The sequence below is a fragment of the Pezoporus occidentalis genome, unplaced genomic scaffold, assembly GCF_034315485.1.
Source record: "Pezoporus occidentalis ecotype Australia unplaced genomic scaffold, CSIRO_AGI_Poc_V1 ctg59, whole genome shotgun sequence".
In the NCBI taxonomy this organism is placed as follows: Eukaryota; Metazoa; Chordata; class Aves; order Psittaciformes; family Psittacidae; genus Pezoporus; species Pezoporus occidentalis.
In genome coordinates this window covers 2622093-2679485 of record NW_026915932.1, presented here as the reverse complement: position 1 = coordinate 2679485, position 57393 = coordinate 2622093, and the positions used below count along the sequence as shown (strand labels likewise).

The following is a 57393-nucleotide window of genomic DNA, read 5'->3' as shown; positions in this document are numbered from 1 at the left end:
CACAGATCTTGTATAAAAATGAGGTACAAGGTGAAGATAAGAACCAGCTCAAGATGAAATGAAGTACATTCTCTGCTGAAAATTCCTTTTCAGTTCAGCTTCTGAGGGTTTTTCCCTTTCCAGGAATCTGCAGACTGCTTTACTTAATGAGGACTTCCATTTATTAGGAAAAACAGTATCTTGTTTCAAGAAAACAAAAGATCATGCACTGCTTTTAACCTAGGAAGCAGAAAACAAAATCTTCTTTCTAGGTGCTTCTGTCACAGACAGCATCTGTAACAGGTTTTCTGCAATCCTTCTTATAAGGGAATTATTGAAGAATTACATACCATATAAATGTGTTGAGACAGCATTAAAGCCCAATGCAACATATTCCACATCAGAAATAAAGTGTCCTTCCCTCCAGGAAAGTATTGTGATTACAGAAAAGCCTGACAGGGATCATCAATGATTACAGCATATAGCAACTTTAGTTCTGTTCCCCAGAACAAACCAGCTTGCTTTCTTTGCCCGTGGTTTGAAATTTGATATAATTTTCTATTTTGCAATGCTGACAATACAGTTCAGCTGACTTTTAAAGTTCATTTCCAGAGTAGACTTCAATTTAGCAAGTAATTTGCAGAGACTATCTCTCTGATTGCAGCATGTTTTTCTGTCCATTGCAGAAAGCACAAAGAGGAAGACAGACAGCGGCATTAGCGACCCCACATAATCTGTTCTAACACAAAATGCTATTGTAAGTGAATGTATCAAAGTGCTGAGATGCCAATTAGCTACTTTCGTGCCAATTATTCTTTTATTTATAGGATAGTAATTCCTTAGACCTGAAATTGCAGTAGCTCTGATGCTAGCACCGAGTCATAGGGTAAATGAATCACAGAGCCAGATTACTGCGTCTGCAAAGAATGTTATGCTCTTGAGCCTAACCTGATGCTACAGCACTTGCAGGAGATCTATGTGTGTATATCTCTGTCAGATGAAGCAATTCCTGAGACTCTTTTTGGTGAAGCATTCTCCCTGCTCATAGGCCCAGAGGGCTGCTCATATGGGCAGCTAGAGCTTTGGGTCCACCAAAGGGGTACACATTCCTACCTTTCTCTGCTCTTCCTTGTGAGTGCCGGAGAGCCCTTTCAGTGAGTTCACCCCTTCCTGAGCACTTCAGCAGCTCCTCCAAGCCCAGAGGAGAATCCCACCTCACTGGGGCAAGCAACACAACAGTTTAGTGAGGCAAATGCCAAGTGTACCAACATTACCAGAGGGACCCTGATCTGGGAATGTACTCTGATTATCATTATCCATCTGCTCCTACTCTATCACACTCGTCCAGTTAGTAGTCGCTACTTTCCTGCCTGCTTTTAGGAAGCCAAGTCTATTAAACACAAATCTGTGTTATCTTTAAAGAGAGATGGCTGGAGGCTTTCCAAAAAAATCTGGAGGGTTCTGTTCCATTATTTTCCTGGTGCCACCCAAGCTGAAACCAAACCCACTGGGTCGGCTTCCTGCAACAACACAGGAGCTTTCCTGGCCGTGCTCCTTGTGTCCCCAGGAGCACAAGGTCTTCTTACCTTCAACTTGGCACCCCCAAGTGCTGCTGCCCCCTTTCTGCATGGGCTTCCAGTGTATCCCATCTGCATTAGCCACTCCACCACACATCTGGCCCTGCTGGCAATTCGGAAATAGCATATGGGAGTCTGTGGGCTACGTCCACATAGGATCCACAACAGTCCAGGACAGAAACAGGTCCACTGCTGGTCAGCTTGAACAGACAGCGCTGCTATCCATGCTAACCTTAGAAAATGGTTAAGAGACCACAGACAAAGCAAGAGATGCTGCTTGGTGTATGCGGCATACACACAGGCAGAAACAGGCTGATCAGACCTTGGCTGTATCATATAACACAACAAATACAAAAAAAAAATGGGATTATAACTACACCAGTTCAGTTTCTAGGAGCTGAAATACAAAAAATTACCCACACATAGTCTGGCTAATCAGTTACCAAATATTTCTGCAATGTCTAATGCAACTTCACAAGTTCGTAAGACAACTCACAAGTCCTTTTCTGGATGAGGTTCAGAGTATTTGCTTTTATTGTGAAAGTATTTTGAGTTTATTACATTCTGTTTTCATCCTTTGTAGAGCTGTAGCACAGTCCATTACCACTTGCTTAGCTGGGCTCTGCTAATAAATACCTACAGAGAAATTGATGGTGAAAATCTGGTTGCGCTAAGCTCAGCAGGAGTCCACCACCACCGTTATTGTCTCTCAGGCTTTGTTCTGATCCTTAGAGACCATGTCTGTGAAGCAGATTCTGTCCCTAAGGCAAAGCTCTAAAGCTCTCTCCTGTTTCTAATCCTGTTTCTAAGCTTTTAAATCTTGTGTTAAAATCTGCCTTAACTGGGCACTAGGTTCCAAATCCCTTCCACAGATCTAGAAAAGATTTCATATGTTCTTACAGTCTAAATAGTAAAATCGCTCAAGATTCTGATAAAAACAACAAAGCTGTAACAGGATGTTTATAGCTGCCAAGTGGGAGTTTATGTGATGACACAGTCCCAGGACTTTCTCCTGGGAAGCCCTCTGTATGTAGGTGGGGACATACAGCTAAAGGAGGATCACTAGAAAGCAACAGAATTAAAAGCACCCAGCTTATGTTGTCGCCTCCAGAGACTCCAGGCAGCCATTTCCATCTTCTGATATCGTCCAGCATGTGCAAAGGCAGGCTGGTGCTGTACCAGTCCTGATGAGATACTGGCCTCTGTTAGCAGCAGCAGTTGCCTCTGTACCATTAGTCATTCATGTGGGATGACTTGGGGAACTTAGGAGAGATGGCAGCATAGACTGTTCTTCAATTTCCCATTCTGTTATCATAGTTTGCTTGCCTGCCTGGAATCTCTCAGGCCTGCCCTTGAGAGCATTTTTCCTGTTGAGGTGATTTCTTTATGCAGGACTATCTGCCTTTCTCAGGCTGATGGTGCAAGTGGAAATGAAATTCTGTTCAAACAGATTCATTAAAAGAAGGTTAGTAAGGTTCAGTGAAGTACAACTGGTTTGTGCCTTCCTTGCTGAAAGCAAAGAATTGTGCCACAAACAACAGAGCCAAAGGCCAGTTGTCTCTAGATGGGACATTCCTCCATCTATTCTGTCCTTAGCAGCAGCTATCTGCTAGTAAATGGATGGCTTCTAGAAGCGTCTCTTGCTATACATTCACACACTCTTGCTTCTGTGGCAAGCAAGGCATTTCAAACATGTACAGTGCAGTGCTGCTTTGTTTCAGGAAGGTGGGCTCACAGTGACTGCTCTCATCAGCACAGCACATCAGAAGGGCAACTTCATTTTTGATACACCAAAGCTGTGCAACGGCCAGGGATTATTTCATGGTCTTAAGGGAAAAACAGAAGTATTTCTGGCTTCCCTCCCCTAAGACTTTCAAAGCTGGTTTCCAGGAGTGCCTTCACTACTCACAGCCACCCTCTGAATTGCTCTGGTGATGGGTTTCCCACCCCAGGACTCTGAGAGCTTTTCGGACTGCCTGTGGTACTTGGCCATGCATGATCGCTCTGACCAGTGTCTTCTTGTCCACACACCAACCTATTAGCAGGAACACTGAGTATGGTATGAGTATGGTGGGGAGGGCTAGCAGTGCTTTGAAACAAGGGCAGGAAAAAGAGCTTATCACAACCGTGCTGCTTCATGCATCTCTACCTCTCCAGCCTATCCAGTGGGCTGCTCCTGCTGTGCCCTCAGTGACAGAAGGGAACAGAGAGTGTTTGGGGACTGGAAGAGGCCAGGCCTAACCAAAAGCTATGGAAAAAAATCCTCCCAACCAAACTGTGTTTACCTCAGCTTCGCGGAAACCACTACCATGCAGCTGATGCTAGACAGGGTTTAGCTCCTTTTAGAAACAGCTGTGATTTTCCCCCCTTCCATTTTCTGCTCCCTGCCTTTGTTTCCAGCTCAGGGGAAATAAAAACAACCCAAGAACCAAAACCCACAACCAAACAAAACAACAACAAAGAAAAAAAACCCCAAAGTGCAGCAGATCAGGAGTGCAGAGAGAAGGCAGATCAAGAGCTACTGTTCTTCCCCTCTCAGAGCACATGGGCAATCAATGACATTAAAAGCAGCAAACAAGGAGTTTATGTAAGGAAGGGCTGTTTCAAGGAACACATAATTAGAACAAGGAACACAGTGCTGTGAATGGACATCCAGGGCAAGGACACAGTGAAATTTGAACAGTTATCTGTATAAAAAGATTAATAGAGTTTCAAGAGTTAATGACCTTGTATGTGTGGAAATGATGTAACACGACATATTCCCCATTTTTAACTAGTTAGGAGAGTTGGGCAGGGAATAACTTGATGAAATATAACAAGGGAAAGTGTAGAGTCCTGCATCTGGGCAGGAACAACCCCAGGTTCCAGTATAGGTTGGGAAATGACCTGTTAAGAGAGCAGTGTAGGGGAGAGGGACCTGGGGGCCCTAGTGGACGACAGGCTGACCATGAGCCAACACTGTGCCCTTGTGGCTAAGAAGGCCAATGGCATCCTGGGGTGTATTAGAAGGGCGGTGGTTAGTAGGTCGAGAGAGGTCCTCCTTCCCCTCTACTCTGCCCTGGTGAGACCCCATCTGGAATATTGTGTCCAGTTCTGGGCCCCTCAGTTCAAGAAGGACAGGGAGCTGCTGGAGAGAGTCCAGCACAGGGCAACTAAGATGATTAAGGGAGTGGAGCATCTCCCTTATGAGGAAAGACTGAGGGAGCTGGGTCTCCATAGTTTGGAGAAGAGGAGACTGAGGGGTGACCTTATAAGTGTCTATAAATATATAAAGGGGGAGTGTCACGAGGATGGAGCCAGGCTCTACTCAGTGGCAAACAATGATAGGACAAGGGGTAATGGGTACAAACTGGAACACAAGAGGTTCCACTTAAACTTGAGAAGAAACTTCTTCTCAGTGAGGGTGACGGAACACTGGAACAGGCTGCCCAGGGAGGTTGTGGAGTCTCCTTCCCTGGAGACATTCAAAACCCGCCTGGACACATTCCTGTGTAACATTATCTAGGTGTTCCTGCTCCGGCAGGGGGATTGGACTAGATGATCTTTTGAGGTCCTTTCCAATCTCTAGCATACTGTGATACTGTGATACTGTGAGGATTAGGCGGAGCCCTCTTGGAAATGCAGACTAGCCGTACCAGCTTAAAGCAAGGCTCTCAAGGCCTTCCTGGGAGCTTCTTGGAGACCCTATTTGCTGAAGAACCATTGGACCAGATGGACCACGGGGCTGTCTTAATGCTCTTTTCCCTGTTACTTTTCCTGGTACTTAGTCAAGACTAACGCAAGAGCAGACACAAACCCCTCCTGCTCCACAGCTCACCTGCCTGCTCCTCACACCAGTGTCTCTGGCTGCCACTAGTGCCTGGATGCACCCACCTTTGAGAAGGAGAAAAAAAATCTATGTTCAACACTTAGGAGAACGTTTAGGAAATAAATTTCATTACAGTATATACAAACTCCATTTGCAGCTTGAGCACACAGGACTGTTTATGAGAGGAATTTGCTGCTGGAGATAATGAGCCAGTTTTCACCAAAGTGTAAATCTGCCTTCTGCTTGTAGAGGCTCAGCGACTGTCAGAGCACAGATCATTGCTACTGAGAGCTCTGCTAATAGTGTAAACAGTGATGACATTTAGAGTATTGTTTAACCGAGGGAGATTTAAGTCACTTCTACAATAATATCTAATGGGAAGCAAAGCTCTGCAGACCATACATCACAGCTCTCGCAGTAGTCTGTAATATCTTTAAGCTACATCTTTAAATTATGAATAATGCCAATTAAAAAATCATAACTCTTAGTTGTGGCAGGCAGCTCTGGGTAAGACACTCTCAGAATGATTAGAGCCCAGATCATGAATGCAGTATCTGTCCTCATTCCCTGGAACAGTTCGTAGGATCAGCATGCCTATTATAATAGATTATTGCACCTCTTAAAACCAACACACTTCAAAGTGCTTCCCACCAATGATCTTTCCACTTAGGAATTAAGTCCCTTCTAATTCTATAGATGAGTACCTGAGAGCATGAGGAATGAGTAGGATACACATTTTAAGAAAGTTAATTGTAAATCTACTCTTTTTGTAATTTCCTTCAGGTGATTATTTCCTTATGCTGTGGCAAGGTGACTTAACTTTTAGAGTGTGTGAGATGAGAGTGACATCTTCTCTGTCCCTATAGTCAAGAGGAAGCCCTCGGTCTGTGCTCCCAAAACCCTGCTCATGCCTGTGTGTTTGTTTCTGCAGTAGCACAAGAGAAAGAAAGCCTCTGAGCAGCAAAGGGTTATGTGAAAATTTAGTTAGCTTTGAAATTAAAGTTAATTTAGCTGTGCAAACAACTTACACGTTGCTAAAGGCAATATGAGAGTTGTGACGTACGTATCTCTAAATTTCAGTGATGGTGGGAACACAGCACATCCTTCTGTACAAGCTTAAGCTGGTCAGGCACCCCTCCACGTGGAGGTTCCCAGGCACAGGCAGAGACAACCTCTTCCTGCTGCTCACCCGCAGAGCCTGTGCCAACAGCACAGAAGGGATCAAGCTGAAGGCTGGTTAGATGGAGAGGCTTCTAGGGAAACAAAGCAGTATTATCAAAGAGCGGGTGAGGGCTGAGCTGGGTCCACAGTAGGGTGGTGGGACACTGGAGGGATTCAGGTTTCTAAACCCAAATGTGCAATCTGGCACCATAGGACAGGGACACTGCACAGTGAGGCAGGACCAAGGGCTTGACTATAGGGACATTTATTCTCACAGTGAGTGTGTGGACCTGCAGGCTCTGGTGGTCGGTGGGAGAAGCACTGTGGCTCTGCTTGTCCCTGACTCCCTCCATCCCCTAAGAGGGTGGGCTGGAGGGCAGGCCAGTGGTGGTGCCAGTATTTCCTTCATCACAGACTGAAAACAGGAGCTGGCCTTAATGCAGGCTTTCTCTCTAACCACTTTTCTTCTAATCAGCTGCATAAAAGCCAACCACTATCCATGCACAACAAAGCAAGATAGAAATGCTGAACAGAGCTGCCAGGTCACTTATTTAACCTCAGGAGTTTCTTCTGACTCTGCCTCCATGAAGGAGAAGTGGGACAAACTTTGGCCAGGTTAAGATCATAAATGAATTAGCAGCAGCATCCATAGGCTTGAGAAGTAAAGAAAATCACCAGAGCACCACCACATGAAGAGAGGAACTTCTGGCAGCTTAGCTCAAGCTTTCTGCAAGTGCAGGCAGGCTGCAGGCAAGTAGAGCAGCCACAGAAAAGTGGCAAATATCACTTCCTAATGCATTTTTTTCTCCTAGCAAATGTAAAACTTGCTAAAGCTGAGAGACCAACAACACTGAGAAATGAAGGAAGAAAGGAAACTGGTAGCAGTAGCATGAGATTTCACATACCCTCTGTCAAGAAGCTCACCTCAGTCTTGGAACCCCCACTCCAGTGAGAAGCTGTGACAATCCTATTTATACAAGGTGCAAGGGCTGTCCAGCAGCATGAAAGCCTGTTTCTAAAGTTGGACCCAGATCTGCCAATTTTCTGTACATAACAACATGTCTGACAAACAGACATTCTGCTGGACCTTGATGAAGCATACTAATGCTGATCAGGCACACCATGCTTGCTGGGGCCTGAGGTCACATGCAACACTAGCTGTAGCACTGGAGCATCCCTCCTGCACCGAGCCTGCACCAACCACCCAACTTGCAGTGAATTACAAACGCAGTAGGCAGGTCCGTTGTCAGATGGACCATAACAGTCCTTCAAAGTAGGCAGAACCCCAGGTGAACATCATGCCACCATGGGCCAAGTGCCCTTTCATTCTCTATTACCTTCTCCCCGGGACTGGACACTGTCAACAGAACATGGTCCTATGTGCAGGATCTCTGTGCCTCCCAGACAGCATCGATCTGAAACAAAGGTGAAATTCTTTGTTGAGAGAGGTACTGGGTGTTCAGCCCTGTGCAGGTGTGGGAGAGTCAGTCTCCTGTGGAGTGCTCCAAACACCAAAGGCAGCATTGATGATACTACCAATACCTCAGAGCATAGCGGATGAGACAAAAGTCCCTCTGGGTTTCTGCAGCACACAAAAAGTAGACTGACAACACTGTGAGACCATTCCAGGATGCCTAGGGAGTGCTCCACGGGTCTTAGTTGTTGGTAGACCTCAGTGTATAGTTGGTGTCTCAGTTTAACCAGTGCATTTTTGCTCAGGGGATTTAAGTCATGTTTTCCTCACCACTCTCTCTTCCAACTGATGGGGAGACACCTACAGGACAGCAAGAACTTTTGGGGTGTCACTGAAGTTTGCAGCTCATCATCCTATGCGAACATATCCATAATGAGAATATCTCTCAATCAGCATTTAACAGGTTGCAATTACCACAAACTACCAACATTAAAAGGAGACAAACCAGCAAACACACCAGCTGCACTTCCCACTCTGCACAGCATCCAAGGTTGCCAGTCTTCCTTTCCAGCAGCTTATTTCCCCTGAAGAAGCCAGCTGCCAACACTGTCAAGCTCATCTGCTTTGAATATTAACTCTCTCTAATTCTCACTTTCTTGGTGGGCCTTTGCCATAGAAACCTTCCTTAGCAACAGGAAGGCAGAGCAGCAACGGCTACAGTCAGAGACAGTAATGAGGCAGCCCTGGTCTCTCTGAGTGGCACATCACCTCGTGCCCTGCCTCCCCAGCTCACCTTCTCCAGCAGAGTGTAACTAACAGGTGAACATTTCCAGCAGAACCAGGGTGTGAGGCAGGAGGGAAACACTGCATTGGAAAACTGTTCTGGACTACTTTGAAATCACCCTTTGATGAAGTGCTCATGGCCTGATTTATGATCCAGCTTGCCCCAAGAGAGTTTCTTGCACCTGTATAGCCCTAGCATGTAGAGGATGATTTGTGTCCACGGGCACAGGGGTTGAGAAGCTGACATATGGAGCATCTCAACGCACACTCAGGAGCCACTCTGCCTATGTGAAGAGAGAGAAGAGTAGAATGGCTCAGGACACTGAAAACATCCCTACGAGCTTTCTGGGATGAGGATATCCTGACCAGCCCCATCCTGAGCTGTCATCTGTGATGCTCACTGACCAGTGGGCAATGGTCTGTGCTGTATCAAAGTCTAGGGGTAGTACTGGTACCAGTGATACTCAGATGCCCTAGCTTTATCCCTACCACCAATTTCTGCTGTATGTCCCCTTAACTGCTATTTCTTTTACGGGTTAGGAAATCAGTATTTGCTTCTCTGATGGGAGGGATGATGTAAAGAGAAAATCAGTACTATTTGTGAAGTACTGTGTGAGTACTGGGCAATCCCCCATCCCTGTACCAGCACTAGAAGATCATACACAGAAATGCAGGCAAGAAAAGCTGGCACTGCAAATTCCTAACCAAGTGGTATCCAGGCTGTAAAACAATTGGTGAAGGATCAGAGACAGCATTTTTATTGCTTCTGCATCATCATCCTCTGCCCAGGTCTGTGCCTTTCTGTTCCCAATAGCTTTATTTTGTCAGATAAAGCAGGATGTGTGTTACTGTGTGTTACTTTCCAGTTTTTTTTCAGGGAAATAGCTGACTGCTACTCTGCAGATGGGTGAGTTTGCTCTGCCTGTACTGTGAAGCAGGTCTGAAGTGGAAGCAACTCACCAAGCATGGTCAGCCTGGGTCCAGAGCCAAGCTAAAGCCAGTGATACCCAGCTTCCCTCGCAGAGCCTACTTGTGTCCAGCCACCTCTGAGGCCAAGTGTCATAACAACAAGCTTCCCTAGGCACATCCTCTCTGAAGCAGCAGCACAAGGACATGCACCAAGTATTAAGATGGGCAATAACAACCACTGCCAGCTTGAGGAACCCCTAACTTTATCTTTCCACTCTCTGACTCATCCTGTCATGAACACACCACAAGCTCCCTGCTGCTGCCAGCATTACACTGTGACTCACTGGTAAACCTGCACTGCTCTCACTTGTAATCCTCCTCGCCAGGCTTTTTATTATCTGCTCTGCTGCCTGTGGGATAATCATCACAGGGAAGAGCCCTGTTGGCCTGCATCTCCAAACACCTCTCCTCTGCATACCTGTGAGCACCAGGACATAATTAACTGCAGTAGCTGACCTGAGTTCACAAACCTGGCTTGTAGGGAACAGGAAATGATCAATTCGCCCTGCTTGTCCTATTCTGTGGGATCAAATACTTTTATCCTTATGGTCACAGAATCTGCAGACTTTGTATTACATATTAAAATCACAGTTAAGCAGGATAACACATTTCTGTTCTTTTGCTAGTTTGGTTTCACATTTTAATGCTTTCTAACTTCTATGAAGTGACAAACATTTCTGTTTTACGATAAGGAAGCATTTGTTTATGTTTCTGACCAAAACTCTGGCCCTGAAAGGGTTTCGATTAAAGCACATTCATTCAACACCCAATTGAAAAACAACAGGCTTGACTAAATGATTTATTGGGTATGTCTGATCTCGAAGACATTTGGAAACTTGATTATATCAAAGGCTGCAATTTATGAAGTCCATTTTCCCCTAATCTAAAGACATGAATCTGTATTTTAGATGACTACTTACTGAATTAAATAAAGGAATCCAACAATAAATCCTATTTATTACACATGCAAGTACTCTCACATAAGGCTATGAATAATGACATGTAAAGAGTTCATAGAAAAATGAAACATGCTAAAGGTTAACTGCAATGTATCTTTTACCATCAAGAAATTTTCAAGACTTAGAATATTCTTGACATAAGGTCAAAAGCAAGTATTTGTTCCTAAGAAACAGGCCACCACCTAAGCAATAAGATGTACAAGACTGGGCAGTGCCTAATTCCCAGGAATCTGAGCACATTACATGACACAAGCTCAGGGACCTCCATTCTTGGTGCAGGTAATTCAAGAAAATGGAACTGCCTTCCACTCTGGTTTACCCCCAGGTAACCCCAGCAGACCTTTGTTTCTGCAGAGCCACATGTGTCAAAGACAGTACTTGCTCTTGCAGGGAGCCAGGCAGAGGAGGCACAAGGCAGAGACAGCCAAAAGCTTTGTTTTCTGCAGGCAGGAAAATTCCAAAGACCTGTTTTATGTACAGAGTAAGAAAAAAACAACCTGGACATGTGATCCAACATAATGCCTGTCCTTAGTGCTTCATTCTGATCACAACCTCCTGAAAGTGTGTTCTCTTTTTTTCCAAGAAATATTTTTAGAAGTGTCATTTTCCTTGAGTGTATTTGGAAATACTTTCTACCATTTTAATTCTGGTAAAAGAAAAACACATTACTACTTTAGTCCTTACATTTTTGTCTCAAGGAGGGAATAACTCCTGGTTTATACGTAAATTGGCAGGACAAAATCATCTCTCCCACTATGAGTTCTAGCTTTTCCTTTTATCTTCTTATTGTTTCCTTCTTCATCACTACTGAATTCTCTGAGCTTACAGGCACTTTAGGCATCAGCAATGGCATCTTCTCTTTTGGTATGCCAGTGAAGAAGAGCTGTATCTTCATGGGGGAAAGAGAACAAGGTGAGTTTTCCTCCATTCCCATTTACCTTGCAGGTGCCCTGTTGGAGCTCTCACAAGCAGATGGCTGAAAGTTTCCATGTATGACATGAGAGATCCCTCACTGCCTCTTCAGATGTCCCACTTTTCTTAATCACAAAGATGACCTTGCCCCTTTTAACACGTTATTTCCTCCCACTGAATTAGGTTTCATGACTGGGTTCAAACACTCCAATTTCCAGTAGGAGGGTTAGGAAAATCCACAGCAACCTCCAGCTTCCGTGCATGGGGCTCATACTTTCTCCATGGGCCGAGTACCAAATGAACAATTTAAATAGGATTCCAATGGAAACCCAAGTAACAGAAAGAAAGATGAAGGAAAATGGGATTCATAGATGCAACTGTTTATCCCTATCTATGTCTCAATTCTGACCCTTTGAAAAGGAGAGGCAGAAATCACAGCTCAATTCATGGCAGCAGTGATGGAGCGACACAGTGGCTGGTGCACATCTCATGCTGGATGATGCTTACAGCGTCCCTTGTATGCATTAATCCTCATGCTAATGGGAAATCTCACTCCTTGGAAATTTTGATAACTAGGCATTTACACTACTTATTCACATGTACTAAACAAAAAATGCACAGTGATGTCTGCCTGACTTCTTACTGTCCTTTGCATATCTATCTATCTTGCTCAGGTACTGTTTTATTTAGACAGATACAGTTGCTGTTGCATCTGCATGAAGCAGAGTAGCAAAGCAACCAGAGCCCATGTGCTATAGCGATGGCAAGAATAGAAAGGCCTAGAAAGTAGTCTGTCCTCTCAGCAAGAATTCCTTGCTCTGTAACAGCTCAAATCAGTCTGCTGCTGTTCAGCATATTCGGTAAAGTCCATCAGCTTCTGCAACATGCTAAAGGGGCACAGGTTTGCAGATGTACCTATGAGCCTCTGTATTGTAACCAGTGGTTAATCAGGCAGTTAAACTGAGCAGTTTGCTTTGGAAACTTCAAAGAAAACCCAAAAATCCCTGACAATGAAGTTGATCTATTAAGTGCATTGGGGGAGAACTGATTTTTATCTATTATATTGTTTTTTAGAAGCTGTATTAAAGACAGGAAAAACTTCAACAACCATGCTACTCCAAAGTGCTCTGGAGCCCCTCTAAAGAGATGAGATGCCAGCATCCCCTTTCTGCAGTCTTCCTGGGGCACTAAAGAAGAGCAGATCCCCTCAACTACCCACCTGCCAGCCGCTAACCAGTCTATAGACAGCGCTGAAATAGATAATCTTCCTTGCTAGCCAGGAGGCTTGCTGGAAGGTGAAAGTAAAACCTAAAGAGCACTTCAAAGTTGAGTCTGACTTCAAAAAGCCCTGCTGGGGGACATGCACCTGCAGCTTTTCATGTTTTTATGCAGTGTTTGTTTATCATTAAACCATTCGCTCAGCCAGCTCTGCACAATAAGCCCTTTAATGGATCATAGGCTGAAAGAGTTCAGCCTGCAGACATAAAAAGTAAAAATGTAATCTGTCTTTCTAAAAGAAAGCTTTGATATACCTTAAACCACTACAGTTTTACAGGTTGTTACATATTCAACCTTTCTTCCTTCCTGTGGGCTTTTCAAGACTTAATAAATCTGTGAGCTCCTATTGACCAAGCACAGCAGGTGCATGTACTAGAACATCTCATTGGAGTCTAGGATGAGGAAACCAGTTCTGAAAATCTACTGTTGGAGCCCAATGTGTAGAGTCACACAGGAAATTCTTCTTCTCACACGTGTAAGTGTAAGAAGCTCTAACTGTAGAAATGTTTGCAAAACTTTCAACCAGCCTGATCCTCAGTGAATCGGTGAAACTTCTGATTTATACATTACGGACTTGACTCAATCTCATTAGAGTCCAAAAAAAATAGATTGAAATATGTAAAAAGCTTTCTTGGCTATCTGTCCATACTTGTTATATAGCCTCCATTACCATAGTATTGGAGTGCTTCATAATTTTTATCATATTTATATTCACACTACCCTAGGGGTGGAGAAACGCTGGTTTCTTCTTTTTATAGGCTGGAAACTGCAGCATTGAGAGACAAGAGTCTGATCCATTAAAGAATACCGAACCTATAAGGACTAGGCTCCAAAACTGAGACACTCAAACTTACACCTCTAACTGTTCCTGAAAACCCACTGAGTCCTTACCCAAAAGTTTATTTCCAATATTTGGTGCCATCATAGAATCATAAAACGGTTTGGGTTGGAAGAGACCTTCAAAGATCATGTAGTCCAACCCTCCTGCAGTGAGCTGGGACATATTCGAAGAGACCAGCTTGCCCAGAGCCACATCCAGCCTGGCCTCTAATGTCTCCAGTGGCATTCACCACATCTCTGGGCAACCTGTGCCAGGATTTTAACACCCTCATCGTAAAAAGTCTTCCTCATGTCTAGCCTGAATCTCCCTTCTTAGTTTAAAACCATCACCCCTCCTCTTGTCATCGCACCTTCTGCGTACCAGAGTGCTGTAAAAATCACCCATCAGAAGGTCAATGCTGAGGATAAAAATCAGATGCTCTGAAATTATGAAAGCAGCTCAAGTCAGAGGATCCTGTTTAGGGCAATGGGGTACATCCACATTATTTATCTTAACAAATAGGTGTTTCTGGACCATGTAGAAATCTCCTGACTTTCTCCCTTGGCATCAGCAGCACCCAAGGCCAGCATGAGTCTACTGGAATATTTTAAACTTATCTTACCTTCTCAGACACTTAGTGGACAAAAGTAACAGAAAGTTATAGATGAAAGGAATATTATGTGGTTGTGTGACTGTCACATAATGGAACACTCTCTCTGAGTAATTGCATAAAAAGCAATTTTGTGGGTTTTATTGAATAACTCAAGATAATTTAAACCTTCATAAAAAGATAGTGAAAATAAAAAAATAACTCTTTTACAGGAAGACACGTCCTCACACAAGGTGTGCTAGAGGCACAACATCTATGAATGTGTTTTCATTTTAACTTTTTCAGAAAACATTGAAACATTTTAAAAGGAGAAGCTTTTGTTCAGACAACCCAATTATTTATATCATAGCACACATGTTTTGAATGCTGTGTGCATATGATGTGTAGCCGCATCTGGTATGCAATTGCCATACATAGCACAACGGAAAGGAAAAGCCCTGTTCCAAAAAATATTCCCAGCCACATATGAAAAGGGAATAGAAAAAGCTTCTTTGTGCATGAAGTCTCTCTCCTTGCTACTGTATTTACCATTACATCAGCTACCTCCAACTCATACACTTACCAATTGAAATCAGACAAGTTGTTGCTCCAGATACTCCTGACAGAGAACTGTTGCAGAGCCACACCATGATGTCATCACTGTCCCCTAAAGAGCCAAATTCTTTCTTTGGAAGAGGAGCAATAGAATCAAGAGATTCAGCCACTTATCCCCATCTACCTAGCATCTCATTGGCTGATCTGAAGAGTCCATCTTGTATCTCCTGTATCCCAGCCCTCTGCTTAGCCAAGTAATAACAGAAGTTATTGAAAATGCCACTGAAGATGAAAGCACTGAAAACAGCCTGAGACAGAAGTGTCCAAATTGGTTTGGGCTATTCGGTTCTCTGATTTAGTTTAGTTCCTTTAGTTTTCCCTTTTTAGTTTCTTTAGTTTTCCCTTTTAAAGGAAAGATCAACATAATTTCTTTCTTAAGGTGAGGATTTTGTGAGCAGTGCTATTGTTAATCTTGCTAGGGAAAAACACCCCAAGCAAACAATGACAAGCATAATTCAATTCAGTTCTCGCAAAACCCATATACATGGCAGTGAGCCAGTTTCTGATCTCATATACGCTGGGGCAAAGCCATAGCAACAGCACTGCTGAAGCACAAGAGCAGATCCTGCTGTGTAGAAGCTGAGCAGCCAGTGCAGCCTCCCTAGACGGTGGTTTGCAGCTCCATGCAAATAAACTTTCTCAGCAAATGAAAATGATCTAGATTACTACTTGAGTCTAGCAGCAATGTATTTATGCATCACTGAGAGATCTTCTTGTCTCATTTAGGAATTTTGCTGTTAAGATTTTCAAGCAAATTCTAGAAAACGCAGTCATTGGTTTGATTTAGACTTTGATACTGTACTAGAAGGTTTCTTCGGAAAGCATGCCATGAGACACCAGGGTACTTACACACTTGCTTCAGACAGATGTCAGCAAGACTTCCAGGTGCTGGGATGCAGAACAATGTCAGGGTCAGGCTCACAGTCCCTATGCTCCTTAGCACAGCAGCTTGGCTAAAGGCTCTGTGCTGAGCTATCAAGATGCTCCGAAGACTGAGTATACTGTCTTGGACAATGACTGGTGTGAGCTGCAGTCCTGAAGAGCCCTGTATCCCTAAGACCTCAGATGAAGTCAGGTCGACGGAGCAGTTTGCCTTAGTCGATGAGGAATGGGTTAGAGATCAGTTGAGCAATCTGGACATCCATAAATCCATGGGTCCAGATGGGATGCACCCTAGGGTGCCGAGGGAACTGGCGGAAGTCATTGCTAGACCGCTCTCCATCATCTTTACCAAGTCTTGGGAAACGGGAGAGGTGCCTGAGGACTGGAGGAAAGCAAATGTCACTCCGGTCTTCAAAAAGGGCAAGAAGGAGGACCCGGGTAACTATAGACCGGTCAGCCTCACCTCCATCCCTGGGAAAGTGATGGAACACCTTGTCGTCCTTGGTGCCATCTTAAGGCATATCAAGGATAAGAGGGTTATGAGGGGCAGTCAACATGGCTTCACCAAGGGGAAATCATGCTTGACCAATCTTTTAGCCTTTTATGAGGAAATAACACGGTGGATGGATGATGGCAGAGTGGTGGATGTGGTCTACCTTGACTTCAGCAAAGCATTTGACACAGTCTCCCACAGCATCCTCACAGCTAAATTGAGGAAGTGTGGTCTGGATGATCAGGTAGTGAGGTGGACTGTGAACTGGCTGAAGGAGAGAAGCCAGAGAGTTGTAGTCTATGGGGCGGAGTCTAGTTGGAGGCCTGTAACTAGTGGAGTGCCTCAAGGGTCAGTACTGGGACCGGTATTATTTAATATATTCATCAACGATTTAGATGAGGGAATTGAGTATACTATCAGCAAGTTTGCTGATGACACTAAGCTGGGAGGAGTGGCTGACACGCCAGAAGGCTGTGCTGCCATCCAGCGAGACCTGGACAGGCTGGAGAGTTGGGCAGGGAATAATGATGAAATATAACAAGGGAAAGTGTAGAGTCCTGCATCTGGGCAGGAACAACCCCAGGTTCCAGTATAGGTTGGGAAATGACCTGTTAGAGAGCAGTGTAGGGGAGAGGGACCTGGGGGTCCTAGTGGATGACAGGATGACCATGAGCCAACACTGTGCCCTTGTGGCCAAGAAGGCCAATGGCATCCTGGGGTGTATTAGAAGGGGGGTGGTTAGTAGGTCGAGAGAGGTCCTCCTTCCCCTCTACTCTGCCCTGGTGAGACCCCATCTGGAATATTGTGTCCAGTTCTGGGCCCCTCAGTTCAAGAAGGACAGGGACCTGCTGGAGAGAGTCCAGCGCAGGGCAACTAAGATGGTTAAGGGAGTGGAGCATCTCCCTTATGAGGAAAGACTGAGGGAGCTGGGTCTCTAGAGAAGAGGAGACTGAGGGGTGACCTTATTAGTGTATATAAATATATAAAGGGGGAGTGCCACGAGGACAGAGCCAGGCTCTACTCAGTGGCAAACCATGATAGGACAAGGGGTAATGGGTACAAACTGGAACACAAGAGGTTCCACTTAAACTTGAGAAGAAACTTCTTCTCAGTGAGGGTGACGGAACACTGGAACAGGCTGCCCAGGGAGGTTGTGGAGTCTCCTTCCCTGGAGACATTCAAAACCCGCCTGGACACATTCCTGTGTAACACTATCTAGGTGTTCCTGCTCCGGCAGGGGGATTGGACTAGATGATCTTTCGAGGTCCCTTCCAATCTCTAGCATACTGTGATACTGTGATACTGTGAGCTGGGAGATGTTCTGGGAAGTGCAGGAGTGCTCAGTGCTGAGTCAGACAGAGGGTGAATGACTCACCCAGGACCATCAATGAAAGACAATATTTCTTCTCTCCAGGCTGCCCTTGTGAGCGTTTTTGAGAGCAGGGACCCTTTGCATCTTTCTAGACAGCAGCTGAACAGTTTTTAACAGCATAGAGTTTCAAAAGGCTGCTCTTTCTCAATGTTTCTCTTGTAGCAGATGCTTTGTTCTGTGCCTGGAGCACAAGACACCATGTGTGACTGCAGCAGCAGCAAGTGCAGCAGGAACCACAGAAAAGGCTGGATGTAAAAAAGTGTGGTGTTTAGGAAGGTAGGCTGGCTGCTGGAACAGCTAACAGGATAGACTGTCTCCCACTTTAGCACAGCAAATGACTGCACACTTGCTGCCCTCCATGACTCTCCAAACCAAAGTGACTTGGTGTTGGCTCTAGGTCTGGGTGGGAAGAGTGAGCAGGTCATTAAGTACAAGCAACCATTAAGTGAATATGTCTAATAGAATAAGTTATTTTTCACACTTCACTCTTTCAAGAAATCAAGCTTGTGTATCATTGCAACAGAAGAAACCACAAACATGCTCAAGAGACACAGGTACTGTCATTAACTTTCCATTCCCTACCCCCTCGCTGAGCCTCTCAGTAGTCACTAAATGATGGGCTTACCTTCCAGGCTCTTTGCTCCTAAGACCTTGCACATACTTCCCTGTGTTTTAAAATATGCAGCTCACATGCATCTCAGTCCATCCTCTCAATTCAAATCATCTTCCAGGCTTGCAAAGGCGGTAACTTCTTTTCAAATAGCCTCATTACACTGACATGTAGCATTTGTTCATGTGTGTTTCCATCTACCCAAAGAAAGCATGCCATCTGTAAATTCAGTAAGAACAGGAGAGCTACATAAGAAACAGAAAAACAAGGAACTGAAGAGGGCATTTGAGTCACAAACAGGCCTGTAAAGCACAGCTTCAGCCCTAAGCTTACCAAAACACCTGAAACACCTCATACACCCCCCCTAAGGTACCTATCTGACATCATTTCATGACCCATTTCAATTGACAGGTCTGCAGAAAAGTCTTTTATTCTCAACTGTCAGGTTTAAGTCAGACTGAGTAGTAGGCAGCTGCAAGAAAGTTGACTCTCATTCAGGACCTAATGACATTTAGGTTAGAGGCACCAAATGTCATTATTTGAGACAATCCTAAGAACTGAAACATGTCCTACCTTTCTGATAATACTTGGATGTTATTTTGCACCAGATTTTAGAGGTGGCGCAAAGAACAAGAAATTTGCTTGCATAAATTTAATCCAGAACAGAAGAAAGGGTGTCTCCATGCAGGCTGTGGCCCTAACATGTACCTGTGCTTTGTAACACCAGAGACCTCTAATCTTTCCATGAAAACCCATAAGGGAGCATTCAGAGAATGTCATCTTGGTCCCTATGCTGACAGCGAGCATATACTCAAGCCTGGGCAGTCAGGGGAGAGAGAAGAGGACATCTCATGCTCCTTGGAACCTCTTTTCTTTAGTCTTCTCTCCTTAATTTTGATAGATTTGCAAGTGTGCATTTGCTGTGGGTCACACCTACCCACTAACACGTCTTTGGCATCCAAAGAGACATTAGCAAGTTTGCATGGATTACAGCATTTTTCTTAGAGAAGGCACAAATAGTTGACATTATAATGGTATCCTTAACATTCATAAAAATTGTTCATTCTAAGAATAGTAACAAGAAACAGAAATTTGGAGTGGGAGCTTATAAAATTTTATCAGTTTTGTCATCTCTTTGGAGAAAAAACTGCCAACTGGCCTCAATGCGTCATCCAAGGGTATGGTAAATGCTGGAAAGTAGATTTTCCAAACAGTTTTACTCCAGCCTCCTCCTTAGAAATCTGAACAATTTCCTGTTGCTCTCTCTTTGAACAGCAAAGCTGGAGTGTATCACCAGAGGTATAAATTCTCTGGTTAATTAATGAATTAGCTAATTTCACTTGGCTGTGATATCTTAGCATTTAAGTACAAAGCAGCATCATTCAGTTATAAATAGAGCCAACCAGAGTACAGCATGTATACATTTGCATAAAGGATCTTAAGAAGGTGATGAGTAGTAATTAGTACTGGAAGATGTGCGGTTCATTAAAATCAAAATTTATTGCAGGTAAGCGGTAGAATTTGGGGAAAAAAGCCAAAAGTGGATGGTGTTGAGCACTGTTAGCCATAAAGGGCACATTTTGCAACCAAGAGTCAAAATTTAAATCCAAACTCACTTTGATTCAAAGTCCTTTAGCTGTTGCTGCTTGGTTGCATGCCGTGTAGCTCCAAACTGGTTATTGTCCAGACTAGTGAAGAGCAGCTTGCCAGATAGCCCTGCCATGCAGCCCTTTCTCCAGTGAGAGGCAAGTCTCTAGACACCATTACCTGCATAGCATGCCAACATCCCAGCACAGCCGATAACACCCCAAAGTTGATGGCTATCGGTCTGTGTTCTTTGCTTCATCAATACATTACACAGAGCCTTCATAGGTCAGTCAAGCTTGCAGGTTTTTTTAGGTAGTCTAAAACTTAGGTACTCCATGTTCAGTAATGCAATGTACACATTCCCTTAGGTCTGTAATCTTAATCACCCTTCTAATATTGTGCTGTTGATGTGGGATTTAGGTTCCTTTATCACTTTTGTTCTTATCTCTGCTGCTTGAGTGAGTAAATGCTTTTGGATCGATCCAAGTCACTGTTCTTTTTCTTCACAGCCTAACACCCATCTTTATTCTGTGCATCTCTCTCAAGAGAGGATTAGATGGTAGATTTGCCTCACTTTTACACAACAGGTAAACACAGAGAATATAAAAGAGCCATTCAGCTGAAATGGCTTACTTCTCCCTTTGTGCCTTTTTCTCAGGACACAGTATTTCTAACCTACAGATCATAGCCCTTGGTAAAGGCATATGCTGAAAGTAAGGTATGGCATAAGTGAACATGAGCTTCTTGGGACTCATGCATCTGCTCATTCTCCCAGCTGCAGAGGTACACACCCATCTAATAAGCAAAACATGCATCCACGCTGCTTGCCATTTGCATCTGTAAGTTAAGAAACATAGATCACCTTGAAAAAAAAACAAATAAAATGACAAAGATACATTAGTAAATCTGTTTCATTGTGGTGGTATTGAATTCACAGCAAGGGAATCAAAATATTCAAAGCTGGAGAATCAAATTTATCAAGATAAATTGTTTCTCAATATGAAGAACTTGCTCAATGAGAGGAAAAGCACCATGGATTTCCCTTCCTCTGGGACACAGGACAGCCCTGCAAAAGGCTTTGACAGTGTTCACTAGGATGAGTTCCTTAGAAATTCTTTTGAGTATTGAACACAGCCCCTTCATGGAGGGTTGATGACACACTGCATGGTTACTAGAGTATCCTACTTCAGATACCAAAATTACACTCCTACACTGGAACAAACCCAGCTAGGAAATTAAGAGTTTCATTGTTACCAATAGATGCACATTATTGTTAAACTTTATCTGAAAATACATGATCATTTATCATTATCTTCAATAGTTCTGCAGTGTGAAGTAAGCTGAGGCAGCCAGTGATCCACACGAAGTGAAGGAGCACGATGTTCCGATGTAGTTTCCCAGAATCTGAGGTGCTCAATAACAAATTGGAGCATGAACTCATTGTCAGCTTTCTAGAAAAATCCCAACCTTTTCAGCTGACAGACTGAGAGGAAAAAAGAAACACACAGGAAAACAAGAAATGCAAATATCTCACATGGTTTCTGACTGCTTGAAGATGGTCATGTTTTTGACTGTTTGAAGATGGTGATGTTTAAATACACAGCTCATTAAGAAAAATTGTCTCATTTTGTTTGGAGCACTGCATTTTCCTCCTTCTGGTAATGTGTGCTGTTTCTATTGCAGATCCCCGCATTGCAAGATGGTCCTTTGTTCCCTTGTTTCATTTTGAGAAACAGAACAAACTCACTCATGCCCTTTGGGGAGCTATTTTTTTCACAGAGTTTTTGAGGCAAACCAGAAAGCGCAGACTTGCTCAAATTTAATTTGGAAAACTAGAAATAACTGTTCCTTCAAATATGTAGGGGAAAAATAGACTGCACCTTTCTGATATGTGAGAATATAAGGAAAGGTGGAATCTAACTAGAATGCCCTTGACCAGCTCCAGATGCAGTTAATCCAGTTTTGTAAGTGGGATTCTTGGCTAAGCTCACTAGAGACACAAGAGTGAGGCATGAAGGTGAGAGACAAACTTTTTAGTGTTCTTTAGACAGGAAAGGTATCAAAGTCAACATCCTACCTTATTAAGTGGCCAAAGATTTAACCCAACAAATAGAAACCTTGTATGACACAATCCCATTTTGTTTACTACATAGATGTTCTGTGTAGCTCCCAGAGTAACTAAGAAATCAAAGAAGCAAATAACTTCAGCTCTGATGTGCCAAATCCCTATCAATGTAAAAGCTTTAAATTCCACAACACCACAGATGTGGTCAACAGATTTAGAGCTCTTAGTAAGAGGAAATAGAACATAGATTGTAACTGGCTTTAAGGCTTTCCACGGATCCAAAGGCATGGATCCCATCATTCATCACAGTAGGAATGGTAAAGCTTTTTCTTTCAGAAAGATAAGGATTTGGGTTTGGGTTTTCTTTGCATTGTTACTACATAACAGCTTTGATATTTGCCCAGGTCTTAAGCTTCAAGGCAAGTTATCTTTAGAGATATAACCTATTATATCTCTGGAAAGACAGTGATTTAGAATTTAAAATAACTTTCCATTTTTTCTCTCTCTGTCCTTCCCTTTCCTTCCAATACAGTATTTGTCCACAAAAGTGCACTGCCCAGGGAGTCAGATTAATATCAGGCAAACATCTTAACTAGCCAACATTAGTTAATTTCAACGCATACATATCACTCCAGTCCATTAATATGACTCTATGTAGTTTTTACTGATTAAAGCACAGTCTGACCTTAAAGAGATACATTCCTTCCTATTACTAGAAACTTTGTGGTTCTGTAGGAAAGAGAATAAACATCACAGGGTTATTAAATTTCTGCCTCTAAGTACAGCTGTGAAGAATGGGGACTTAGCAACCAGAAGTAGAGGAGCACAAGATGTTCCGTCCTAACAGAACATTTTGCAAGGAAATACGAAAGCTCATCTCAACCTGCAACATCTAGGGCAACACAGCTGATCTCCACAAACAGCTCCAAACAGGAAATTGCCAGATTTAAAAACCTAATGTGTCTTACAAATATAACTCAGCCCCTCACATTCCTTGACCATGACCATTTAAATCCAATTGGATTTAAATGAGTAATCTCAGCTTTAAAAGGTTGGTTCGATATTTATGGTGGCTATTAAGGTTGAGGAGTCAAGAGATGAGAACACTAATTTCCGCAAGCACATTGCCTGACATTTGAACAAGATTGAAAATTCTATCAGTATGACACATTTTTCTTAGCAAAAAGTTCACATAATTTCTCAGACATTAATCAGCAAGTCAATCCTGAATGACAAAGAAATGACAACAACCTGGATCCTCTACACCATGTCATACAGTCTCACTTGAGTGTTCATGCAAATGGGAGTTACAGATAATACAGCAGAACACAAATCCAGGATATCCTCCTGTACAGACCTCAGATCTGATTGGGGAAACTATATGGGAATCTGATTAATGGAGAAAATAAATTCAAGGATGCAGCCAAGTGACTGGTCATAAGAAGCCACCACATAGGCACAGGAAAAGGAGTTAAATGGGTTGGGGGCCAAGAGAACCTGCTGCAACAAGCTGTATCCATGTTTTCACTAAGGCAATGTGAGGTATGGGAAAGGAAGGACTATTCTGGGTCCTGGACACTGGGATACTACATGCCTAGTGAGTGTGACAGTGTCTCAGAGGCAGCATGCTGTAAGACCAAGCCAAGTTTCTGCCTATTGCCAGAACAGGGCACAGAAAGTGGTGTAGGCATCGGGGCATGCAAGGACTGGTTGAACTTTAGTTCTCTTGAAGTACAGCTTTTTTAAGCTTTGCTCAGCCCTCAATATGTGCACCCTCACTTCCTTTGCTGCCAGCAGGTGCGAATCCTGCTTTTTCCAGCCCCACACCATTTCAGAACCTTCAACTGCAAACTAAAGCACACTGGGCTTGGCAGGAGATGGAGAAATACACCCCTCAGTGTGTATCATCCAAATGGTTATTTAATGAGTCTACTGATGTGTGCAGGGGCTGCAACCAGAGGAAATAAAGGCTTTTAAGGCATCCACCTCATTGTTCAATAACCAGACATATAGCACCATGATGGTTCCTTCTTTACAGGATGTGTGAGTAGCATGATGCTGGGAATCACATGTAAGCCAGCCAGCTCTTCAGCTGCACTGTGAACAAGAAGCAAACAAGGCATGCCAGGGAAGGAAATAGATCAGACACATAGATGAGAATAATCTCAGGGTGAAGCTGATTAGTCCTTTTAGAGACTTAAGTTGAAAAAGAAAGCCTTTGAAACAGTTTCGCAGTTTCATGCATACATAAAAAGTTGAGCACTACTGCACCCTTTTGCTTCAAGAACCTTTTTCCTTGCCAAGGTCTCCCAAGAAATACATATGGTGTTGAAAAAACATTCAGCTAACCTACACCATAAAAGAGAAGAAGGAAAAAAAATCCCCACAAAAAACTTACCCCCCCATTTTGAACTGTTGATTAATCACCAGAAATTATTCCCTTCAGTATACCAGCTGCACAGTCTCCCTCTGCTATTTGGAAGTTTTTGTGACTGCTTTTCTCAATTTCTTATGGTACGACTAGATTTTTGGAAAATATGTTAAGCCTAGAGGTGCTCTGAGCAATGAAATGTGGGATACACACTGCATGGATGCTGCGTCCTGCTTCCAATGACTTGAGGACAGTCTTGCTTCCCCAGAGGCAGTTCAGAAAGACCTGCTAGCTGGGGAAAAAAAATATGTCTGTTGTCTATCAATTAGCATCTGGTTTTGTTTGGTAACAGCCTCCAGATAGATGTGCTCTCCAGATAGATGTTTTGCAATATTTTACTGAAGACAGAAAAAGACTGAGGCCCCTTTGAGTTTTGTCCTTTCTCTGAAGCTCCAATATGAGTTTAAAAGAAATGGAAGTAGCGTTGCATACACGCCCTCATACACAGTCTAATTCTGGGGAAAGGAAGGTTACACGCATATGCTATCTAAGTTAATGCTCAGTTACTGGTCATGTTTGAGGTTTCCATATTTTCCAGGAGAGGCATTTTTTGTTTGTTTGTTTGTTGTTTGTTTTTTTTTTTTTTTTTTTACAAGATCAGAATTTACTTGAATTTTAACCAAAACACAAGAAACAGAACAATCACAAGCGAGGCCTGAATACAGTTGCCTCCACTTCTCCAATAAATATAACAACACCTTCCAAAAAATTCAGGAAAAAAAACCCAAAGCTTAAGAACATTCAAAAGAAGTTGGTCTGAATTAAAAAACAACCAGCTGTTTTCTAATAACTGACTTTAAAATACATATATTTGTCCATTTCCATACATCCTTGTTGCGTTTGTGGGATTTATGCGCTCGCTCTAGTGGCCACGTTGACAATTATGGGCTGTTTTTTTCCAGCCCAGGACTTGCTGTAGATTAATGGGTGGCACAAAAGGGCAGTTTGTCGTCCTTAGATGAAGAATTGATTTTAATCTCCTCCGTAGCTAAATGAGTCACCCAAGTGCCAAATGAGTCTGCTGAATGTCCTGTCACAAGCGGTGGTAGATGTTTCTTGGCTGCCTCAGGGCTGCCCTAAAGAAGCAAGTTAAAGGAGGTGCTCCAGTTGGTGGGCTCCTACATCTCCACATGGGTATGGCAAGTGCTACTTTGCATGCTAACGGATTTTAAGGCAGCCTAAATGCTCGCTAAGAAACAACACATCATTTCAAGGCCTCTCCACCAGCCAAGGGTGGAAGTGACACAGGACAACTGCTGTGCTGCTGACCCCAGCAAGCGGGCATGCTTTGGGTGGTTGGCAAGGAGAGCACCAGCCTGATTTCTACAGGCCAACTGATAAGTAAAGGAAATATCCAACTACAACACCATTCTGTACAATGAGCTACAGGGAGGTAATGGGACAAAAGAGAGAGCTTCAAAACAAATCAAACATATTTCTGAAACCAGAAGTTTCAGGGTTTGGAGGCTGAGTTGAAAACTACTTTTTTGAAAAATAAAAGGCGGTATTGTACAAATGTATCATACGAGTTCCGGCAACGGCTGCTTTTTAAACTGACAGAACACTATTTACAAACTTACAGTATCAATTTGCAGAGGCTGTTTAAAGGCACGACTGAGATTTCCCATCTATTTTTAACACAAGTAAAACAGAGAGGCAAAAATAAACCACAAAAATCACAAAACCAAAAACCCAACAATGTAGTTTCTTTCATCCGAGATTTATTTTTCCCTCAAGCCAAACACATTGTCTCAGAAGAATGCCCTCTTAGCATTAAAAGCTGGACTGCAGGTTTAGTAACTTGATCCTAAAGAGAGCTGGGTGGTGCACATGGCAATAAATGAATTACAGCCACCCCAGTGTTGCAATATTGCTAATTTTGGAACCTTATTACTGAAATGTATTGCAGGCACCATGGCACAAGAGTAACCACAGAGTCCTGTAGGCATCACATTAGTAGATCCCCTATTACTACCTTTTAACACAGGAACCTTACTAAAGAAAAATTCATTTATTAAAAAGAATTAATTAAAATTCATCAATAGCATTTTTCTTACGATCAATACTACCTAATAATACTACCCAATAACAAGATTACCTGGTGAAGTTCTGGCCATATGTTCCAGGAAAATAACCACATTTATTTTGTGCAGAAATATGCAAATCTGATTTCAGATAATTCGTATATGCTCAATTACCACAGTGCCATAGGCAAATAAGATGCTAAAATGCACACATGGCTAAAATTCTTGCTGTTCTTTTCGCACTGGCAGTTATCCAATTGTAATGCAGAACTGCTTTTTCTAAGCTTCGTGATCTGATCATACGACTAGTAATTGTAATGATTAGACTTCAGGCTTCTTAATTAAAGAAATTATACCCCCAAACTCTGTCTCCTCATCCTGTGTTGCCCCCCCACCCCGGACTGTGAAGAGCTTCTCTCATTGCATTCATGAGAGTTTGGATCCAAGCTCCAAGAGACAAACCCTCAGTCACAAGACTTGGTGTCAAGACACTGCAATAACATGCAGCTAGCGAAGTCAAAGGCTTCACTTACAAAGAGTGAATAACAGAAAAGCTGCCCCCAAAGGCCCCACACCACATTAAGCTGTTGAACAAACTGCAGTACAAGCTTAGTTCCTCCTGCAAGTAATTATTTCACATTAAACAGCATTTTCCTTTTTCAGAGACATCAAAGGAAGAAGAATAAGGAAAAAACAAAAACCCCTAAAACCCCCATTCAGAAGAAAGCCCAGGAGTCTGCAAGGTGGACCTCAGATGGAAAGAAAATTCCATGGCCCCAAGGAGCTACAGTACCTAAGAAGCTGCTGCCTGCAGAAACTGCTTTGGCACTATATACTGCCCATTTTCTGATGGTTGAACATTAGAATTCAACATGGCACAGCTCTCCATCCCTGTGGCCTGGCACCACATCACCCATGTGTGACTGACTAGGGAGCATAGGGTGTAGTGCCTGGGAGAGCCTTCTTTAGGTTGTCCTCCCTGGAGCTGTAACCAGAGAGGCAGGATTTGCCCTTTCACAAGGGTACCTGCACCCCGACACCATCCAAGCACCCAGCCCCACCTGAGCTCCTGCACAGAGCAGCAAGGGGAGCTTGGCATCACCACAGGCACCAAGGTACCTCTTGTAAAATTTTCACCACAGCTGCACTATTCCTATCTTGGGAGCATCTGCTGATGCATACAGAAACTGAAGGTTTCTCCCTTCACATCCCCACTTTCCCTTTCCTATAGTTTAGTGGTTGAGAGGGAAAATGGATTTGAGAGATCACTCCTGCCAGCAGATCCTAGCACAGGAAATTCAATTAACAAGTAGATTTTGAGCTGAAAGCTCACACAGCAGAGTTTAATTGCAACAACATTTAAAAAGAAAAACAGATTCAAAATGACATGTCAAAAGTACTCATTTCACCAGATGGTCTAACTCTATCCTGTGCTGGGAACTTAGTCTGCAGGAACAGGCCTGGAGCAATGTGATTGCAATGATAGCTTCTACTGAGCAGGGAATTATGAAACGCAGACTTTGGCTAAGACTATCAAATGCTGAAAGGATGCAGTTGGAATTGGGTTTTGGAATTACCACTGTTGCGAGCTTTTTGAAATCTAACAATTTTTGCACATTTAAACACTGCATGTGTAGATAAAATACTTCTTTTTCCACATTCTCTCAGGCAGAAAGAAATTAGACAGACTAATAATGCACACATCTTAGAGATAATGTCTTTGGGGAAGAATAATACCCTATAGCGAATTTACTGAGAGAGGTAAGTGATACTCATATCCATATCTTAGCTAGCATGATATTTAAAGATGCTGCAAAAACCTAATTACATTATATGCTGTGAAGAAGATATAAGACTAAAACCTGTTTAATAGTTAAGCCTGTTGCTATAACAACCACATTTCAAAGATCTGGATACACAAAACACATGTAACAACATCTGCATTAACAAAATGTCTCTCTGCAATTGAACTTCACCTAGCAAAAGAGCCAATTAAACTGGAAACTTCTTTGTTAATAAAAAAATCAAACCTAAAACCCAACAACCCAAACAAACAAAAACACCACAATAAAAAAAGAAAGGATCTTTTGTCACTGTTAACAGAATTCCATCTTTAAATACCAAGAGTCTCTGCATGGGAGATCTGCTATTTAATTCATCTGGTTTTGTATTCCTCCCAAATGTTTTCCCTCCAAGGAAAAGAAGTCAGCCTCAGTGCTCCCACCTCAGTCAAGCAGACATTCAAGCATCTGGCTGTTTCCACTTCAGTGGGTAGGAACATTGCTTTGGATGTGTATTGCACCATGCTCAGAGATACGACTTCTTCCAGCCTTTGCCTACAAAATTAAGAAATAAGAAGAGCAGAAATGAATGCCTCAGTGTAATGTAACATATCACATTTTTGTTTGCCTTTCTTTGACAAATCAAGTAATCATTTGGCACAACTTTGTCTGTATTAGACCATTATTTAGTAGCCCCAGATAGAAAAAGGTTATAGAGTAACATTATTTTCTTTTTTAAAGAAAGAAAAGCTAAGTCACTAAGACACCAACAGAGATATGTTCAGGGATGCTCTGAATAAACACAATTTTTACAGACTTGGGAAGTTCAGTCCTACTTGAATGTAATAATGCACAAAGGACTGTTTGGACAAAACAGTAATAGCCCCTGATTAGGGTGCTAAGATTGTTACTTCAAAACAAAATGTAGGGAACACAAACTTCTGCATAACAGTTTAAGCCATTCGCGTATCCTAAATTGTGACATTACAAAGGAGTGTAGTTCAGAACTACACAGTGATTATTTCCATAGTATCAGGAGGTTTCAGTTCACCCATAAAACATTCCACAGCTAGAAAGATCAAAAGTGGTTTGGATTTAACTTAAGAAATAATTAGTATAAGAATTATTCTTAGAATTAGCATAATAATCAGCATAAGAAGTATTAATAAAGAAAGTTTCAGATGCAAAATAATATCATGTAGGGGGTTTATAATCACATTACTGTTTACAAAAGGATGGCTAACGTTCCCTCCTAGTTAAATCTGTGCTTCACATTGCTAGTCATGAAACATAGCGGTGGAGAGATAAGAGGCAGTAACAGTACTTGTACGCCTCTGATTTACAAATAACTTGACATTTCTGTGCCCTGTTTCTCTGATCAGAGCATCTCAAACAATGTAACTCCAACAATAAGTGTAAATTACTTTGACTTGCTCTGTGCCCTCCTCTTTTATTTTCAGTTTCTTGGATTTATATATTTACATATTCTAGGGAGACAGGTTCAGAAGAAAGATTAGATTTAGGACAAGTTTCACAAAGCTTTCCAGAACAGTGGTTTTGTTAATAAATAAGCAGAAAGTACAGGCTTCTCTATCTTTCAGCTTCCTCCTGAAAATAGCAGCTATGGCTTTGAACTAAAAGATTGTTTTCATTTGACTGCACACCTTTTAAAGAAGCAGTAGAACACTGGAAGCAGAAGTCAATAACTGCGTTACTCTGTTCAAGGTTTTTGGGTTCAACCAAGATTGAGCACTAGGAAGGCAGTCTGCCAAAAATCAGACCACAGAAAGAGGGTTAGCAATAAATAAATAAATAACACACTTTTTTTCCTCTTAAATGTAAACACAAACTCTGGCATTTATTAGAGCAAAACTGTTTACAGCCAAAGACAAGAACAATACAACGTTAATGATGGAAAAAATGCAAGTTGCAGGCCTCCTGCTTAAACAAAACTAGCGCCGGCATGTGGGTTTTGGCTGGATGAATTTTCAATCACCTTTAGTGTCTGTTTTTAAATTCAGAGGCTTCCAAGCACTTTTAGGAATCTGCTTATCAATTACCACACAAACTTGACTTTTCCAATTCATAGGTCTAACAGGAGGAGCATGAAAGGTTAAGGGTATAATAAAATACATTACAGCAGCTGTTAAAGCCAAAGGCTAAAATCCAACCAGCTAATCGCATTGTTTTAAAAAGAGCCATTTTCAGCCATTGAGGTAATGTATTCAATCATAAGGTGAAAGCAGAAGACTGCCTGATGCTAACCACCATAAACAAAAGCCCTAAACCAGCAGCTCTTCTCTCAAACAATGTGTTGAGACTAAGATCAGAAAAGCTAAATTAATTATATTAATTTACAAATAAGACCCACTAGAACCAAGTAATGCTTGTGCACAATGTCTAGTTCCTGTCACCTGAAGAGCACGAGCACCTGAACTAAACATGGAAAACAAGTTACAAAATAGTTTGTAATTACAGGACAAGGCTGACAAGATGAGAGGAAACACTTCATTGTCATAAACTGGCCTCATCCTCATTCCCATATCCAAGATATAGCCATCAACTTCCACACCTCATTCTTTTCTTCTTAAGAAGACAGGTGCCTGAGGAGAGCTAATCTTTTATTTAAGTCAAGTGACAGAACTGAAAGAATACAGGTTCTCTCTAGTTCACCTATTCTGTAGCCTTAAGCATCTGGAGGCCAGTGAAGAGCTACCTTCTCTTTGTGAGAGCAATGATGCCGGAACTGCAGTTTCTCTACAAGAGGGATTTAGACATGGTGGAGGCATGTCCCAGAGCACAGCAGTCCCTGCTAAACAGTGCACAAGCACTAGCAGGCTCCCAGCTGGAAGGAAGCTGTGAAGCTTCCTCAGGGCTACTGTGATATGTGCTAGACACATTATTTCATTTCCTCCATTTCAGAGAGCTGTATTGGTTTCCCTGTATTCATTTTCCTATTGCTAACCTTCTTTAGCCCACAGCACTATTTTCAAATTACACACTATAAGAACAGTGTGCACGAAGTGACTGACATTAAATGTTGTCATCAGTGTCAGTTATTCAACATAATAACCGGCAAGAAGATAGATGACATCCTTTATATATTTCAGCAAATTCGATCTATTATGAATTATTTATGCCCATTTTTGGTTAGAGATGTGAGAGAGACAGCCCATTTTTCACAGTATTCAAACCGAGGCTTTCAGGACTGGGTTCAATTACAGCTAAGTTATGAGATAAAGTTGGGATAAATGTCATCCTCTCTTCGCAGACTCTAGTGAGGCTGAATGTCTGTTTGTATGGTATAAGAACAGGGCCAGATTCCAGCTTCAGCCTAGCAATGCCATGATGAGGGCTGCTAAGGGTCCACCACTGTGTGGAAGAGCTGTCACTTCCGCACAGGATCACAAATGATTCTTTCAGTTCCCCTATACTATCAGCAATATCTGCAAGTGCTACTTGCTTCTCATGAAAAGGGAAAAAGCTCCATAAAGAGCTGTTTCACAGAAGCGTTTGAGATAGGCAGAAATCTTTCCTACCCCAATAAAAATGTCAATGCCTTGACCAGAAGAGAAGTGCACACTTGAAGTACGCAACTCAAATCTTCAAATTGCTGTTCCTAATGCAACAGTTGGTAACAGCTTAGCTCAGCCATGTCCTGCTCCTGTTCTCCTCTGTGAAGATGGCTTCCTGAGGAGCCTTGCTCAAGGTGCTGCAGGAGGTAGAAGACTTAACCATCGGTGGGAAATGACTGAAGCATATCATGAAGTGTCATGAAAGCAAGCTCATAGAAGGTAAGAAGAACACAATGGTATGAATTACAGACTTTATAGTATGCTGCCCTAGAGCAAACATCTGCAGCATTTCTTAAGGAAAATAAAGACTTCTTGGGGAACCCCCTGTCCATAAACAGATTAAATGCAAAATGTTCACTTATATCCAGGTAGGATATTATCTTACAGAAAGTAGTCTACCGAGAGAGCAGCTGTGATATGCCATCGGCAAGTTAGCTATACAGGGCATGTTGACTGGGGAAGCTCCACCAGTGTCAGCAGAGCCACTCTTGCTTCACCCACCTGAAGGTCTGTCCCTCTCTGCTCTACAGCCACTAGAGGTCAACACAGTCACACACTTCAGAGGACACCCAGCTCCCACTGGTGCAGGAGCACTCAGCTATGGCAAGTCCCACACCTGATGTTTGTGACTGAGGGTTTCTGAGATGCTGCCGGCCTCTGGGAACTGTGAAGATCCCCGTGGAAAGTTGTAGGCACCACCATATGTCCGTGTTACTCCAGTCGGAACCTGCCCTGCAACCATCCTGGATCAGCCTCTGGTAAATAAGGGGATGTCTTATGGACAGCAAGCAGGAAATCAGTGCATGGTGCTCATTAGCAGGTGAGGAATAACAATGCTCTTCTGAGTTGTGGCTGATGATCTGCTTACGTGCTGAAATACAAACTGAGGAAAGCCATATCTCATTTATGTAGAACAGTGGCAAATACACTTCTTGGATGTTCAGATTCTCCACAATTTCCAGAGACAATGACCAGTACTTAGTTCAGTTCAGGCATGTAATTTATTTTTTTAACCTGCCCTAGGAGCTTGTATGACTATCTTGAAGTTTGGGTTCTGAGAGATCAGTGGGTAGAAAAGCCACATACATTGAATGGAAAACAGCTCTCCAACCATTCAGCAACCTCCAAGAAACAGATTTTTTTCTGAAAAGCTGAACATTGTTATGAAATTTGCCTTTCATGTCTCCAGTTTTACTGTACAGTTTGATAATTTCCTCCCTAACTGAATGTTTGCCTTTCATACCGTGTCTCTAAAGTCCCTAATTTTACCACTCTTCTTCCAGCATTGGTAGCAACTTCTTGACTTTCTGTTCAACACCATTTAGGTCTACACTGGTTTCCCTACCCCAGTTAATTGTCACCTTCTTGTATAACCTTGAGCAACGTTCAGCCTCATTTTAACTTCCTCCACTTGCTGCCTCCTTGAAAGGACTGGCCTCAGCCTATCACAGTGTCAGGGGAGGGAACCAAATATTTGATTCAATTTAGCAAAAGATAAAAATTACAAAGTTTGCCTTTATATTCCATCCACCTTTATATTCTATCAACCTTCATGTTCTATCCACCTACAGAAAAGGACAAGTCTTGAACAGATTTTTTTCTGTAAGATGGGTTTAAGCTTTGGGTAACAGAAGATTCAAGTTATTGCTGCCTTCTGAAAATCTCTATACTAAAGGAAAATATTCTTATGAGCCCTGTTGTGTTTTCTCCTTATTGACATGACAGCATTATAGATGAACTGTTATCCAAATTGTGACTTAATTGTCGAATGTGAGCTGGGACTTATGGTGATACTAATAGCTTTTCAAGTTCTTTTCATAACAATAATCCAATTTTCCTGGAGTAATTACATGTATTTATTAAACACTGCAAACTGCTTTATAGCTTTGGTAAGTTGCAATCTCACAATGCTTCCAGAAATCAAAATCCATATGCAATTTTCCAGTCTGGGAACACAGGACAGCTAATTATAAGGAATTTCATAAAGAACATTAATATTCTGTACTTATTTAAAGGATATTACAAATTTTAAATTATTCTATTGATCAGTAAAACATATCCTTACCTTTTTTTTCTTTTCCTATTCTGCAGTTTATTCTGGTGGAAGAAAAAAAACTACCAATATGAATCTTAGGAGACCACAGCAGAAGTACACACTGGTTTTAGGAAATACATCTGAAATCATGCTCCAGAGATAGCTGTTAGCTTAGAAAGCCTTTTATTCAGACTCTCCTGGATGCTAAAAGCTGACCCATCAGACCCCCCACAACAGTGACTCTTGTCTGCCCTGCCTGCTGGAGCTTGTCTGCTGTGCATAAAGGCAAGGCAAGGCTCAGGGGGCAGCAATACGGTGGGCAACTCAATGGGAGAGAAGGAATCTTGACCTCCCTGGTCCATTGCTGCTCTCCTTTCTTGGCACCTTCTAAAAAGCAAGATGTAGAAAGGAATCTTGGGCTGCAAACCTGAGGGGTGAGGGGGCTATTCTCATCAGTATGTTCCTATCCACCCAGTATCCTCCTCCTGTGCTGTCCACACCTGCGCTGGGCACACCAAGGGCTTCCCTGTGTGAAGCACTATGCATCCATAACCCTTGAATATATTCCTAAGGTTTCTCCCTGAAGATAGAGTCCCCATTTGCAGCGCTGGGAAAGACAGTAAAAATAATAAATGCAACTTCAGCAAGAAGATGCACTGGGCATGGAAAAAGGAAGATTGTTTCTAAGATGATTCTGGGGTTCATGTGAATTTCAGGCATGAGTTTAGCTGCTCCAAAGTTTAAAGAGTTGGAAAAGTCTTCTCAGACCTCATGAATCATTCTCAACTAATGAGAGCACAACGTGGTTCAGCTATCAAATAAACATGTCTTATCTGCTTTTAGCCCTGGCGGACGTGACTGCATGGCTGAGACTAATCAGCAGTGCCTTGGGCTGTTTGAACAAGCAGGTGGAGATTAAGTTTCACTTTGCTCTTTTGCTGTTGTGTGCACTGATTTATTTGGTAACTGAAAGTCCTCAGGGAAGACAGTACCAAAAGCACTGCTGAGTTCCTGTAAGGTCAAGTTCATTCTTTTACCAGTGAAGTTTTAGTACCTTATAAAAGGAGAACATGGCCTCACAAACCTCTCCAAGTCTCACGCTACTTACAGGCAGAATAAACCAGAACCACCAATTTCTACCACGTTGGGGGGGAAAGAAGAGGGGGAGAAAGGAAAAACAAAACAATCCCAACAACAAATAAAAATATAAAAAAAACAAAACACACACAAAAAAAAAAAAACAAACAAGCAAAACAATCCCAAACCACCACCAAAATGTTGAAGTTTTGCTCCCCCTCATCTGTGCATGTCTGTATACAGAAAGGCACTGAAGACTTGGAGGAAGACATTCAGAAAGTCATGGCTCTGAGGCAAGAGTCAGTGTGTAGACAGGAAGGTATATCAGAATGATAACACAGTCCTGGTAAGCTGTAGCATTGAAAAATGGGTTGAAGAGCTTCCACAAAAGATCCTCTAAATCAGGCAAAATTCCCACTGACGCCACCAAGACTGCTGCTTAGATAAAGGCTGATGTCTCACATCATTGGAAGGGAAAGCACATTGGTAGGCAAATTTCATCCCATCAGAGACAGTTCAAGCAAGCCACATGAGAAATACAACCTTAGTCATAACGCTTCAAAACATTAATTGGATGTGTGACTTTTGATTGCTTATAATTTTAGCAAAGCTCCACACTTCACAGCTTCACACAAAGCAATAGCTCTTACACAGAGCTTTCCAGGTACACATGTAAACTGGGACCAGGGCAGGCACTTTCCTAAGTCAAGAAATATTTTCCAACACTCCTGTAATCATATAAAATAAAACAATATACATCACATAAATACAACTCATCCAGGCTTGTAGTTGTGGGCAGACAAATTCCCAGCCCAATTATTTGCCTAGGAAAGCCAAACAAATTAGTATTGTGTATATTCTCATACATCAAATATTACACAGGGAAATGTTTTCCCTCTTTTAAAAAGTAAACATAACTTCTGTTTTACAGATGTGTGGAACTGTAACCAAGCGACACTTGATAGCTCATAAGCAAATGCTAGAAACATCCTGAGGAGACTATCTTCCACTTTTAATTCATCTGTAAAGAAATAAGCAATCCTAGACATTTGAGGTTGATTGGTGATAGCTTGTAGCATTTGTTATCTGTGTGAAGTGCAGGATTTGGATGTCTAGCATTCCATCATCACCAAACCCTCCAGCATCTGAGGTCTGTCCTGAATCACCCCTCCAGCTCAGCCTGTGCTTGCAATTTTACTAGCAGAAGAGCGTTTAGTCGCAGCTGAGACAGAAGACCTTCTCTTTTCTCCACATTTCCCCTATTCCTGCATGGCCCAGCTTCTTCCTGAGATCTGCCTGGAACCGGTCTCAGCAGCTAACTGAATTTCTCTCAGCATAAAACTAACAAGGCATTTTGCTGAGTTAGTTAAATCAGTTTCTACATGGGTACAGTGAGCACCAAAGGAGACGAAGCAGTTGGGAGGCACAGCTGGAATGGGGCAGGTGGAAATGGGAGAGAAGGCGAGAGGGAGAAACATCTCAAATGACCTGTGGAGCAACGTCTTCTATCTCCCATGTTCTCCTATGGTCTTCTGCCCAGCTGAGCCACTTGGCAGTACCAGTACTCACCTACCAACCTAAGCGGAAACAACATCTACAAAGGGAACTTTTTTCCCTGGAGTGGGAAAACCAGGGAGGACACAGGACTGGAAGGCGACACATTTGAAAGCAACTTACAGCTTTATTAAAACATTCACAAATACTTCATGTATTAGCTTAGGTTAAAACCCAAATTTTCTGGCATTCAAGGATGGAACGAAAGCAGGAAATGTCTTTGTGTTGTTTCAGTCAGTATATATATACCCATGAATCTATCAACCAATTTTGTTGTGTGAAAGGCTAACAGACTTTCACTTAAAGTAAAATTAAAACTTCTTACAGCTTCTCTTCTTACAAACAGCACAAAATGGCTTGGAAGCTGTCCTCCTATGACTAATGCTTTCTGCACTAATCACAGCTCTCTCTTACCTTGCTCTCAGCTCATCATAGCCACCTGCTGTTTTCTACGTCTTACTGAGGCTGCATATGGAGCAACCGTCCTCTGCTACTACGTATTTGCTTGTATGTCTCAGGCTGGGCTCCAGCTGGGCCATCAACATGATAAAAACATTTAATAATAATGCATAAGTAGAACAACTATCTAGAGGAAAGAGTGCAGCTAACTGTTATCAGACCACAGCCCACTGTAGAAACACAACAAAACCAAGGGTTACTTTGCCTACAGTCATTCTGGGATAGTGAGGATGTACCAACCAGCAGTTTGATTCTTTTTCTTCTTATACTGGCAGCCTTCTTCTCAGCCATGTTTCAAAAATTAAACAAGACAGACAAGTGATGCCACTCCAGATGTTTGCTTATTTGATTGACAGAACTGTATCAGTGACCTCAAGAAAATGTCCACAGAAACAAATAAGGCTTCTGTTGGTAGCAATCTATAATATGGTGAGAGTTTGCAGCAGTTACAGCCTCTCTTAAATCTGGCAGGAAGGCTTATATTCAATAAGCATGCAACCAAAGCAGTGCATTAGGCAGCTTGCAGGTTATTTGTTTACAGAGCAGTACCAAAATCTCACAATCCTGTACCTGTATCTCTGGAGACACACATAGATAGATATAATATGACCTTTAGAGACAGAGCTGTTTGCTGTCAAAACCTAGACGTTCAGGTAGAAACAGTGGGCTAAAATTTTGAATGCTTCATCTGCTTTCAGCAGGATGATGTCTATAGTTTTAGCAAGAATATCCCTGGATAATGAAGCAAACTAAAATGTTCACATTAAAAAATAACAAAGGGAAGCTATTCTTGGAGCCATTTGGGCAACCGGATTCTTCCTAAATGGTGCAGAAATATCAGCTTTGAATAATTAATGCCTGAAGCATGTGATTCTCAGTCAGAAAGAGGAAGCAGTGCATGCTGGTCCTCCAGTAGTCCTTCTCACTAGATGTGAGTTAACTTTTGTACTGCCTTTCATTTGGGATTGCTCAGCCTCTTACACATCATCAGTAACAAGGCACTGCCCAGCTTGCCTCCAAAGATCTGGACAGGAAGGTGTTCAAGGTCTGTCAAAGAGTCTGTTGAAGAGGGTTCAACCCTATTTATAGCACAGTCCTCCCCATTTAGGGCTTCAACAGCCCTAGGGAATGAAGAATGGTCTTCCCATGGTAGTAGCTGTAATATGGGAGACAACAGACCCTACAACTGGACCAGGCACCCTGACACATCTGGTGGGGTTATGTACATATCCACTCCCATGATCACCAACTATCATATCCAAGTAAGCAATATAAAACCATGATTTTCCTCAGAACACCAAAAGAGGATGGGTAGGGCCTGCCAGTCTTCACCCTCACCTATACACTCCATAGACGTATATAAGAATTTGTGATGCTGGCCAAGTATCAAAATACAGAGTTATTAAAAGGTAGGTCTCTGTTCACCTTGGAAGTCAGGGTGACAACTGTAATACAATCCCATGTTCAAAACCTGTATCTGCATTCAAGACCCTCTTTGCAAAACTTGAGTAGGAGTTACAAAAGTTGAGAAGCCATTTCCAACTGAGCATGAAACTACAAAGACCTTACAGTAACAGCACTGTTAGAGCTCTGAACTTAAATGTTGGGTTGAAATGCACAACTCATTCACACAGGGAATACAAACTCTTTGGTAAACCTTTGGTGTTATGAAGCTACAGCAAAGTTTTAGGTTTCGAAACAAGTGATTTCTAAATTCACTCTCACAATACAAAGGCACATTAGACAGCAAAAAATCTGGATACACTGCAAGTTTTTTTCATGTGCTCCTACTTTTGTACCATATGAAGGAGAGATTTAGGGTCCAATCTAGACAAAAAAGAGGATGTTTGATAGACGCTTTCACCTGGAAGGAGATAAGCTTAAGGTACCTCAAAGGTACCTCATAAAAATTAGCAGGTTTTCTCAACAAAGGAGGTCTGTCTGAGCTGTGCCAGCCCCAGCCTGCTTCTCTGACTGGACCAGTCAAGATTAGGCCAGGTAGAATCTTGCTCCACAAAATTTCAGATAGTTCCTGATGTGCAGCTACTTACGGGTTTTGCAATAGTGAGATTCCTCATGAGCACAGAAACACTGAGACAGTACAATCCTGCTATCCCAGTAGCATGAAAAGGCACAACCTGTTCAGGTCTAGGAATAAAATACGCAGATTCAGGGATCCTATGTATTCCTCATCTCTTCAAGGAGACTAAAGCTGCCCAAAAACTCAAAGCTTTGTTTTTAAAACAGAATCATGCATCTTTGGGTGCAGTTCAGGACATGAACTTCAGCTTAACTAATTCTATTCAACTAAAGGAATGGTTCAAATAGCAGGACACACATCCTGGAAAGGACAGGGCTGGAACCAGGGAAATAACTTCACTGATGATTAAAGCTTGAGCCTTTGGGCAAAACAAGTGACCTTTGTCCTTTGGAATCCAAACAAAAAAATAAACCTTGCTTCCCATTAGTGGCATGTAACAAATAAACTAAATAATAATAATGACCCTCTGTAATTCCCCCCCCCAATTATTTCCAGCTTATCCTTGTATAAAGAAAATAGTGGTTGGCAAAGAGGGCTGACCTGAGAATGAAACACTACTTTCTTCCTGTGTTCCTTTAAAACTGATTTAGGTCTCTTCTAAGCAGCTGAGACTCAGTACAGTTGTGATTAAGAGCAAGTGTAAGAAATGAGTCATATCACCATTTCCTCACTGATTGACTCTGAGTAGCCCACTTACTTGACCAGCCTAACACATTATTATTATTAACAGGGCTGACAGGGACAAGTGTTCAACTCTGTTAGGATTTGCCATGTTTATGCTGATAAAATCCCTCCAGCTATGTCTAGGACTTGGAATTTCTTGGTTCTTGACAGTAGTGCTGTCAGCCCAAGTACTCCTGATCACCAGCTTAAGCAACGGCCATAATCAGTATCCTGGAGCAATCTGGAGAGTCAGGAGTCAGCCAAGGAGCAGGGGACTATTTGGTCTAAATACACTCTGTCAAGTTCATTTCAGTCTATGTGGGAAGCCACAAAGGTCTTTCAGACTCAAGGCTGTGACAGAGGCATCTGTTCTTGCTGCCTTCCACCACAAATATCCCCAGAAAGCGCAACCCTGCCCTACATTTAGCCATTGAACAGTGCTGAGAGATGACACAGAGCCCTGAATATACAAGACAGCACTGAAATACCACTTATCCCAGCCTAAGCATTGAAGAAGCAAGGGTAGAAGAGACACCATGCAGACACCATGCACCTGATTTACTCCCCAACACAATGCATCACCTTAAGTCCTGAGCCATAGAGAAAATAGAACGGCTATAGCACTCTCACCTGAAAGAAGGTGTGCTACCAGAGCAAGGTGAGCAGACATTAAAACACCTTTCATTAGCCAGAATAAAAAAAAACAGCAAACCTGCCATGCCACTCCAGCGGTTAAGTCTTCACTATTTCAAATCAACATGACAAAACTGAACTTACGGGCACTTCTTTAAAGGCTTCAAATTGTGCCATAGGGAAAATGGTGAAAGGGTGGTCAAATCATACAGGACAGATGCACTTGCCCATGACACAGTCAGATTAAATGAGGCTACTGCACATTAATGGTGCTTGACAAGAAGCAAAGGAAATTGTTCAAGCAGTTCCAACAGGAGCTCAGTTAATTATTAATAGAGACTTGTTATGGCTGACATCTACTGTATTAGAGGAAATCCCCATTGCTCTAGTGTGTGGGTGAGATTCATTTTTCATTAAATGAGCCAATCGGGCCAATAAACTTTGGCAGCTTTTCTTAGTGGAATATAAACTTGGAGAAAATTAAGAGTCAGATGTCAGAAGAGAAATAGTCTGAACTACTGACCCTATGACAAAAAGTCTAGACTTTCATTGTCTTCAGTGTTTAAAGTTTATTAAGCCAATTAATGTAATCCAATGGCTAAAAAAGAATAAGGGACCAGTCTTTGAATATGTCTGTAAGAGTTCCGAGTATCTCCTTATTGCATTCTTTTCTTTCTCCTGCTTTGGGATTTGGAAAGAGGGGGGACTGGCTTACAGGCTAGCAAGTGTATTTTTCTTCAGCTTTTTCTCCATTCCCATGAGCCTATTTGGAACCAGGCTGAAGATAAGAATATTTTATTCAGAGACAAAAGGTTGAATTTGTCAGACTGATTTCTGGCATGGCAACAAGTGTCAGTCACAAGTATTCAGACCTTGTTTTTACAAAAATCTCTAAGGATTCAAAAATTTTCATGCATTTAACATGGGAAACTATTCAGAAGAAGATCTGCAGCTAGAAGACACTATGTTTTATTCTCCTCTCTACAGTTCTTCATGACTCCCATGATAAAACAGTAACACAGGAAGTGAGGAACGAGGAACAAGGAACAAGAAGTGAGGGGCCACCACAGGTGATTAATGGTTACTTATCAATCAAAGCAGGAATACCCAGCCATAAAGCCTTTGGCAGCAATATGTACAGACACATCCAGAGAACAAGGAGGTGGGATCATGAAAAGTATGCTAAATTGAAAAGGAGTTAAAAGGACACAGAGTTCATAACCAATGTCTGAATGAGCTTCACCCATTCCTGGACCAAGTACCACCACATGGTCAGATATTTGCAGACAGGTGACCAAGTTTCCAAGTGCTCTCCCCACAAAACCACAGAAAAGGGCTCCAAGATCCATTCTGGAGATGGTGTCTCTGTCTCACAATCGCAGCCAAGAGTGTAAACCAGACCACACCTAGACAGAATAGATTTCTGATTTAGAATAAGGTTTTGCTTTACAGCTACCCAAAAGCTAACTAAGTTACAAATATAACCGAGGGCATAGTTAGCTGGGAACAGCTTCCCAGGGGGTTAAATGTGAGGCAAACATTCTCCATCAGCTGCTCCTGTGAATGCTTACTCCTCTGAGGGGATGAATTTCTTTCTTTTTCAAAATGCCATGTTCAGCTTCTGAAGTCAAACTTTAAGACTTTAATGCAACCTGTGAACTGGGCATGCACCCCCACATATGCATACAGGGCACATACAGCCTTGTCTTGGAGAAATATGCAGTCCTTGTTCCATGCTGTCTTTTCCAAGTACCATCCTTCAGTTTTTCCTCAAGGCTAGGATAACTACACACTTGCAGTTTCCTAATGCTGACATTAGCCTGAGGCAGGTGGCAGGCTTATGTTCACTGCTTAGATTTGTGACCTTAAATATTTCTTTTAAGTACCTGCAAGCAGTTCAGCTTCCCAGAACCTGGAAGTCTGGGGGAAGGAGGATCCAGAAGCAAGTTTTGTTAAGTCACAGTCGGAAACAACTCTGAAATAAATAGGTTTTTCCTCAAATGCTGGAGCTGTGACTGATTTTTGAACACCACAAATATTAGCATGTTGCCTACTAGTTCCAATTAGTTTCTCATTACACAGTGTAACATATAGAATATTATCCAAGAGGCAAATTTGTCCATTAATATGAATTTGATGAGACCAGAGAGAATATGTCTGTATGAGCTGTTAAACTGACTTGAGAGTGATTGATCTTCTTCATTTTGGTTTTATTCCCAGTGTTCAATGTTGCTTGGTTTGGGGTTTGGAATTTAATAAGATTTGCATCTAGAATATTAGAGCTGAAAGCTTTCATCTCATCTGGATTTCCTGGGATCAGTTTGAGAATTTTAAATAAAAGACAAGGTGGGGGAGGAGGGCAAGAAAGACCCTAGACATCTAATGCTAGAGCTATGCTGTTTTGAAGGATACTGAGAAAGATGTGTGGAAGTCAAGAGTGCATACAGATACAGTACCTGCTGAAACAATACCTTTTCCAGGTCCATGGACTCTCTCAAGAGTATGGATGTATGAACTAAATGAAACAGATAATTTCATATTTTTAAACGGAAAGAAAACTTCCACAGGAATTAAATACAAGTAAGTTTCTACTTCCATTACGTAAGTTGCCTATGGGAATTAAATAAAGAGTATGTGCAATCAGGGGCTGAGTCACATGATCAAGTTATTGCATTCAGCTGGGCCAGCAATTGATGGATGCTCAGTCCTAGTCCTAGGTCACTGCACACTCATAGGACTGTTAGAAATGCCAGGAAGTCCCTGAATCACAAATGGTGGGAGCCTGGGAGAAGGAATGTGGAGATGCTTCTGTAGAACTCTTCTAGTCCTGCAGGCACTGGATAGCCAGGGCTGCCTGACCTGTATAGTTCCATGCACACTGGTCAGCACATGTCGATAGCATGACTGATGTGCTCAGCAGCATGGAGGGTGCAGAGAAGAAGAGACCCCAGAATGAGCTGCCTGCAAGACTGGGCCCCTGCTGGACACCTTCCTGCGTGCCTGCGTGCCCACATCTGCCCAGTCAGAGCCCCCCAGTTTTACCCATGGCCACATCCTATGCCAGATTCTCTGTGAGGATCCTTGCTGGGATGGAGGTGGGAACAGCTTAGTCCCCTTGCTACACATCAGCAGCACCTGCTTCTCCTCTGGGATGCCGGCTGGGTGATGCAGCCCTCCCTATGACAAGGACCTGCCACGCCTGCTCCCATCCTGGTGCCACACTCGCACCTCCGCACGGCTGCCACTGCGGCGCCGGCCATCAGGAGGGGTTGTGCTCTGGGAAAAGCGTCCAGCCAGGCCGAGGAGACCCAGCCCCGGGTCAGCCGCTGACGGAGGGGCTCGGTCCGGCCCCGCTCACCCTCTGCGGCCGCCTCGGCCCCGCCGCCGTCACCAGGCAACCGCGCCACAGGGATGCGCTGTTGCCGTGGTGACCGCAGCGGCCCCGCGGTGCAGTCGGGAAGGGTCACAGCGGAGAGCTGGTCCAAGTCGCTACTGCTCTTGCTGACATCGTGCCAACACGGCTATGGCAGTGGTTGCCTTCGGCTCCCTCTCCTTTCCCTACTCGCTGGTTCCCAAGCAGCCTGCTGAGCCTGCTCCAAGGCCTGGTCCCCTCCTTCCCCTCTCCCTCCATACAAAGCAAGGGTCCCCACAGGCTCCTCCAGTCTTTCCTCTGCAAGTGTGATACCCTAGGAGCAGCACCCATGGGGCTGGGCCCTCGGTGACCAAGTGTCCTACCACCAAGAAGCATTCCCCACCTACCTTTGGGGCCATTGCACATGTCTGAGCTTCATCCTTTATGCTCTGCTCATGCCAAGCAGAAGGCAAGGAAGGGAAAGTGCTATCTGCTGCATGGAACAGCTTTTGCAAATAAATACAGAAAATAGCTCTTGAATAGTGCTTTCCACCAGACAGTCTTTTGCAGATGGCAAAGGTGAAGCAAAACATAGAGTGACTTACAGAATTCACTGAAGAGACTGGCAACAGCCTAGAAATGTGTTCTCAAACCCAGTTTTCATATCTATAGAGATAGCAATCAAGTACTTAGAAGATTCTGAATGGTAAGTGAGAGGATAACATCTTTCTTTTGGAAAGAAAAACTTTTTTTTTCCTTACCTGTGCTGCCCTTCATAAAGTTGCGCTGGGAAAGATCAGTGAATTCTTTCCTGCTGTTTCTTTAAAAAAGTTTGAATGCACACAGATATTGTTTGATTTTTTTTTTCCCCTCTTCACATGGTACTGTTCAGTCGACTGAAAAGAGCAAAGCCTTTGTCAATACACTCAGGGTTTGAGCAGTAATAGATTTTATTTGAAATTAAGTATTATCATCTTCAATGCTGAGGTGCATGGTTGTTTATCTATCTGTTGTCTGCAGGAGCCTACTTTTATGTAGTGTAACTTTTATATTGGTTGTTTGAGTTTCTCTTTCTATTTTTTATCGCCTTCTCCCAAGCAAAGCAAATACTTTCAAGACAGCATCTTGCATAAACTGTGTTCAGGTAGCATCATGGAAGGTGAGGAAGGATTTTGTTGTTGTTGCATCATTCACAGGTGTCCTGGGTTCGGCAGTGGCAGTCATTATTCCCCTTCTTGGTGGCTGGTGCAGTGCGGTGTTTTGACTTTCAGCTCAGAGCTGATATAAAGGACTTTGTGACTGGGTTTATAACTCTGTATAATTTATTATAACTCTAGCACACCTGTTGCAAGTCATACCATGACAACAGTCATGTCATGTCCCTGTGGGTCATTTGTCTTCCAGTACCAATAACAAAAGGTGCTTTGAGAAATGTATCCTGCAAATCCTTTACCCTTGACCACTGACATTACACTTTTATGGACAACTGATGTGACATTTCCATCTGTGCTTTCAGTATCCCTACTTAGCCTCTCTTATCCCCAGTAGCATTAGCTCTGGTAGACATGGACATGAAAAGAGGTTGTGCTCAGGAGTTAATGGAGTTTCTTGCTAGAGATGCTTTCAAAAGAGGGGATACAGAGGAAGAAGAGAGAGAAACCACTCTGCAAGGGCTGAGCACCCACAGAGCAAAGGATACAAGACACGTGTCTCTTTGGCAATCTCAGTCAGTGTCTGTGCAGTCCAGCTTACACAGCTGCGCCCCATTTAGAATTCTAAAAGCACTTTTTTTTTTTCCTGGGTTGGTTGGGCTGGTTGTTTTACTTTCAGATCACTCAACAAACAGGAAATAAAGAGGACATCAAACAAAACAGCAAACAGAGCTCCACACATTACTCCACTCAGCTGGGAAGCTCAGTGAGAGTCTCTTTGAGGGGTGGGAGTTCCAGAGGTTGTGCATCCCTAGCCATGACCTGCTTTCTTCCCAGCCCTTCCCTTTTATTCTATGACTATGAAGGGACTTTTTATTTAACTAGCATGGGGAATCCTTCATTTCAACTGCTCAAAAGCCCAGCCAGTACTTAATTTAAAACATAAATTGAAAGAAGAGAGAGTGAGAGAATTAATTAAAGGAATATCTGCATTTTCGTCATGGAGGGCATGTTCCTTTGTTTATTTACCCAGAGAATTATTTGACTGCTAGAGAGCAGAACCCTAAATGACAACTCAAGACTGACCAGCCTTGCTGCAATCACAAATCACCTTTTTGAAAATGAGGTGTGTCATTACCATCTCATGTCACCGCAGGCAGAACTGTCATTTCTATCTGCACCACATTCCGGTGTCCACATAACATGTATGAACCTCCTACTAAAATGAATGGGAATCCAGCCCACAGAAGAACATGAAAACTGGAGGATTAAATACTCTCTTCTACAGAGATTTCTTCTGATTTTTATTCCTATAGAGAGATACGTAGGAATTGTACTTATAGAGTGGCAAGAATACTTTGCTTTTTGCAAAATGAATGTTGCTGTTCCCTCTCTTTGTACTAGCTGCATGGCTAGTGAAGCAGAAATACTCTGTGGGGCTCTTGCTAAGCACTAGGGTTTGCACTGAGGGCTTTGCTTAGCTGAAGCAGCCAGAAGGATTGTGCTACCATTGCATTTAACTGAGATTTGTAGGAGCCCAAACCAACTGCTGATGGTCTGAACTCAAGATGGAGATCAGGCTTAAGGATCGCTTTTCATCTTTGGCTACTGCTGAAAGGATATTTCTCACACAGACACCAGAAATCCACACAAGCAACTCATGTTTCCTCTGCGCCTCTCCCACTCCCCCAGCTTCATATGGGCTCCATCCTAGCAGTATGGTTCAGCCAGACTTCGAATCCACCAAAGAGGAACAGGCTGTACTCACACAACTCCAGACCAACCAGAAGCGTGATGTGTTGGAAACATCACAAAAACATCTGTTCCCAGATCTCAGCAGTCTCACAGGTTCCTATTGCTCAGGTAGGTTTCAGACAGACAGCATGCAGTGTGTCAGTGAAAGAAGGTGGTACAAATCCTCCTCATCTGCTGCACCTTTAGCAGTCAAGCAACTCTCTACCCCATGGTACTACTGAAGCCCACACTAAGCGCAAGTGCTTTCCCCTTTCCCTGGTCTAAAACTGATGCCGGAGCACAAGTACATTTGCTAAAGCAAGGAAAAGCAGATTGCATGGAAATATATTCTGTGCTTTACAAACTCCAGTTACCACACCTTTTTGAGCTAGCTTTAAACTGCAGGTTAATATAGCAATTAAATAAGACATCACTATTACAAGTGCACCATTCTGACCTATTAAATTAGCAAATCTATACCGAATTTCATTACTCAGTCATAGATATCTATTATTTTTTAAACACATAACATAATTCATCGTGGCAGGAATGACTTTATATTCTCCATCATCAGAGCTAAAGGCAAAGCAGAGTGTGACGACAGACTTTAGCCACCTCTTCTGCCTGAACCTGCACCATAGCATTTAGAGCCAGAATTTCTGACAAGCTTTTCTAAACCTGTGACCAGCAAATATATCAACAGCACTTCATTGAAGAGATCTGGGAACAGGGGCCAAATGTGAGCCCAGAGTAAATACAGCAGAGCATCACAGCAGACAGGCAACAGAGAGTGTTTGTAGCCTTACCTATGCTTACTAGCAACAATAGAAAACTTCAAGGATGCCATTAGAAGGTTTGGTACACCCCAGGCTGCAAAGCTGGTGCTTCCTTAGACATGCTTAGCTCTCACTTCTCTAGGCTTACACTGACTTTACAATCCAGCTTATTATGAAGGTGGGTAAGCCACCCAGGTGTGAGCAAAAGCAGACTTTGTCTCACCGTATAAGAGGTATAACCTCTGTAGCACAAGAGCATGACAAAGATTTCTGAAAAGGCTTTGATATGCTGCTCCATCCTCATGGCAACCTGACTGAAGCAGACAGTCTTGCCTTGCAATCATTATGTGCTCCAGGCAACTTACCAGTGTCAGAGCTTCGTTACATTTGCAACATGTTTGAGGGATTCTGCAGCACTCAGACTAGTAATGAAGGGAATCAGGAGCAGAACAATAATAAAAGAGAAAGACATTCCCATTTATTGTGTGTTCTAGGCTTAATGAGCCATGACAGGTGTACAGAAAGCATTGAAGTTGGAGATTGCAAAACACAGCACTGATCTCCCCCAGCAAATTATACGTAATATTTAATGGGCTAAAGATCTATAACCTAAACTCACAGTTCTATACCATTATGAATAATTTTTTACAATGATTTGACTAAGCACTTAAACCTGTCATCAGCATATACAATGGACAAAATCGCATTATACCACAGTATTCCATGCATGTGAAAGGTATTTGCATTAAGTGTAGTTAAATCTGAACTCTGAGCTCTATTTTCTCATCATATTTTAGGTTTGAATATGATGAAGATTTCTTCATGTGAGAAACTCACTTGAAATCAATGGAGTTACTTGCAGGTGAAAAAGTCATTACAGAAGGATGCTTAATCCATTCAAGCACTATTGACTGCGGGACTGCAGTGCATACACTGTGAATGTTCCCACCTTCACCATTTTCCATTCATAGGTTCAATGTCGAGAGGGACAATGACAAGAATTTAAACGAAACTAAGGCAAACTCTCCAGTATGAGACTTCGCTGGTATAGATACACTAATTAGATATAACTGACATTGCTTTGGCAGTGAAAGCTCAAGAATTTCAAAGTCCTTTTACTGGTCTGGCTTATTTCACTCAACAGATCTGATAAACTTTATTAGCAAATGCACTTTTCCTTCAGTAAAAGATGAGTCTACACCAGGACTGTTTTGTTAACATAGCTATCCTGGCAAATCTCTTAAGCAGAGGCTGGTCCAACAGAACTGTGGATGAAAGCTAAAGTTCAGATCCATAAATTAGAAGCCCCCAGTTAACAGCTGAGACCTAGTAGCTGCCTGTAAGCATGCTTTTTACTTGCAGCAAAAGCAACTTGGGACAATACTTTTAATGTTTTTACTGTAGCTTAAATTGGCTTGTATTTGCTGTGAACTAAGAAAATGTTCCCAGGCAACTTACTGCAGTTTTTATGACACATGGTAAGTTGTTAAACCAAAGTAAAGTGGTGCAAGCACCTGCAGAGCAGTCAGGGAGGGAACAATCATCTTCCCTTTTCTCACACCTGACAAATGAATAAAGCACTGGAACATACTGATACTGGCTGAAATACACATTCCATTTTCCATCACTCAAATTCTATTAAATCTTCAGACTAAGGCAGTTTTCATCTTTTATTTTTGTTGGAGTTTTTTAAGCCAAAGCTCTTGCAGGCTACATTTTGGCCTGATTTGTTCTGCTAAAGCCGATTATAACTCTTTGGGAAAAGAGACCAAATCTTCCCCAGTGTTTATATCTTTCCAAGCACACTGTAGACAATCAATAAATCAGAGATCATCTCAGTAAGAGTTTGTATACGTTTCATTAAATCATTTGAAAGCACATGTAAGTAACGTGTAAATAGCCTCCAAGCGGAGCACTGCAAAACTCCATAGCAACATGAATGAGATCAGGGAAAGGAAAGACAGCCTCTGAAAAAATGGGTAGCTGGAGAGGTCATGGCTTTCAACCACACTTGGTCCCTTGGCATTCAACATAAAACTCACTCTTCATTCCCCCGACCTATGAAGAACTGAATAGATAAAAGACAGTTTAAATGGGGGGTGACGCTCTCCTCCACATTAATGCCATTTTTAAACACACAGTTGTTTCCCGTTGGATGCTTCACCTGTGGAAACTCAGGGAGAAATCCTGGGCAGGGCCTTGGCTAGCTGTTATTAGAAGCAATGATTAGGGTAGTCAGTAATGATGGTCAGAGAAAGGCCAGTGTCCCAACAAGTGACACAAGCGACCATGAATACCTTTCCTGGCTGTTACAAGTGCAGAAATGTGACGCTGCAGGGAGTGCCAATGCTTCTTAGCTGTACACGCAAGGCTGAATCTTGCCAAGGGCTCAGATAGCTCCCGCCACTGAAAAAGGATGAAGGACAGAAGCCCACAGGAAGACACCTGAGCGCTGGGCTTGCCACTCATGCTACAGCAAGTGCTTCAGTTGCTGCATCTTGGGGGACACTTTTTGCCTTTGCAGCAGCTGCCATTACACCAGCGCATCCTGTCCTCTCCTGACAGCAACCAGCAGGACATTACAGACAATCTGGAATAATTAAGGCAGACATTGGGGTCATAGCATTTTTGCTGGTCCACCACTCTACTGCTCCCATTGATTGCACTTTGCCTAAAGTAAAAACCAGTTTCTGTCTGCTGTGCCCTACATTGGCACTGCAGCACACAAGGAAGCACAAACAACTGAAGTGTCACTGCTGTGGACGCAGGGTGACAAACACAAAGTGCTCACAGCACAGCTGTCTGGAAGGGACAGAGTCTGCACAGCAGGGACTGTGCTCCAGTCACCTCAGAAAAGGCTCAGCCAGGCAAACACTCAACAGAGCAGACAGAAAATTCCTCCAGACATTTTAAGGAGTGCTTATTATTTATAATATCTGCATTTCAGATTTTCCTGTGATTACTTATTCTCCTTTATCAAGCAGAAAAGGACAAAGAAGAGCCAAGACATTTACTGACATATTTTGTTTCCCTTTAGATAAATAAATCCATAAACATTTCAAAAGATGCTCTGTGTTTCATTTCCAATACAGATCGCCCATGTCATTTCCTCTTAGAAGCATATTTATGGGAATGCTCAACCAGTTCTCATATTGACATTCGGAATAGACAGCTTCTGATTTCAAATTAAAGCAGTCAGTAACCAGCATCTCTGCACATGACTGGGCTTCATCAACATATGGAAGATACTTCTTTCACTGCTATAAATTCATACACTTGTCTTCTGCAGGTTGTGATGCTTTTCCTAGACTACTGATGCCCCTTGCAGATATTGCTTTGCCCTGATACAGAGCTATGCCAGTGAAAAATACAGAGTATAGATTCAGTCACACTGACAAAACATTTTTTCTGATGGCTCATTTTGCCTCAGGACAAACAAATCAGTAGTAAAACAAGTGAGTCCTTGGGACTGAACTCGCCTATGCTAACGGAGTGTGTTAAGTACAATTGTAGCAGAAAACTACCTGTCATCTGGATGCCAAGATTCAACTCCAGTATGTTCTGTATGGCAATTGCTTCCAAGTGGCTTGGCCAAGATCCACAAAGTTATCAGCCAGTAACCAACTTATGCAATCCTCAGTCCATCAGCAAAGCTCATCTACTTGCTCATATGAGCAAAGAGCCCAAAGGCCACACAGCTCAATGCAGCAGCATACTCTTGCTGCTTAATTTTCTAGTTAAGTTCAAAACTTAACCTTCCCTTCATCTTGCTCTCAACTGATGTTAACAGTGCTTATCGCCATAAAATGTGAGCACCAGAAAAAGAGAGCCAGCATGCTGGATTTGAAGTGCAGAGCCTGCAGGTTTAAAATGCTATTGTTAAGTCTGAACATGGAGTCCAAATATTTCTGCTATTCCATGACATGTCAAAGGAGGTAATGTGAGGTCACTAGGCCAGAATCTTTTAGCTATTGACAGGTCTCTGACTGAAAAAAAAACCCACAAGAGATGGATTCATTTGGGGTGTGTATGTACATGAGTTGGAGGGGGAACCAAACCAAAACCAAACCAACCAACCAAAACCCCCACCCTCACTTCAACTTTGAAGTTCCTGGGTGATTTTTTTAAAACCTTTTATAAAACAAATGCAGGGGAAGAAAGGTCTCTGGTGCTCATATGATGCGAAGGTAACCTTGAAAACAGAAGTCAAATGTAACCTATGCAGTAATGTCTACCTTACTTGACAAATAGCTTGGAGCAACAACGTATGAGTAACCATCCAGTTCTGCTTCTATAATAGACATCCACACCAACTATTTCAGTGCCCAATAAAGACCTGTAAAGGGAGCAGGGTTATTGTGCTAGGGGTCTGTAAAATACAACATTGTCAAACTAAAATACTGAAAAATATCCCACATCAATTGCACTGCCCCAAAACAACAGAGGACCAGGTAAAAAGTATGAAATAAATGCTTTTGGGTGTTGTTTCATGCCCACATAAATTTCAGTTCTCTCACATACATTTCTTGGTGCTGAGGACAAGTGATTCTTGGGTTATGAATCAAGCTGGCAGATCACCATTGCTTCAGCGTATGCTAAACTGGGCCTGAAAGTTTAAACCTTACAGAAAGAAAGAAGCTGAAGAGGTTTTGCCTGCACAGGTACTCTATTTATTCATCATATTTATTCATCTTCTCTGGGAGACTCATTCCTCTAGCCCAATCTACTAAAGATGAAATCATTAGTGTTGGTCATCACCTCCTCTTTAACATCAAAGGACCTCATTCTTGTTACCATATATTTATATTACCAAAAACCAATGATAAATGTGTGCTGTACACATAAAGCTGAAAATGCAGTTCCAGTAACCAACATAAGAAGAAATACAATAGTCACAAAACAGAACAACCCCAATAGCCCATAAGAGGATGCAGAAGAGAAGCCCATTTCCAAGCTTAACTTCAATGAGAGTTAAAAATCAAGGCTGTTAAAATACAGGTTGTACCTGTCAGCCTTCCAGCCTGAGAGAATTAATGCCAGAATGAAACAGCAAAAGCAAAAATGTCAGCAAGAACCATATTACAGCCCAGCATTTAAGGGCAAGATTTGATCCTGTGCTGGGTGTGGGGAGATAAGAAGGCAGGGTGGCATTCCCATTTCTAAGGCATGACACGATGCAAGTTTCCTTTGGTGTGAGTAAGCTCTGATTTGTGTCCAGAACAACCTACAGCCATGCTCAGGACAAGGAACAGAACCATAGATATTTCCCACCATCCTCCCTTAACCTGCCCTTGTCCTCAGAGAGACTCTTGAATCCATAAACATAAGCAAAGATAAGACAGTCCTTTTGGCTCCTCTGCAAGATTTCCCTCAAGTCAGAGCCTGGTTTAATTTCTTTCACAATAAAATAACATATATTTCTAGCCCACAGTTACTATGAACTGCAGAAAAAGGAGAGGCAGAAAGAACAAGTCTTCATACAATCAAAGTTCTGAGCAATATTCCCCACTGTGCTGGCATACACTGCCCTTCTGTGGCATCAGACATTCATTAAGTCAGAAGGGTTGTCTGTGCTCTCTAGGGTTGTTAATAAAGTTTGTTGTATAGAGCTATGGAGTCCTTCTTCAGGCACAACCTCTACTACCAGCTCGTCCTTACTGAATTCAAGTCCACTGTACTTACATTTTGTTTGCACAAAGCCTGCCACAAGTTCAGAGGACAAAACTTGTGTAGCTCATTGTGGCTCTCTTTTTGTTCTCGAGCTGGACAGACATTAGAGACAACATATCTGGTCACAAGCCACTGGATGGGTTCCACTGGAACAGCTCCCAGTGGAAAAATTTAGCTGCAATTCAGCTGCCTGTTGAAATTTTGCCTTGATTTTATGTCCAAAAAGCTGAAGGAGCCAAGCTTTTCTCTTTTTCTGCAAGGGCTACTTACCAGTGGAATGATTCTCATTGCTACAGCAATAGGAGCAGTGTAATAAAGAACCTTGAGGCTTCCTATAGGTCAGTTTGGACTAACTGTCTTTCAGCCAGAGTGAAGAGGTCTGGCAAAAAAGACTACCAGCACTGTGTTCCTTACTGGCATTGTGCATTCGTCCTGCCAAGCCTTTGCAAAATGCCTTGAAGAGAAGCTAGCAAATGGCCAGTCTATCATTGTCCCATAGAGTGTGTCCTGCCCACCTTCACCCATACCCGTTCTGGAGCAACATGTAAGATGCTGGCTTCTTGTTGGGCCCCTTGCACTAATTCTCTGCTCACAGCAAGAGCCGACTTTTGCCTGAAGCTCCAGCTCTAACTAAAAAGGAAACAAAAGCAGGCATTACCCTGCGGTTTCACAGTGAACCAAAGTTAGTACCATATATAATCTCAAAATGAAATGTTTGCTACCATCAGATCCATTCATCTTCTCTGGGAGGAGTCATTTCTGCCAGTCTTACTTGTGTTGGTAAAGGGGCAGCAAAAAGTCTTTTATCTGAGAGCACGTTTCCCTGAAGATCAAAAGTATATTCTTTAGTTTTCAAATCTTCCCTCTTTATCCTCACAGTTCCCATATACGGGAAAAAAATGGCAAAATGTTAGTGAGAGTATATATAAATCACATCAACCACTGATCCTCTTATCCAGTAACCATAACACATCATACATTGAAAGTCTTTCTCTGAGAGAATGAAATAAATTACATTTTGCTTGCCAGCATGCTGAACCTTATGATGGTCATTGTAAATTACTGAAAGTACTAAAGTATAGCCTTTGTGTGCTCTTCTTTGAACATGCAATATGAACATCAAAGGCAGCAGTTATCAGAAACTGCCCTTTCTCTTCCTTTGCCTTCGACAATAGGCTGATCTTCTCCCATGCATTACCAAGTTAAAAGAAACAGAATTAGACAATTTGAAAAAACACTTGCTACTAAAGATAATAAATCATCTATGTCATAAATATCACTAAAACTAAATAGTTTGGCATTAAAATAATTAATTATAGGATAAAAGTTTAAATAGAGCTAGTGAAAAATAGGTGAAGAAAACGATACATTCTTTATATTAAAAAAATAAATCATGTTTTAAAAATTGTATTACTTCTGCAGTTGATCAAAAGAATCATTACTATCAGCAAAATTCCATTTTTAAACAATAAAGAATGACCATTTTGCATGTAAAAACCCTAGTCAGTGTGAAATTATCCTAATTCAAGACAAACTTTCTTTTGGTCCATTTGTTGTCAAAGGCAAGCTTGGCCTTTCCTCTAAGGAAGGGATAACACACACTGAGTGACCAAGTTGTGGATAGGGGATTCTTCTAGAGCTGCACTTTCTGCATCTTCACTGCATAAACCCATTGAGAACCTGTCTCTTTCTCAAAAAGAAAGATGCATCACAACCATGACCACCACATGTTGGTCCCATTCAAAGATCACAGATCTATTTGAATTCTGGGAATATCACAAAGCCCCTCACACTTGTACCCCACCACTAGTTCTAAGATGATCTCAAAAATTGCATTGCTGTCTTGTACAACTTAGGCTCAGGTGAGAAAGTAAAGCAGCCTGAAGTTACTTTATGAAACAAATTGTGCGGCTGGTTTTCATCATAACAGGACAGAGGATGGCTGCAAATCTTGCTTTAAATGAGTTTTTCCTGAGCAGTTATATTTTCACTTGCAGATGTCTCTGTCTTTTCCGAATAGATCGGTTAGATTCAGTGCTAGCTTAGACTCTACATCGCGTTAAAACTTTGCCTTCTTTCAAGCAACATATATGACTCATCAGCTCAGTAATTACAACAGATAAGCCAGATTTCCCATCTGTGTCACTGTAAGTAGAGACCACTTAAAATCAGTGCCTACAGATGCTGCCTCAAACATGCTACAGAAGTTACAAGAGCAAGGATCTGCAAGCCATCCTGACCCCTTGGTGCAGAGCAGGAGTAGCCCCGCTCTCCCTGCGTACTAAGCAGAGAGGGAGGAAGATGTGAAAGTCACTCAAATGAGAAAAGAATGTCTCCTCTCATTATCAAGAAGGGAATTTTAATTATGTTTCTCAGTGTCAAAATGCACCAAGCTGACTTTGTTTTATAAGTGCTCTGGAGCCTGAGGCCCACATTTGTATTACAGTTCAGTGCTTTTACTGCATATTGTGTTTTTAATTGTTCCTTAGAAGTTCAGGCATTTTTCCACTGAGAAAACTAATACATTATTATTATTTCTGATTTCATAATTATTTGGATCACTGTGGTGCATGTCAGCCGCATGACTTGTGTGTACCTTTTTTTCCTCCCCTCTCAAAGGATCCTGTTGTTTGGATTATGCAATCATTTTGTTAATACCAGGACAGATGGCCACAACGAAAACACACAGGGTGCTCTCTCTGATAGATACTTGCCAATATCAACAGGAAAGAACAGAATTAAATTCGTGAACTTTAGAGAGAAAGCACAAGCTTAGGCAGTGAATAGCAATAATGCTTTCAAGTACACAGTAATAGCCAGTAGCCACCTATTGATATGCAGGCTGACTAGAATAACTCAAAATAGGGCGAGAAGTAACCTTCAGAGGTCATGTAACAGTGCTACAAATGCCCTGCTTATCACAGATGGCACAAAGACACACTTCAAGAGGATGCAGTAAGAATCTGGTGCTTCACTATCTGAGCTACTCAAAAGGTTTCCTAACATCAAACCTAATCTCCACTCACCTGCTGTAATTTAAGCCCACGATCTCTCACTATGCCCACTATTTATTCACCCTCTTTTTCAGCAGCCTTCTACAGTTTGGAAAACTGCTCCTATATTTCCCTGCTGTCACCTCTGAACTAGGACAAACCAACTGTCCAGTGATTCAGCCTCCTGCCCCCACAGCAACACACAATCAGTGCTTGTTCAATAACTTCTGCACTGAGCCCATAACTCCTGGGGGAGCTCCAAGGCATGCAGCTAAATGTGCATGACAGGCAATATGGGGTGAGTGGGGGGAGACTGTTTCCTACCCAGTGGAGAGACATAATCCAGATTTCAGCTTGAAGGCTGCAGATTTGACTGCTAAACTCACCGGATTCCAGCTGCCAAAAGGAAGTCTAACACATCTGGAAAATTTCCATCCTCCTGATACTGCTGATTTCCCATGATGTCACTGCTTGTTCTCAATGAAGGGAGAGTCTTTTAGGTGTCACTCAGTAACACCAGGAAATCAGTTTTAATCCCCACAGAAAAGACTTGTGGTTCAGAAGGTCACTACAGAACAGGAGGATTTAATAAGATAATCCCCACAACCAATTAAAAATATGTCTTTTTAAAAGATATTGAAAGATGATAGAAAAGTTAAAATTTCAGTCTGATGCTCTTGTTATGAGCAAATTTATGACGTTAAATTGGGCACTGATGATAGCAGAAAGCTAGATGCATTATGAAATAAAAATATAATCTTTGCTTTGTTAAACATATGGTCTCTGACATGGTCCACACTTGGTAAAATTTTGTGAGAGCTTAGTAAACCCAGAAGTCTCATAATAATTAACTAAAGCAAGGTATGAGCAAAGCATTGGGCATATTGCTAGGGAAGAACTCTGTGTTTCTTTAAATCAAGTGACAAAGACAAGATCCTACTCATCCCAGTGTTCCTCGTCTTCACAATCAAAATGCAGATGTATACACTAAGCAGACACTCTACCAAAGCTTACGCCTATATATTCTGTGAACCTATATACTCATGTGAAACATGCCATTTCCAGTATCTCAAAAAAGTCAATATAGATTTCTTTGGTATTAAGACTAGTTTTCACACACCCTAGAATATTTGCTAGTATGATTGCATTGCTTTCAAGCAGAAATGGGTAATACAGATTTGTGCCTAATGGAAGTAAAAGAGCATTGTGTGGAACTCTTGTTACTAATCATTCAGGGAACTGTCTTTGCGTTTGAATACAGGTCTGCCTTGTGGTTTGTTTTGTTTTTTTTTTTTCCCCAATATATCTCTACTAGTTAAGGCAAAAAGCATTAATATTGAGGAGACAAACAAGATGGTACTGTCCCATGTACAAATTCATTGCCTACAACAGACTGAAAAAGACCAACAATTTTTAAAGTAACTCAAGGGAGTATTTCTGTGTTCGTTCAAATGGATCTTACTAGCTAATGTCAGCTTTTCATGAACCTGACCTTCTACTGGAGAAATTGAGCAACTGGCTTTTGCTATCCAGAAGTAGGGTGGATTTTGAGAGCAAGTATTTGACAAACC

The 57393-nt window shown here is 42.3% G+C and overlaps 1 long non-coding RNA gene across 1 annotated transcript; it reads right to left on the bottom strand.

Annotated features, from left to right (window-relative positions):
* Window positions 1–17549: 17549 nt before the first annotated feature.
* On the bottom strand, window positions 17550–44197 carry LOC134174174 (uncharacterized). The gene is made up of 3 exons (XR_009968534.1): window positions 43282–44197; window positions 18237–18440; window positions 17550–17792 (listed from the first exon to the last, which is right to left on the bottom strand). It is a non-coding gene; the product is annotated as an uncharacterized LOC134174174 (long non-coding RNA).
* Window positions 44198–57393: the final 13196 nt, after the last annotated feature.